The sequence below is a fragment of the Lactuca sativa genome, chromosome 3 (genome assembly GCF_002870075.4).
Source record: "Lactuca sativa cultivar Salinas chromosome 3, Lsat_Salinas_v11, whole genome shotgun sequence".
NCBI classification, from domain to species: Eukaryota; Viridiplantae; Streptophyta; class Magnoliopsida; order Asterales; family Asteraceae; genus Lactuca; species Lactuca sativa.
Genome location: NC_056625.2, coordinates 11564397 through 11636485, shown reverse-complemented (window position 1 = coordinate 11636485; position 72089 = coordinate 11564397). Strand labels below are relative to the sequence as shown.

The 72089-nt window shown below is 39.5% G+C and overlaps 4 protein-coding genes and 1 pseudogene across 4 annotated transcripts; 1 reads left to right on the top strand and 4 right to left on the bottom strand.

Moving 5' to 3' along the window:
- Nucleotides 1–2852: 2852 nt before the first annotated feature.
- Nucleotides 2853–3866, bottom strand: LOC111886527 (uncharacterized protein At2g29880-like; annotated as a pseudogene).
- Nucleotides 3867–4003: 137 nt separating this feature from the next.
- LOC111886491 (protein ALP1-like) lies at nucleotides 4004–6870 on the bottom strand. The gene is made up of 2 exons (XM_023882745.3): nucleotides 4795–6870; nucleotides 4004–4710 (listed from the first exon to the last, which is right to left on the bottom strand). Exons 1-2 carry the CDS (start codon nucleotides 5320–5322, stop codon nucleotides 4108–4110), a joined length of 1131 nt encoding a protein of 376 aa, XP_023738513.1. The 5' UTR covers nucleotides 5323–6870; the 3' UTR covers nucleotides 4004–4107.
- Nucleotides 6871–40975: 34105 nt separating this feature from the next.
- Nucleotides 40976–44035, bottom strand: LOC111886496 (pollen-specific leucine-rich repeat extensin-like protein 3). The gene is made up of 8 exons (XM_042900475.2): nucleotides 43727–44035; nucleotides 43592–43613; nucleotides 42516–42572; nucleotides 42325–42406; nucleotides 42096–42191; nucleotides 41878–42002; nucleotides 41698–41716; nucleotides 40976–41616 (listed from the first exon to the last, which is right to left on the bottom strand). The coding sequence occupies exons 1-8, from the start codon at nucleotides 43827–43829 to the stop codon at nucleotides 41236–41238; spliced, it is 885 nt and encodes a 294-aa protein (XP_042756409.1). The 5' UTR covers nucleotides 43830–44035; the 3' UTR covers nucleotides 40976–41235.
- Nucleotides 44036–45203: 1168 nt separating this feature from the next.
- LOC111886487 (uncharacterized) lies at nucleotides 45204–47613 on the top strand. Its single transcript, XM_023882739.3, has 5 exons — nucleotides 45204–45374; nucleotides 46155–46576; nucleotides 46643–46777; nucleotides 46852–47007; nucleotides 47075–47613. The coding sequence occupies exons 2-5, from the start codon at nucleotides 46157–46159 to the stop codon at nucleotides 47414–47416; spliced, it is 1053 nt and encodes a 350-aa protein (XP_023738507.1). The 5' UTR covers nucleotides 45204–45374; nucleotides 46155–46156; the 3' UTR covers nucleotides 47417–47613.
- Nucleotides 47614–48132: 519 nt separating this feature from the next.
- Nucleotides 48133–53445, bottom strand: LOC111886486 (general transcription and DNA repair factor IIH helicase subunit XPB1). Its single transcript, XM_023882738.3, has 20 exons — nucleotides 53032–53445; nucleotides 52847–52893; nucleotides 52452–52527; nucleotides 52200–52368; nucleotides 51887–52109; nucleotides 51734–51790; nucleotides 51507–51641; nucleotides 51308–51388; nucleotides 50818–50905; nucleotides 50375–50712; nucleotides 50215–50290; nucleotides 49930–50123; nucleotides 49681–49844; nucleotides 49516–49588; nucleotides 49309–49422; nucleotides 49138–49218; nucleotides 48999–49058; nucleotides 48819–48902; nucleotides 48589–48737; nucleotides 48133–48493 (listed from the first exon to the last, which is right to left on the bottom strand). The coding sequence occupies exons 1-20, from the start codon at nucleotides 53039–53041 to the stop codon at nucleotides 48409–48411; spliced, it is 2304 nt and encodes a 767-aa protein (XP_023738506.1). The 5' UTR covers nucleotides 53042–53445; the 3' UTR covers nucleotides 48133–48408.
- Nucleotides 53446–72089: the final 18644 nt, after the last annotated feature.

Below are 72089 nucleotides of genomic sequence, written 5' to 3'. Positions count from 1 at the left end.
TTAGTGATACTAATATACAAGAATACCAACACACAATATTAAGAATTAATCTATCATTTGCTACAAATGAAGGTATTTTAAGCTCAACCATAACAAGTTAAACATGTGATACAAAATCACTTGTAATATGTAACTGTTTGGTATTTATGATGAATGCTAACATAAAAGAAGTAAAACATTGATAATGATCTCCAAACATAAAAGACATGAAGAAAAAAAAATCCTTAATGATACTCATATACAAGAATACCAACACACATCATTAAAAATTAATTTATCATTTGCTACAAACGATGTATTTTAAGCTTAACAAAAACAAGTTTAAAATGTCTTATCTGTTACAAAATTACTTGTAATATGTAACTGTTTGTACTTTGTAGTGGTGATGCTAAACATAAGTAAGATGGGTCCAATGATCCACCTAATTTGTTTAATTTATCTAAAATTTATATAGAAAAAATTTTCTATTCTATCTTTAAAAAAATATTTAGGACCCAACTTACATATAAAATCTTTGAATTTTTATAGAAATTTTCCTATAGAAAACTAATGAACCATCTGGTTTTTATTCTAGATTCGTCATTGACCGTTTGATAGTATTTTTTTATTAAAACTTTTGGTTAAAATAACTTTGTTTAAAAATTATGCATTTTTCTTTAAATTTTTTGAAATGGAATATATATTAAAATTAAAAAATTAAAAAATTAAAAAAAAAACAAAAAAAAAAAAAAAAAAAGATTCAGGTAACAACTAACATGTAAGAAGCAAGAAGGTTCGTTTGGGTGGTCGGGACTTGGGTGTGGTACAATCTGGAAAGCCCATAGCAATCATCTCATTTACGCGTAATAGTCTCTATTTGACTTCACCTTTTTTTTTCTTTCACTCTTCTTTGTTTTTTGGTTTTTTTTTTCTTTTGTTTCTTAACATTGACATTACATTTACAAACTAGTCTCGAATATACGAGTAATTACTATGTAGCCCTAGCTAAAATGTATACCTATACATCCTTCAAATTTTCATATATCGTTTGTTCATAATTAAAACGGATTTATGATAAATAATAACAAATAATAAAATTAAAGATAAAGATGTAAAAACTGAAAAATGAATAAATTAATTACTAAAATACCATCTTGTTAAATGTTATTAGAAAGATGTTTTCGACATACTTAATATATTTGGGTCCATTAAGATACTTGATAACCCTGTCTGAATGTGGATGGATTTTGTCAGGACCAATTGTTGACTTATATTATTATGTCCTACATTACTAAAGTCTGTCTATTTTGAAAATATGTTTCCCGGAACAATGTCTTCATTAAATGGCCAAAGACCATTTCATTTTTAGAAAGCTTGGGTGAATATTTTATTAACTAATCCACGTGTATTGTATTGTATAAAAATAAAACCCTGTTTACTTTCCATTTGATTCTCATGTCATTTTTTAATGAAGAAGCCGCCTCCAATACTTGACCTTTTAATTACTAAATCCAGCATCCTTTCTTTGAACCTAATTGATGTCCAAATAAGATAAGCATACTAAATAAAGAATTTGTATCATATTTATAACATTAAATTGTTTGTCACTTACTTGTTAGTCGTTACTAATGAAGTTTATTTTAAAACGAGTATGCCATTCAACTTGACATTTTAATATTACTTGGTCATTAATTATAGCATGTAATAATAGATACAAGATGAAATTTAAGTCACATGTGACCGATTCATTTGGTAGCCCACCTGCTATAGTGTTCGGAATCTCTCAAGCTACTTTTTAATTTTTCCTTCAAACATAAATTTAGTGAAAAAAATTTATATATAAATAAGATCCCTAAAAAATATACAAATCATGATTTTTTTTGCTCCTGAACCAATTACCTATCTATCTTTTTGAATTTTGACCTTCAGGTTTATAAAATGACAAGTTTATTCAAGAACTTGATTTTTTTTTAAGTAATTTTTTTTTATTTTTTATTTTTTTTTTAATTTTAAGGTTGCATGACATTTGATCAATGATAGATATCACAATAAGTTAATACATCTTAGTTATCATCGTATAACGAATTAGAAAACAAACGGACAACAAGTTGTGTCGCTAAGTTTTTTTTATGGTAAAATCAATTCTTTTGAAGGCAGGTTTATTCTATAACTTGACATTTTGATATTATTTAATCCTATTGTTTTAATGTAAAACTATTACCCTTATTGTTATTGTTATGAAGCTTAATAATGTTTTTAGGAAATATATTGTCTTTCTATTGTATCAAAGAGTAACCAATGGGTCTCATGTATATCAGTTATAACATCTTACTAACTTTTATTATTGGATTTATTGGTATAATTATTGATTCAATTCAACGTAAACTTGATAAACCTTAAACCTAATGAAAAATATTTACTTGGAAAACATGATATCCCTTAGGGTGTGTTTGGTTGGGTGGAATGGAATGACAAAGGAATGAAATTGACTAAGTAATGGAATGGATGAGGTAATGGAATGCTTCATTACCTTTCCATTGTCATGTTTGGTTACGTGATGGAATGAAATGACTCATTCATCTATGTTGTTTGGTATGTACAAAAAAGAGAAGGTAATGGAATAGAAATAATTTACAATGACAAAAATACCCTTACAACACAAAATTCATAGAATTCAATAAAATTCAACATTATCTATCTGGAAATTATAGTTTCTATTCTAAATGGTTTATATAAATAAGAACTTTTACTTATAATTAAAAAATCTATCTCATAAAACCATATCAAAGTCTAACCAACCCTAACAAACTAAAATTATCATACTTTTCATAACTTAAAAAACTGCAATATCATAAAAAGCCATATAAATAACGTCAAACATCATCTTCAAGTAAGTCCTTTACCCATTCAAATTTGTCTTCCTCCTCAACGGTAAAGAAGATTACCATCAACTCATCATTCTTTGAAAGCATATGAACTGCCTTGTTACAATCACGGACAGTTAAACCAACAACTTTTTTCATCTCAGAATTAAGTTTTTTACGTAGTTCTTCTCTATCTCTCTCGATCCCAAAAACCACATTGAAGGTACTTGTTGCATTATCAATCTTTGAACCAATTATATCTGTCGAATCTTTCAAGTTGTTCATTAAAGGATCCCAACTATTTCTTCTTTTTCTCTTTCGTTGTATACTCGAATCTTCTTTAGAATGAGTATATGTAGGACTATTCATAGGAGCATCAACATTTATATCCTCTAACCCAACTCCAGTTCCTTACATGTAATCGTCGGGCTCTTGTTGTTCGTTATTTATCTCAGATATAACATCCGCCGTTGTTTGAGCATCTCTTCCATTAGCACGATCCTTTCCAAATACAAGACATAAGTCCCAATAATGAGGAAACTTTTTGCCTCTCCATTTTGCTGCATTCTTATGTACCTAAAAAAAATCCAAAAATAATAAATAATACATTATGCTCAAAATATTATAAAAATTAGTTTTAGATCATTCAATTAAAAACATTACTTGAGCATATGCTTGCCAAACAGATTGAGGAGCTTCAAGCATCTTATTTTGAAAATCTCATCCAAAACCACTTGTGTTGTTCCATGACATCATATCATGCACAGTAGACCAATCGCTCTTCAAAGTTTTTATGCGTGATTCAATATGTGGTTTAGCTTTTATTCCCGAGTTGGGAAGTGAGACTGCAAGTCGTGTTTCCACCGCACCAAAGAACTCAGGCTTAAAACCATTGTCAGATTTAAAGTGAGAACCTGAATTAAGTATATCAACCATAGCTTCAACAAGTTTCTCGTCTTCTATATCATTCCACTTCTTTTTATTTTTTCCTGGGCCCCTATCACCATGAATTTGTGACTCCATACCTTGACAATTAAAAAACGATACATAAAGAACTATAGAAACATTAACTAAATATATAACAAGTCGCTATCAAACACAACATAACTGGAAACATAATATTACTAAAATTCATTAAAAATGTATCACAATGTAATTAATACAACAATAAGAAATCAGTTATGCCTAGATCTACAAGAATTAAACATTGAGTTAGCCAAGTTTTCTCTAAAATTCGTCCATTCATTCGATGTTCCAATAGTTGTTATGTGCTCGACTTGTGATCCAAGATCTGTATCCTCCTCATCGTTGTTTGTGTCAATAATGTCCTCATCGTCAAGTGGATCATATGGTAATTCCTTTCGTTTAAAGTTATGTAGAAGGCAACAAGAAAGGATAATTTTATTTTGTGTTCGAATGGGATAAAATGATGGACTTCTAAGTATAGCCCATCTTTTTTTAATACACCAAAGCAACGTTCTATGACATTCCTTGCAGCCGAGTGCTTCATGTTAAAATATTCCTCTGCCTTTTCTGTACGATGACCATTCAACCAAGTATTCAAATGATATCTTTGACCTCTAAATGATGCGAGGAATCCTTCTCCATTCGTGTACCCGACATCAACAAGATAATAGTTGCCTTTACTAACTTGTAACCCATTTTCTCGAAGCATTGCACTACGTAGTATTCTACCATCTGCAGCAGATCCTTCCCAGCCTGGTAATACATAAATGAATTGCATATCAGGAGTGCAAGCAGCAAGTACATTCGTTGTAATTTCGCCTTTTTGATTTCTATATCTAGGTTTGTCTGCCTCTGGTACATGTACACTTATGTGTGTCCCATCTATTGCTCCTAAACATCCCTATAGCCAAAATTAAATATGTATGAGAATTAGAATACTAACCAAGAATAATCTGTATACACTTGAGTCTAGCAAATCACATACCTTGAACCATTTCCATCTTTCATCAGTTGAAGTTTCTGATATAGGCTCGGGTTTCTTAAACAATTCTTTTTCCAACCGAATAACAACATTGAGTACATTATTGAAATGTTTACTAATTGTCTCTCCTGATCTACGAAACTGAAACTTCGCCACACGATTTTTCACATGGTGGGCCAAAACATACAAAAATATTGCCACTTGTTCATCAATTTGGAGATACCTAGAGGCCTTTAACTTGCCATCAATCTCAACCATACGACAAAGCTTAACAAACGTTACCCTATTCATTCTTAATTGTTGTGTACAAGTCTCATCACTTTCGTACACTAATCTTTGCATATATTGTTTTCTCTCTAGGCATAACATCTTGTAGCGAGGTCTAGTTGGACACATAAATATATGTATGGCAATAATAATACTCACTAGTTGAAAATACCAATTTACCAAACTGATTATCTCAATCCACAATGTACTAAATGCAGCAAGTTTCTTTGTTCTTTTTTGTCTATTCATTTTAAGGCAATCCATAACTGCAATAGTAGTAAATCTTTGTAAAATAATGAAATATTGAAAGCATATAAAATAAGTAGATTTGGACGATATTTGGTCCAGTTTCTAGCGTCATGAACACCCGGACATTGTCGAACAGCCTAATTTTTTAGCCCATTTATGGATTTCAATGCATCCCACACTAAAATTAAATTCAGGCCCATTAGATCTTTTATGGGGCAGGAAAGAAAATAGAGGGAAAGAAATTAGGAGAAGAAAAGGGGACAAATTCACATTTTATTTAATCAACCCAATTTGCAAGTGAAAAACCCATTTGTTGGTGTTGTAGTATGGCTGGGAAAACATGTCAAATAGAAAAAGAAAAGAAAGAGGGGCATCACATTCACACGCCGGAAGAAGAGAGGAAGTGACGGACCACAAAGGGGCAAAATCCATTTTTTTTATTTGTTTCTTCTCCTTCTAATTTCTCTATTTTAATTTTGAATCTTTATATATTACATTTATGTAATCCATTTATCTTTTAGTTTAGGTTAATTAATTTTTGTATTAATACTTTGTGAACGAAGTTTTTTGAGTAACAAGGTAGGATGATGATTTCAAAAAGTTTTCCTTATCTTATTTTGCAATCAGTATTGCTATCTTTTCATTATTATGGGTAGTTAATTTATATTTTTAACCAAAAACCCAACAAGAATTGGCAAAATATTTATTAACCCTGGGAAGAATTTCAAATGAACAATAACAGCAACAACAGAAGATTGTGAACCAACAACAAGCTAGGGCTATTGAAGACAACAAGCTGATGCAAAATGATGTGATAAGGAAATTGGATTTAGTGGTGGGAAAGGTGGAGAAACTAAACCGAGGAAAGAGCAACGAAACCCCCAACTCAGGCTTGAACACTCCAGAAACGAACCCTAAAGAAAAGACAAACTACCCATACTCCACCAATCAATTCCAGCTACGTACAACTTCATGGTTCCTGATTCTTTTTTCCTTTCTTGGTCCTCCTTTGATAGACGAACAAGGATGGGGGCTTACCATATACACAACATATGTTCATCCCTCTTATACAAAAATTAAGTTTTCTTATCATATTTATACAGCAAACAAACAATAATTTACAGCTCTGATTATATGATATCATTGGTACACAGAAAGAAGAACACGCAATGAATAGAATAGAAATTAGATAAACAAAAATAAATGCAGAGAGATGCTAACCTTCACAAATGACGTTTCTTGATGAGTATAACTTCAGATCAACTTGAAAGAAATCTTAAAAAGGGGATTACCAGTAATAAGAATGGTCGAATGAAGCCCTATATAGAGACGATATGCTGCCATACGTGGCTGATTTTATGTGATTTTGGAGATTTTGGTTGCTAATTTGTTTCAGATTTGGAGGGAAATCGATTGATATCTAGCTGATTTTTCTGCGTTCATGATATATTCTAGGGGCAAAATGGGAAGATGTGTAATAGCGCTTGAATGGAATGAAAAAAAATCAGGGGTACCCCCTTGAATGAAAACACCGTGTTCAGAGGGAATGAGATTCTCTTTTGAGTGAAGATATCCTTTCCTTACTCCAACCAAACACACGTCTTACCATTCCATTTGAATGATTTATTCCTTTCCTGCCTTAATTACCCCTTACCAAACGCGCCCTTAATCTAGAAGATGTCGATTTCATGAATTTTTTCACTTTTTGTAATGGTGTCTAATTGAACAATCTCATAGATGGATAATACATATGCAATTACGTTGTTTATATAAAGAGAAATAATTTATGTTTAGAGGAAATGAATCAATTGATATTCTCATCATAAGTTCTTCTCATAATTACTATTTAATTCATCAATTACATTTTATATATAAGTTATAGAACCACATAAATTTAGGACAACCACATAAATTTAGGACAAAAATGGTCTTTATGGTATGTTGAAAATTATCACTTTTGTCCAAAAAGGTTTGGACTAGCATCAATGATCTAAAACTTTCATTTTTTTGCATTTTTGGTCCAATCTTTTTTGATTTATTTTCAAAATGACGAATTTGCTCCTATTAATATGATTTTCTCTTTTTCCTTATTTATTTTTTTAATTTTCAAATTTAATAAATAAAAAACAAGAAAAATAAATAAAAAATAAATCTACCCCTAATAATCCACCCAAACCCTACCCACCCACATCTTTCTCTCTCTCTCTCTCTCTCTCTCTCTCTCTCTCTCTCTCTCTCTCTCTCTCTCTCTCTTTCTCCCTAATACTTCGATGTAAATCAACCCTACCGTCGGAAACCACTGTCACCATCGGAAACTACCACCATTTTCGCCAAAAACTGCCATCGTCATCGTTGGAAGATCTGAATGATGAGATGGACCTCTTCATCGGAACGCCTTCGATCTGAAAACCCTCATTGGATATTTCCATATCTGTTCAGATATGTTCGTCATCGAAGCCGTCAACCTCTTTCTTAGGTCGTTGGTGAGATGTTAAATCCACCAAGAAAATTACACCATTTGTTTGCAAATAAAACGTAATATAATGGTAAAAAGGGGTATCAATCCTCGGGGAAATGGTTGTATTAAATCACCAATGCAATCTAATAGAACTAGTGTAAATAAACTAACTAACTACAATTAAACTAAAAGGGGGTGTTGTGATTGCTTGAAAACTAAAAGACTTGAATAACTAAAAAGCTTGCAATTAAGCAAGATGGTGAGATGCTCAAATATTAGGGAGAATTGGTTAACCAAGGCAATTCAACACAATGTACATTTGTGTTTTTATCATTAGGATTCAATATAAAGCTTATCATTCATCCCAAATTGGTTATAGCAATCATGAAGCATGATATGTCAAGATTCCTCATAGGTAGTATGGAGTTTGGGGAAGCCCACAACACACCTTCTTAATCAAAATCAAGGATTCAATTGAAGCAATTAAACCCAAGAAAGTTGATTAGCCTTAAAAATGAAGGAATCCCCAATTCCTAGAGGATGTCAATGCTTACACATCCATAAAGGAGTCATGATTCATAAGCTAGACATGATTTCTACCATCATAAAGCCCTTGTTCAAAGTAAATTCAATGATTCAATGCTAAACCAAAGAAATAAACCAACAATTGCTCATTCAAGTACCAAGCTCATGATCAAAGTATTAAACAAGCATAAGAAATATGAACTAGAATCATAAACAGAAGATAAATGACAATTAAGCATGAATCCTTCAAAACCCACAAATATCCAAGGGTTTTAACCAAAGTTAACCAAAATAAAGAAACTAGCCACTCATGGCAACAAAATAACAATCACAAAAGTGTTTTTTGCATCAAGAAACTAGCAATTGGTAGAAAGATGAGCAAAATGTGTATCAAGCTCCAAAAATCGCCTCCAATGGTCTCTAATGGTGGAAAATTGAAGTATGTGCTGCTAGCCCTAACCCCAAAGTAAATGGTGAGCAAAATGACCAAAATACCCAAAAGTGTGCAGTTGTGCAGGTACCCTCGCAAGTGTTGCGCGACCGAGACTCCACCCTCGCAAACGATGTTAGAATGATATTGGCTTTTTTTTCTTCACTTCTCGATATTCTCTTGGTCCCCTACACACCTCACATGATTCAAATATGGCCAATCATCTTCAAGCTTCAAATGTGGATAGTCCAAGCCCAAAATAAGAATCCAAGACCCATCTTCATAAGCCCACTTCATCCAAGTTTTCAACTTTTTAAGCCCAAATCTCCTTTGATGGATCCGTAAAGCCCAATGACGCTTTGAAAGCCCACAAATTCGTCTCCAAGATAATCCACAACCGCAACGAGCTCCAAAACCCCGCAAAATACCTCATGCAAAATAGAAAGTACCCGCCACGATCCATAATAAATAAAATAAAGAATATACAATGTAATACTAATAAAAAGAGCTAAAAATACTAAAATAAACTATATGGATGTGTAATCACTCTTCACAAAATATGGCTTCCTCTTCTTCTCCATCTCCAGGTCAATCTCTTTCTCCCTAGCCCTCGCTATCATATCCTCCAGCGTCTTGCAGCTGGATCGGCTCAAAAACTATCAAATATTGCTCCTCAACATTGCATGATACTTAGCCTTCTTCATATCCTCATACGCTACATACTACCGAACTAAAAGTGCCCTCTCCCGAAACATCATAGTGATCTCAGCCATCCTCTCAGTAGTCTGGCGGAGATCCTGAAACTCTCGTGTCAACTACTGCACCTCGATCATCGGTGCAAACTTAACCCTGAACCTAGTCACGAAATCATCCCATGTCATCGTATCAACAAACTGGTCACCAATCTTGTGTCGTTTCCTTTTTAAGGTAGGAAGAAAGTCCGAACTTTCCCCTTCGGGACAACTGCTGGTGCGGAAGGTATTATCAACATCCGCTAATCACCTCCCACTCGCTATCAGGTCTTTTGCCCTGTGATAGTCCGGAGCTCCATATGCCCGGAACTCCCTGAAGGTCAATGAACACGCCCCAACCAAGGCCACAATCTCAGAACAAAAAGAGCTCAGACACTCATCCAGAATCTCCAGAATACCCTCCTTGACCATGCCAAAGATCACAGGAGTCTACTCAAGAATACAACGTGTAATCTCAAACAAAATGACTCTCTCGTCTGATCATCTAGATGCCCAGCTCCAGAACCTGAGCCCGAGCCCTTGCCAATAACAGAACCACTACCAAATCCTCCTCGAGTGACCACCATACTGAAAATAGATCAAATAAACCATATGGATAAGCATTAGAATATATCGAGGAATCACAAGCTCTACAAGCTTCCTGGGTTCATTGCAGCTATCCTTGACTCGAGTATAGATCCAATGCTTCTAATAGTACGGGCCCATACTACCTTCCACATCTATCCATACTTTCCTTAAGGTTTTCCTTGAATATACCAAGTTACTTCTTATCCATATAATTATCTCTCGTCAAGATAAGGCTCCCATCACTAGATCTCATCCAAGGTTTCCCTAGGGCAAACCCTACACTCTCGCTAACTTCCTCTAACTAGCTCACGAATGTAATTACATATCACCAAAACCAAATAATTCTCCGAATGAGAGGTCTCACAATACAATGGTTGGACTCAAACAAGAGTTGAAAATAGAGTTAAAACCTAACCTTCTATTCTCGAGTCCTACGGGCGATCCACAACATGTATTCCCAACCACGTACTAACCATTACCATCACAGGCACTAGCTGATGGGGAGTTTCTCAAACTCCCAACCCTGAAATCCTCAATCCATCAAACGTTGAACCACTTCTTTTCCTTTTCGGAGGTCGGACACTCTTTCTGGATCTGCGTGCTCCTACCTTTGCACACTCGGAGGATTCTCCCCCACTTCGATCCTGCTTACCCCTTGTTGCTCAATACTCAAAAGAAATCCTTGCTACCATTCCATAATCGATCTGCTGAGGAACCCAAGCTTACCATAGCTAGGGATCTAACCAATCCATTTCTAACACTATACAACTCCGATCTAGTGAGACATACCAAGTCCCTCCCAAGCATGCTACAGTTACTGCATCCTATGTAACCTTCTCCAATAGGGCACATCCCCTCACTACCATTCGAACATCCCAGGTATGCAGATGGCATATAACTCGATCACAATCAATCGCTCAAAAAATAAAATACTCATATCGATAATGATGCAGAACCATAACAATATAATCATGCACAACTAAAAGGATTGAAACAAAAAGCGCATACCTGCAACATCCGGTGTTGATCGCGCCTCTAAGGTAGTCATCTGAAGAGTTCTGCCTCCCACCAGAGGCGCCTCTGCACGGCCCTGACGGCCGTCTATGATCCTCAAAGTTGCAGGGGCAGGTACCATCACCCGTCCTGCTGAAAACAAACTGGGGCACTGGGCCTTCTTGTGGCCCCGCTGATTGCAGTGAAAACATAACAAGTCTGATCCCTGCGTGGTGGTAACAGTACAATCCCTGCTGAAATGACCAGTCCGACCGCACTTGAAACAGCCAAACTCACCACCGCTACCACTCCTGCACGCGCCCCCGTGCGCCCTGCCACATTTCCCACACCGACTGCGGTCCTGATAATCCCTCGATCTCGAATCCGATCCCTTGGGCCTTTTGCCCAAACCTGTAGCTACCTGAACCTCATCCCTCTTCCGGATCTGCTCCAAATCGATTTCCCTCTCTCTAGCCCAAGAAATCATATCTTCCAGCGTCTTACAGCTGGATCTGCTCACGAACTCCCTGATGTCATCCCACCGTGCCAACTGCTGCACCTCAATAATCGGCGAAAACTCCGCCCTGAACCTGGCCGAGAAATCGCTCCAGGTCATCGCGTCCAACGCGACATCATCCCCCAAAGCATGACCAATATTCTCCCACCAATCCCTCGCTCTGTCCTTCAGAAGACAGGAAGCGAGTCTGACCTTGTCCCGCTCATGGCACCGGCTCGTACGGAATGCATTGGCAACATCAGCCAACCATCTGCTACTAGCGATGGGGTCCCTATTCCCATGATAATTTGGTGCCCCGCAAGCCCTGAACTCCCGAAATATCAATGTACGCGCTCCCATTCAAGCCATCATCTCAGTACGGAAGGCGCCCAGCCTCTCATCCAAAATCTCCAATATACCCTCCTTGACCGTGCCAAAGATCACAGGAGTCTGATTCAAAATACTGCGCGTAACCTCAGCGGATATCAACTCCCTCATTCGCTCCTCAAGCTACTCGGCCCCTGAACCCGAGCCCGATCCCTCTCCGGCGCCTGATCCGCCCGCTGGTCTCTCTCGCAACGTCACCATGCTGAAAATATACCACAACCACTATCAGAATTCTCATCACTGATGCGAGACCAAACACACCCTACCAGGTTCCCGGTCTTGTCTCGGCCTTTCCCGAATCGAGTACGGATCCTCTGCTTTCAGTAGTACGGGCCCATACTACCTTCCACATCTATCCGTACTTTCCTCAGGAATTGCTTTGACTCCACCAGGTCCCTTAACCACTACTACTGCTCCCAGCACTATCTCATCCTAGGCTTACCCTAGGAAAACCTCTGACTCAACTCAAACCAGTCCTCAGGTGCTGAAGGTCTCCTTGCGATGCCAATTGGCCATCACCTGAATACCATCACATGTGAAGAGGCTCAGATAATCCTTCATGTAAAAGGCTCGTCCCTACAACGGTTAGACTCAAACAAGAGTTGCGCAATAGGACCAAATCCAACACTCCAAGATTATTCAACCCTGATCACATGTGACGTGTCGTATCCACCTGATGGCTAACTTCCATCACTCAGAGTCCCACAATGCACAAAGCAAGCAGCATTCAGACAAAGGGAAATCTAACCACAACATACTCAAGCAATCATATCCACATAGCAAGAATCTGAACTAGCATGCAACACAAACTCATAGACCCACACCTTTTGGGGTACTTACTTGAGCTCGGTTGATTGCATGCACCACACCCCTTTTTCTCTTTTCAAAGTTCTTTTCTTTCTGAATTATTCTTGCTTTTCTAAAACTGTTTTCTTTCCCAAAACTCTCTTTTTACAAAACTGTCTTTTCATTTTGAAAACTTCTATACCAATTCCTCGGTTTGAGTTCAGACACACCCGAGAGCATGTCCGAATCCCTCGAACCAAGGCTCTGATACCAACTTGTAACGTCCCAAAATTTAAGACTAAAAATTTCTTTTAATAAAACATTACTTAAAGCAAATTCATCATTTCAAAACATAAGCAGAGTATTTGTTTCTAAAATACATGTTCGTTATCAGAGTAAACATTCCCAGGCTGTCTAATTTATGGTGTGTGCCATGCGATCACCCCTAGCTCCTCCCTCCGCTATCGGAAGTACCTGAAACCAAAACTGAAAACCATAAGCACGAAGCTTAGTGAGTTCCCCACCCTACCGCATACCATGCATAACCACATACTGCACATATTGGGCCATGCCCGCTGTCCTGGGCCTCGTCCACCTACCTCGGGCCTCGCCCGCTACAACGGCCCCGCTGCTCCAGGTCCCGCCTGGCTTCGAGCCCCGCTCGGATACAGATCTGTCTCACTTAGGCCTCGCTTGTCACAGGGTCTCGCCCACTAACATATAATAGCACATAAACATATCACATCTCATCACATAAGCTAAACACATACTAACGGATCCTGTCCTAAGGCCTCGCCTATCTCTGCGCCCCGCCCTTGTCCTGTTGCTGATGAGTCATGGAACCCCGTCCATACTCCTATTGATAGTGAGGTACGGGCCCGGCCCACCCTCACTCCTTCCCTAGCTTGGGCCTCACCCCTGATCTGCTGCTACTGAGATGTGGAACACCATCCACACTCTGTTATTGGTGAGATACGGGACCTCGCCCACACTCACCTCCCTACCAGGCACATACAAGCATCACGCAGACAACAAGTATAAACTATCACATAAACCATTCCTTGGGCACCCGCCCTCTGTCATTGGACCTCGTCCCAAATATCATACTAGCATACTATGCCTAGGGCAAACCCCCGGGTCTTCTACTCATAACTACATGGGCCGACATTGTGGCCGTAGACCCATTCATACAAAGGGAAACTCACCTGTACTGGCTGATCTGGTTGATGAACCCACTAGCTGCTGCACGGCAACTCTCTGAACTTCAGCTCCACTCGCTCCCCGAACTACCAATATCAATACAACACTGAGTCTAACTGATCCCCGACAGACAACCAAGTCAACTCTGGTCAAAGTCAAAGTCCTGTTCAACGTTAACCTTCCAGGTCAACCCTACTCGCCGAGTCACCCTAGGGACTCGCCGAGTTCATATGTTCAGAGTCCTTCTCTTTGCGACTCGACTTGCCGAGTCAGTCCATGACTCGTCGAGCCTACCGATTTCCGAGTCCTGACCTGTCCAACTCACTGAGTCTCCAATCGACTCACTGAATCGAGTCTAAACTTGAAGGGTTTGGGGTTTCGCGACCTGACTCGCCGAGTCCAAGACAACCTTCAATAGACTCGCCAAGTTGTTCATCCAACTCGCCGAGTTCCTACCCAACTTTATCCGACTCGACGAGTTGTTCATCTCACTCGTCGAGTTCCTCCTCGTCTTCATGTTGCTCGCCGAGTCCACTCAAAGGAATCGCCGAGTCCATTCAGATCTCTATACATGCAGAGGACTTTTGAGTCATGCATAGACTCCAAACTGTAGATCTACCCTTCCCAAGCCTATTCCTCACGTAAAGTTGCAAACTTTACGTGTAGAGAAGGAGATCTAGGCCAAATACAGCATAAAATAGGGTTTAAGGCAAAGAGGCTCCATAATCAACTCAAGGGCTGAAACTTTATGCTTTCCAAGTCCAAAATACACTTAGATCTGAAGTAGCAACTCCAGATCCGGCTTCTAACTCACATGGATCACTACTCATGGCTAAAAGCCCCAAAACTCACAACCAAAATAGATCTAAAGGAAGGGAAACGACTTAATACCTTCAGATGTTCAGAAATATCTTCCCAATCTCAGACCTACAGCCCCCTCCTTGCACCTTCAAGATCCTTCTTCCTTTTCCAAGCTTTAATGCACTCCTCAAGACAATAATTAGCTTAAAAATGGATATGCCGGCTAGGGTTTGGTGTTCTGGGTTAGAGGGGCTGCAAAGGAACCCTATGGGAGAGAATGAGGCACTTAAATAGGCCCCAAGTCCCGAATTTAGGGTTTTCCTCGAACAGACCTGACTCGCCGAGTCTCCTTGGCCGACTCGCCGAGTCGGTCACTTACTCCTCGACCTGGATCCCGCTTGGACTCGCCGAGTCCCCCTTAAATTTAGGGTTCTCTTTCCTTTCTTGGCCTTTAAGACTTTGGGTGTTACACTCCTAGCATTCTATCATGAAAATAATGAGCAGATCCTTAACCTTAACTAGCATGCAATTCACAGATTCACAAATCAAATCATATTAGATAACATGTATGGATATTTTGGGAACTTACTTGAGATCGGTCGATTGCATGCACCACACCATTTCTTGTATTAGAAAACTTGTTTTCCTTTTTAAAACATTTCTTTTTGAAAACACTTTACCAACTCCTCAGTTTGAGTTCAGAGGTATGTCTGAATCCCTCAAACCAAGGCTCTCATACCAACTTGTAACGTCCCAAAAATAAGGCCCAAATTTTTTTCATTTTTAGATTAATAAAATAGTAAACCATATCATTGTCATAAAAACAAGGTTAAAAATTGTATCAATACAACATCAATCATCAAAGTAAATCACAAAATGCGGAATCGTGTGGTGTGTGCTCTGCAATCATCCTGAGCTCTTCCCTTTGGAACCAGAAGTACCTAAAACATAAACTAAAAGTCGTAAGCACAAAGCTTAGTGACTTCCCCAAAATACCACATACCATACATACATAAATAATCACATAATGGGTCTCTCCCGTCATCAGGCCCCGCCCGGCATCGAGCCTCTCTTGGTATATAGATCTGTCAGTCATCGGGCCCCGCCCGACTTGCATATAAACATATAACATATAAACACATAACACATGCAATAATCACAAAGATACATAGCATACAAAATGGTCATCAGGCCCCTCCCGGTAAGCATACAAGTACATAACACATGCAAGAGTCACACAAACATCTAACATCCTAACATAACAAAATCATGGGCCAACATTGGTGCCTTCGACCCGATAAACATGGTGAGGAAATGTAACAAAGTAAATTTTCAACTAAATTTATCATTTTCAAAATCACATAATTTCAGTTATCACTTTTGAAAAACCACAATTGTTTAAATTATCACAAAACACAAATCAATAATTGTTTGATAATAATCCAGGATCCTCTAAAACATAAACTCCATCCCGTGTGTACAATCAAGTCGACGTCTTCCCGTGATCCTAAGAAGTACCTGAAATACAAATCACATAACACGGTAAGCACAAAGCTTAGTGAGTTCCCCAAAATACCACATGCAAATAATTAGCCTCGCATGGCTATATCTCTATAAAGACCCTCCGGTCCATGTGTCTCAGTGAGGACCTTCCGGTCTCACAACTCGGGTTAGACCCTCCGGTCCTAACCAATAAAGCACATAATAATATACAACATAAATCACAAAGACAAATGCATAATATCACATAAATCAACATAATCATATAAGACCCTCCGGTCACACTGTATTACCACTCAGGTAAGTATAGTGAGAAGACTCACGTCGAAAGTAAGCAAGTAGATCTAGCACCCCACTAACAGTCTAGACTCCGCCTACATAATGTAATTATCTCTAATAAGCAATTTGTAATAACCACTCCGATATTCTAAGCTAACTCTTCCTCTAAATCTCAAAAGGGTGAAAAGACCATTTTTACCCCTCCATGGTCTCTAAAGTCCACAGTCGACCAAACCCTAAAAGTCAACGAAAGTCAATGCCCAAGTCAACAGTCCATGTTGACTAAACTCGTCGAGTGCCTCTACATGACTCATCGAGTTCCTTCGTTTTCTTAGAAGTATCGGGGAAATCAAACTCAACTCGTCAAGTTGTCTCATCAACTCGGCGATTTACAATGTGTCCAGACTCATCGGGGGAAACCCTAACCGACTCGACGAATCAGCTCACCGACTCATTGAGTCCATTCAGTCTATTTTCTCATTCAGAAATTTTTAGGAGGAAATGATGTCTCATACTCTGGATCTAACCTTCTAAGGCTCACTTATCACGTAAAGTTGCAAGCTTTACGTTCATGCATGGCATCTAGGGCTCAAAATGCCAAAACAAGCTCCATAATGGGTTTCATGCATGGAGACTTTCCCAAAGCTTGATAAAGCTTGGATCTTTGGGCTCATGGGACCTACTTTTGTCCAGATCTGGAGTCTCAACTCCATGACAAGCTCCAGCAACTCAACTACTCAAGAACCACAAGCTAAGGGGCAAAAATCCCTAAAACTCCCTAGAAGGAGATCTATCAAAATAAATGCTCAAGGTGGTAGCTTTTTACCTCCAAAATGAAGCTAGTACAGAAAAACACTTGATCCAAAAGCATCTTCTCGTTCCAATGCTTGATGCTCTTCAATCCTCTTCCAAATATGCACTAGAACACCCAAAGTTCGCTTGTATCTCTCTCACAAGAAAACACACACGATTAGGGTTTCACATAGGGTATTAAGGTGACAAGGGAGGTGGATATGAAGGCTTAAGGTCCTTTAAATAGGACACAAACCCTGAAAATTAGGGTTTTCTCACTCAGCACCTACTCGTCAAGTTGGGGTCCTCCAACTCGTCAAGTAGACTCTAGAAACCACGCGGTCATTAACTCCTCTACTCAACCAATTGGGGCATCCAGATCATCGAGTTTCTATGACATTATGAATGTAAATAATTAAATATTATACCTCGGAGTCGGGATGTTACCATTCTCCCCCACTAGAATCAAACTTCGCCTTCGAAGTCATCCTATGGAAACAACTCTGGGTACTACTCCCGCATCTCGGACTCTGGCTCCCAAGTACACTCGGATCCCTTCCAAGGTTGCTACTGAACCTAAACCAAGGGCACCTCTTTATTCCTCAAGACCTTCACCTTCCTATCCAAGATTGTTATCGGCCTCTTAATGTAGTTCAGGTTTGCATCTACCTAAATGTCCTCTAAAGGGACCACTGCCATCTCATCGGCTACACACTTCCTCAGCTGGGACACGTGGAAGGTGTTATGAATCTAACTCAACTCTGCAGGTATCTCCAACCGATAAGCTACCTTACCCATTTGGACGATCACTCTGAAAGGACCAATGTATCTAGGGCCCAGCTTTCCCTGTTTCCTAAATCGAATCACCCCTTTCCGTGGGGATACCTTCAGGAGGACAAAATCTCCAACCTGAAACTCTAGCTCAGAACGACGTTAATCGGCGTAACTCTTCTAACGACTCTGGGCCATTGGTAACCTCTATCTGACCTATTGGATCTGCTCTGTCATCTTGAGCACTATCTTAATACCCCCCATCACTCTCTGCCCTACATCTCCCCAACAAATGGGAGTCTGACACCTCCTTCCATATAAGAGCTCAAAGGTAGGCATACCTATATTGGAATAGTGGCTTTTGTTATATGAAAACTCAACCAAGGGCAAGTAAGTGTCCCAACTTCCACCGAAGTCCATAACACATGCTCATATCATGTCCTCGAGCGTCTGAATCATCCGCTCGCTTTGCCCATTTGTCTGTGGGTGATATGCAGTACTGAAGTGCAATCAGGTACCCAAATCCTCATGAAATTTCTTCAAGAACCTAGAAGTAAAATTCACATCCTGATCTGACATTATCGATGTTGGAACTCCATGTCGTTCCACCACCTCTCACACGTAGATCTCAGCCAATTTCTCTACAGAAGAGCCTCTCACTGATAGCCAAAAAGTGAGCGCTCTTCATCAACCCCTCTACAATCACTCATATCGCGTCGACACCTCGCGCTATCCTCAGTAATTTGGTGATAAAATCCATGGAAATTTGTTCCCACTTCCACTGGGGAATCTCTCGAGGCTGCAACAGGCCATGTGGACGTTGGTTCTCTACCTTGACTTGACGGTAGGTCAAGCATCTCTCAACTACCCATGCTACATCCCTCTTCATGCAGGGCCAACAATAATCCTTCTTCAAATCCAAATACATCTTGGTGGGCCCCGAGTGGATCGAGAATATCGACATATGGGCCTTCTCCATCAAAATACATCGAGCTTCGCCCATATATGGCACACAAATCCGTCCACGGAAGGTCATAAGCCCCCGACTCTCCGTCCTAAACTTAGAAATCTACCCGATCACCAGCTCTCTCTTATGGTTCTATGGTCTCACGGTCACCACCTGGGCCTCTCGGATGGCATCTAATACTGGAGTCATCACTGCCATCCTCATGCATACGTCTTGGATCGGAGCACTCACTGCTCTGCGACTCAGGGCATCGGCTACCACATTAGCCTTGCCAGGGTCATACAAGATCTCACAGTCGTAGTCTTTCACAACATCCAACCACCTCCTATGTCGCATATTCAGGTTGGGTTGATCCATAAGGTACTTCAGTCTCTTATGGTCTGTGTATATGGTGCACCAAACACCATAGAGATAGTGACGCCAGATCTTGAGGGCGAACACCACCGCCCCAACTCCAAATTGTGGGTGGGATACCTCATCTCGTGAAACTTCAACTACCTCGATGTGTATGCTATCACGTGCCCCCTCTACATCAACACAACACTCATCCATGATATAGACGCATCACAGTAAACTACGAAGTCCTCCACTCCCTCGGGAAGGGCTAACACTGGAGCTTCGCATAATCTCTGGCGAAGAGTCTCGAATAAGGCCTGCTGCTCGGGCCCCCAAGCAAAAGTAACACCCGTCCTGGTAAATCTGGTAATAGGAACGGCAATCTTGGAGAAATCCCTGATAAATCTCCGGTAGTAGCCTGCTAGGCCAAGAAAACTCCTGATCTTGGATTGGGACCTCAGCACCTCCCATCGCATAACTGCTTCAATCTTGGTCGAGTCGACCAAAATCTCATTATGGTTAACAAGGTGCCCTAAGAATTGGACCTCTCGTAACCAGAAATCACACTTGCAGAATTTGGCATAAAGCCTCACCGTCCTCAATACTCCGAGAATCTCCCGAAGATGCTCATCATGCTGCTCTTTGGACCTCGAGTATACCAAAATGTCGTCGATGAACACGATCACCAACCAATCCAACATGGGCATGCACACCCCATTTCATGAGATCCATGAACGTTGCCGGTGCGTTAGTGAGTCCGAACGGCATCACCACAAACTCGTAGTACCCATAACGAGTCCTAAAGGCCGTCTTCTGGATATCCTCCTCACAAACTCTCATCTGATGATACCCAGATCTCAAATCAATCTTGGAAAACAAAGAAACCCCTTGCAACTGATTGAATAAATCGTCGATCCTTGGTAGTGGATAACGGTTCTTGACCGTCAGCTTGTTCAACTCCCGGTAGTTGATGCACATCCGGTGTGAACCATCCTTCTTCTTGACAAAAGGATCAATGCTCCCCACGGCGAGCTACTCAGTCTAATAAAACCCTTTCCTATCAGCTCCTGGACCTGCAAGGATAACTCCTGCATCTCGAGCGACACAAGGCGATAAGGTGCCTTGGCAATAGGCGCCGCACCCGGAATCAAATCAATCTGGAATTCCACTTGCCTCTCGGGAGGCACACCCGACAACTCCTCGTGGAAAACATCGGGGAACTCACACACAACCGGAACATCAGAAATAGAACTCGGCCTCTCAGTGGCAACTCTCGTATCCATCACATATGCTAGATAGCCCATACATCCCTGATGTAAAATCTGTCTCGCCCTGGCGGCAGAACAGAAAGCTGATCCAGATATGGTCCCCTCTCCATACACAGTAAGCACTCCCCCACTAGGGTCTCGTATGGTCACCATTTGACGCTCACGGTCAATCACAATGTAACAACGTAATATTTCTAAACAATTTTTCATTTTTAAATCATCAAAACAATATCAAACGAACTGTATCCAATGTCATTATAACAAACAAATCCCAGAATCTCAAAACATAATCTCTATGAGTGTGTACGGATCATGTCAGCGCCTTCCCGCGATCCTCGCTAGTACCTGAAACACATAACCCAACAACTGTAAGCATAAATGCTAAGCGAGATCCCCAAACTACCACATACAACACATATGCCACTCGGGGCTACAGTACGAACCCTCGGTCGATGTGTCTCAGCGGAACCCTCCAGTCCCCTAGCTCGTTGGACCGTTCGGCCCGATCTGTATTGTTGGACCCTTCGGTCCGGTCTATACATTCACATAACATACATATATCACATTGCACATAATCTCATACATACAAATAGCACACAAGACCCTTCGGTCTACACATAGATACCACTCTAGGTAATGTATAGTGAGAAGACTCGCCTCGAATGAAGTCGGATAAACTCTCGTGCTCAACGTCTCGACCTAGCCTCCTCCTATCATTCAAATAACATCCCCGATCAATACTCTCTCATAGCCTCATCTCTAAAGATTGGGTAGAAGGTCATTCTACCCCTCTCTGAACTCTCTTGTATCAGCCTTGACCAGAACCCTAAGGTCAACAAAAGTCAATGGTCAACCTTCGACCCGACTCGTCGAGTGCACATGGGCGACTCGGCGAGTCCATGCGGTTCCTCTAAATCCTTCTAGCCTCTCTTGTCTCGTCGAGTCATCCTTCCACTCGACGGGTTCCATCTGTCATGAATCGCGGGGCAACCCCGACTCGACTCGTCGAGTCCACTTATGAACTCGGTGAGTTGCTTCCATGTTCATACTCAAATGACCTTCTAAGGTCAGATCTGCTTCTCTAATCTATAGATCTGACCTTCCCAAGCATAATAATCACGTAAAGGTCGAATCGTAGTGCACATGCGACACACCCAAAGCTTCTTTTGGTGAAATGACCTCTAAAATGGTCTCCTAAGTTCATTTCCTCCATGGAACCACATAAAGTTGGATAGGTAATGCTCTCTGGACCTCTAAAGGTCCAGATCCAGAGTGTAACTCAATGGGACAACATATGCATCAAATCAAGCCAATAAAGGGTATAAAAAACACTAAAATTCAAGGATCTCATACTAAACAGAAAAAGGTATCGATTTTCTACCTCAAAGTTGCAGATCCAAGCTGGAAACCCACAGAATAGCAATCCCCTTGACCTCCTCTTGCTGGAAACACTTTCTCCTTTGCTAAACCACACAAAAAAGGATCAAAATAGCTCAATATCTATCATAACTCGCTCAAGCTGTAACACCCATAATCAGAAAGACCAAGAAAAGAAAGGAAAACCCTAAGTCAAAGGGTCAACTCATCGAGTCCAGGAAGGAACTTGGCGAGTCAGAGCGGGATTTGGGGGATCGATTAAGTAGCCGACTCGGCGAGTCGGCAAAGAGGACTTGGCGAGTTCGGTCTGAAGAGGGAAACCCTAAATCCGGGACTTTGTGCACTATTTAAACATCTCATTCTCCTTCTATCAGCCTCATTTGTAGCCCCCATTGTCCAGAAGTATCCCACAAAACCCTAGTGCTCTCTTTGAGTGTGTGAGCCAATATTGAAGGATTTTGAGTGTTCTTGAAGCCTAGAAGGAGAAGAAGTAGTTGAGGGTTCAAGAGGAAGATTCATCTCTTTTGCTGCTCATTTTGGTAACCAAGCTCCTTCCTTGTCTTGTTATTTGTTAGATCTCTTCATGTCCCTTTTTATGAGATTTGGACCAAGTATGATGCATTTCGGGATTTGGACGTCCTCAAGATGGATCCCTTCAGTTCTAGGTGTGTCTTGGCCTAGAGACCCATAAAGTATCAGTTTTTGGTGTGTTGGTAAAGCATCTTTGCCCCAAGCCCTAGCCCTAGAGTGTTTTGAGCCCATATCTCTTTGGTTACACGTAAAGTTTGCAACATTACGTGAGGAATAGACTTGGGAAGAGTGGATCTACAGTTTGGAGCCCCAGCATGGCTCGAAAAGCCACTGTATGGATTAAGAGCTGAAGCGACTCGGCGAGTCACATGGGTGGACTCGGCGAGTTGGATGAAGATAGAAAGGAACTAGAAGAGTTGGAAGAACAACTCGGCGATTCTGTTGAAGATTGCATTGGACTTGGCGAGTCAAGTCGCGAAACCCCAAACCCTTCAAGTTAAGACTCGGATCAGTGAGTTGAGTGGGGCCTCAGTGAGTTGGGCAGGTCAGGACTCGGAAATCGGTAGACTCGGCGAGTCGAGTCACGAATGAAAGGATTTTGAGCTAATAAACTCGACGAGTCAGTAGGCAGACTCGGCGAGTAGGGTTGACCTGGAAGGTTGACTTTTGACCAGAGTTGACTTAGTTGACTTTTGGAGAACAGTTAAGCTAAGTGATATATGTTTTGTGAGCAGCGGTTCAGGGAATTGTCGGTCAGCATCCAGAGGGGTTACCAGCAAGTTCAGCAGTACGAGGTGAGTTTCCCTTTGTGTGAATGGGTCTACGGCTACAATGTCGGCCCATGTAGTTATGAGTAGGAAGACCCGGGGGTTAGCCCTAGGCGCAGTATGCTAGAATGATATTCAGGACCAAGGTCCAATGATAGCGGGCGGGTGCCCAAGGAATGGTTTATATGATAGTTTATATTTGTTGTCTGTATGATACATGTATATGCCTTGTACGGAGGTGAGTGTGGGCGAGGTCCCGTATGTCACCAATAGCAGAGTGTGGACGGTGTTCCACATCTCATTAGCAGCATAACAGGGGCGAGCCCCAAGTTAGGGAAAGAGTGAGTGTGGGGCTAGGCCCGTATCTCATTATCAGTAGGAGCGTGATGGGGTTCCATGACGCATCAGTATCAGGACAAGGGCGAGGCCCAAGTTAGGCGAGGCCTCAGGACAGGATTTATTAGCATATGTTAGCTTATGTGTTGTGATACGCCTATGTGTTAGTATATGTTAGCGGGCGAGGCCCAGTGACAGGCGAGGCCTAAGTGAAACAGATATGTATTCGAGCGGGGCTCGAAGCCAGGCGGGGCTGGAGCGGCGGAGCCGTTGTAGCGGGCGAGGCCCGAAGTAGCGGGTGTGGCCCAGTATATGCTATATGTGTTTATGTAGGGTATGTGGTAGGTTGGGGAACTCACTAAGCTTCGTGCTTACGGTTTTAAGTTTTGGTTTCAGGTACTTCCGGTAGCGGAGGGAAGAGCTCGAGGTGATCGCATGGCACACACCATAGTTTAGACAGCTTTGGATGTTTTACTCTGATAATGGAAATATGTTTTGGAAATGATACTCTAAATTCATGTTATGACTTATGATATGTTTTTATGAATATGGTTTTGGTAATGATTTAAAGAAATTTTTTGGTACAAATTTTGGGACGTTACACAAGCTCTCTAGGATTTCTCTCTCAGGACTGGTAGCCGCAAATGGAGGCCATAAAGGCCTTTAAATAGGGGACAAACCCCGAGAATTAGGGTTTCAATCCACAGCGCGGACTCGTCGAGTCCACCCTTTCCGAATCATCGAGTCCGTTCATTAATCCAGTCAGCAATCGCGGTCCTACTCATCGAGTCCCTCTCTTTTACTCAAAAGTAAATGATCAAACATAATACCTGGAGATCCAGATGTTACAATTCTCCCCCACTAGAATCGGACTTCTCCCTCAAAGTCTTACTCCGCAAACAACTCTGGATGCTACTCCAGCGTCTCCAACTCCAGCTCCCAGGTCAGCTCGGACCCTCTCCGATGTTGCCACTGGACCTGAACCAGGGACACCTCCTTGTTCCTCATAACCTTGATCTTCCAATCCTGGATCGCGATTGGCCTCTCAACATAATTCAAGCTCGCATCCACCTGAATATCCTCTAGCAGCACCACCGCCGACTCGTTGGCTATACACTTCCTCAACTGAGACACGTGGAAGGTATCATGAATCTGGCTCAACTTCGCAGGTAGCTCCAACCGATATGCTACCCTGCCCACCCTCGCGGTCACCCTAAATGGCCCAATATACCGGGGCCCCATCTTGCCCCTCTTCCTAAATCGAATCACTCCTTTCCAAGGAGACACTTTTAGGAGTACAAAGTCTCCCACCTGGAACTCAAGCTCGGATCATCGCCTATCCGCATAACTCTTCTGGCGACTCTGAGCTGTCAACAACCTCTGACTGACCAGCTGTATTTTCTCTGTCGTCTGAATCACCATCTTAGTGCTGCCCATCATGCGCTGCCCTACCTCTCCCCAGCAAATGGGAGTCCGACATCTCCTCCCGTACAACAACTCGAAGGGAGGCATACCAATACTCAAATGGTGGCTGTTTTTATAAGAAAACTCAGCCAACGGCAGATACGTGTCCCAACTTCCCCTGAAGTCCAAAACACATGCCCTCAACATGTCCTCGAGTGTCTAAATCATCCGGTCACTATGTCCGTCCGTTTGCGGGTGGTAAGCGGTACTGAAATGCAACCTTGTACCCAACTCCTCATGGAACTTCTTCCAGAACCTGGAAGTGAAACGCACATCTCGATCCGACACAATCAAGATCGGTACTCCATGCCGCGATACCACCTCCCTCACATACAATTCTACCAATCTCTGTGCAGAAGAGCTCTTACTGATAGCAAGGAAGTGAGCGTTCTTCGTCATCCGGTTGACAATCACCCAAATAGCATCGACACCCCTCGTAGTCCTTGGCAATTTGGTGACAGAATCCATGGAAATATGTTCCCACTTCCACTGGAGAACCTAAAGTGGCTGCAACTTGTCGTGCGGATGCTGGTGCTCAGCCTTAACCCTACGACAGGTCAAGCACCTCTCCACAAACCATGCAACATCTCTCTTCATACATGGCCACCAATAATCTTTCTTCAGATCCAAATACATCTTAGTGGCTCCGGGATGGATCGAGAACCTCGATCCGTGCGCCTCTTCCATCAAAGTGGTACGTGCCCCGCCTGCATACGGCACCCATATCCGACCCTAAAGGGTCATAAGTTAGTGGCTATTAGTAACGAACTCCAGTACATGCCCAATCACCCGCTCCCTCTTGCAGTTCTTCGGTCTCACAGCCTCTGCCTGGGCCTCCCGAATGGTGTCCAACACTGGAGTCATCACTATCAGTCGCTTAAAAATGTTTCGAATCAGAGCACTCTCCTCCCTATGGCTCAGGTCATCAGCTACAACATTAGCTTTGACCGGGTGGTACAGGATCTCACAATCGTAATCATTTACCACGTCCAACCATCTCCACTGGTGCATATTCAGATTGGGCTGATCCATCAAATATTTCAAACTCTTGTGGTCCGTGTATATAGTACACCGAACCCCATACAAATAGCGACGACAGATCTTGAGGGCGAACATCACTGCCCCCAGCTCCAGATCGTGGGTGGGATACCTCGTCTCATGAGGCTTTAGTTGCCTCGATGCATATGCTATCACATGCCCCCTCTGCATAAGTACTGCACCCAATCCCGATATTGATGCATCATAATACACCACAAAATCCTCCATCCCTTCCAGGAGGGTTAACACCGGGGCTTCGCATAATCTCTGGCGAAGTGTCTCAAACGAGGTCTGCTGCTCCGGACCCCATGAAAAAGCAACACCCTTCCGGGTGAGCCTGGTGATAGGCATGGCGATCTTGGAGAAATCCCTGATAAATCTCCGATAATAGCTGGCCAATCCTAGAAAACTCCTGATCTCGGTGGGTGATCTCGGCACCTCCCACCTCATAGCCGCCTCAATCTTGGCCGGATAGGCCAAAATCCCATACTAGTTAACGAGATGCCCCAAGAACTGGGACTCTCGTAACCAGAACTCGCACTTCGAGAATTTGGCATAAAGCCTCTCTTACCTCAATACCCCGAGAATCTCCCTCAGATGCTCCTCGTACTGCTCTCTAGATCTCGAATACACCAAAATATCATCAATGAACACGATCACCGAACGATCCAACATAGGCCTACACACCCTGTTCATGAGATCCATGAACGCTGTCAGTGCATTAGTGAGCCCGAAAGGCATCACCACGAACTCGTAATGCCCATAACGAGTCCTAAATGCCATCTTCTGGATATCCCCGTCACGCACTCTCATCTGATGATATCCATACCTCATATCAATCTTGGAGAACCAAGACACTCCTTGAAACTGATCGAACAAATCGTCGATCCTCGACAATGGATAACGGTTCTTGACTGTCAACTTGTTCAACTCCCAGTAATTAATGCACATCCAGTGTGAACCATCCTTTTTTTGACAAAATGGATCAGCGCTCCCCAAGGGGAACTACTCGGTCTAATAAACTCCTTCCCCAGCAGCTCCTGAAGCTGCGAGGACAACTCTTGCATCTCTAGCGGCGCAAGGCGATAAGGCGCCTTGGCGATAGGCGCTGCCCCCGGAACCAAATCAATACAGAATTCTACCTGTCTCTCGGGAGGCATACCCGGCAACTCCTCGGAAAAAACATCCGGGAACTCTCGCACTATCGGAACATCATCAATCGAACTTGGCCTCCCAGCGGCCACTCGTGTATCCATCACATAGGCTACGAACCCACTGCAGCCCTGCTGTAAACTCTGCCTTGCCCTGGCAGCCGAACAGAATGTTGACTCACATCGGGTACCCTCGCCGTACACCGTAAGTACTCCCCTACTAGGGTCTCATATCGTCACCAACTATCGCTCGCAGTCTATAACATCCCCAAATCGGCTCAACCAATCCATGCCCACTATGACACACACGTCCCCCATTACAATCGGGACTAAATCTATCGGGAACTCAACACCGAAGATCTCAAGTACACAATCTCGAATCACATCCATAGCATACACCGCTCGCTCGTCAGCTATAGAAACTCGCAGAGGTCGATTCCATGTCTCTCGCCGAATACTGATGTGCTGACTAAATGCTAAGGACACAAATGACCAACTCGCACCCGGGTCAAATAACACTAAAGCAGGAAAGGAATTCAAAAGAAAAGTACCTACACATATCATAATATAAGCAAAATATCTCAAACATCAAATAACTACATGAAAGAATACATACCAGCCACGACATCGGGCGCTGCGCGGACCTCCTCTGCTATCAACTGGAAGGCTCTCCCGCGGGCCTTCGGTGCCTCGGCCTTCACTGGCCGGGTCTCAGTAGCTCTAGCAGCAGGTGCAGATCCATGTGCTAATCCCTGAAGTAGTTGAGGGCACTCGGCCTTCCAATGGCCGGTCTGGTTGCAATGAAAGCAAACCGAGAATTCTTTGGGGCAATCCCTCGCGTAATGCCCCTCCTTCCCACACTTGTAACACACCCCAGCTCTGCACACCCCCTCGTGACTCTTGCCGAACTTCCCACAAGTGCGGCCCTTCGGACCCCCAGATCTCGAATCAGTAGGCTTTGCCCGCTTGGTTGCCGGCTGAGACTGTTTCGGTCGCCGATCCCTTCCCTGAGACACCGCCTCCTCCCTGGCCTGAGTCTCTAGCTCGATCTCCCTCTTCCGAGCATTTTCCTGAAGTTCGGAAAATGTCCGGTATGTCGAGTTCGCCACGAACTCGCGAATATCTCTCCTCAGAATGCTCATATATCGGCTCATGCGTGTCTGCTCGGTAGACACCTTCTCAGGGCAAAACATCGCCCTCTCATGAAACTTCCGGGTAATCACAGTAACAGAATCAGTACCCTACTTGAGGGTCAAAAACTCCTGAGCCAGTCATTCCCTATCCACAGGGGGAACGTACTCATAATGAAACATAATGGTGAACCTCTCCCAAGTCACCGCAGTAAGCTCATTGGGGGTGAAATCTGCCGATACAAACTTCCACCAGTCCTTCGCCCCCAAGCGAAGCTGGTTTAGTGCGAACCGTACTCTCAAATGCTCTGGACACGATCAGGTATAGAAACATCCCTCGATATCAGCAATCCATCTCATCGCAGCGATCAGATCCTGCGTCCCATCAAACTCTGGTGGCTTCGTGTTGCTGAACTCTCGGTACAGCAACCAGTCACCTCCCTGTGGCCTGGCAGCAGCGACGGTTGCGGTGGCCGTAGCAACAACAGCATCAGTAAGAGCGGCGTATCGCTCTTCAAAAGTCTCGATCAACGTGGTCTTGATAGACCCGAACATCTCTGGTATCTCAGCTCGTATGGCCGAAGCCACCTCCTCATGAATCAACCGGCAGATCTCCTCATCACTGACACTGCTGCTCTCAGGTGTGTGGCGTGTCCCAACCATGATGTCTCTGAAATTCAACATAAAAACATCAGAGACTCGCTCGAGCATACTCGCACTCGATAAATCAACCCTACTTGTTCCCTGGTACCCTAAGGATTCTTACTTGGAGTGCGCATTGCTCCGGTGTCTTCAGTAGTACGGGCCCTTATACTACCATCCACACCACATCAGTATTCACCCCAAGTCCTCCTCCTTGTATCCCAGATCACAAGTACTCTATATCTCGCTAAGCATAGGCTACCCTACGGTAGACTTATCATAAGCTCCTCACTGCTACCTACTCACTCTAGAAGCATCACATAGCAGCAGTAATCCCTTAGGCTAAGGCATCACAAATCAGGCCATCTAGTCCTAATATGAATACCTAGCCTACTCTAGCATGCATAACATATCATATCATATCTCATAACACATAACGTAAGGGTATTTTGGGAAATCACCATTCGGGCGTCGGCTGATTGTACAAACTGCTCCGTTCTGCCTTTCTCAAAATCTTTTACTCTCTTAGAAAAATTGTTTATTTTATGAAATCTTTCTCAAATCCTCAGTTTGAGTTCAGATACATCCGAAGATGCACCCGACTCCCTCAAACCAAGGCTCTGATACCAACTTGTAACAACGTAAATTTTCTAAACAATTTTTCATTTTTAAATCATCAAAACAATATCAAACAAACTGTATCCAATGTCATTATAACAAACAAATCCCAGAATCTAAAAACATATTCTCTATGAGTGTGTACGGATCATGTCGGCGCCTTCCCGCGATCCTCGCTAGTACCTGAAACACCTAACACAACAACTGTAAGCATAAATGCTTAGTGAGTTCCCCAAAATACCACATACAACGCATACGCCACTCGGGGATACAGTACGACCCTCCGGTCGATGTATCTCAGCGGAACCCTCCAGTCCCGTCGCTCGTTGGACCCTTCGGCCCAGTCTGTATCGTTGGACCCTTCAGTCCGGTCTATATCGTTGGACCCTTAGGTCCGATCTATACATTCACATAGCATATATATATATATATATATATATATATATATATATATATCACATTGCACATAATCTCATACATACACATAGCCCACAAGACCCTCCAGTCTACACATGGATACCACTCTAGGTAATGTATAGTGAGAAGACTCAGCTCGAATGAAGTCGGATAAACTCTCGTGCTCAACGTCCCGACCTAGCCTCTTCCTATCATTCAAATAACATCCCCGATCAATACTCTCTCATAGCCTCATCTCTAAAGATTGGGTAGAAGGCCATTTTACCCCTCTCTGAACTCTCTTGAATCAGCCTTGACCAGAACCCTAAGGTCAACGAAAGTCAACGCTCAACCTTTGACCCGACTCATCTAGTGCACATGGGAGACTCGGTGAGTCCATGCGGGTCCTCTAAATCCTTCTAGCCTCACTTGGCTCGTCGGGTCATCCTTCCACTCGACGGGTTCCATCTGTCACGAATTGCGAGGCAACCCCGAATCGACTCGTCGAGTCCGCTTATGAACTCGGCGATTTGCTTCGATGTTCATACTCAAATGACCTTCTAAGATTAGATCTGCTTCTCTAATCTATAGATATGACCTTCCCAAGCATAATAATCAAGTAAAGGTCGAATCTTGGTGCACATGCAACACACCCAAAGCTTCTTTTGGTGAAATGACCTCTAAAATGGCCTCCTAAGTTCATTTCCTCCATGGAACCACATAAAGCTGGATAGGTAATGCTCTCTAGACCTCTAAAGGTCTAGATCTAGAGTCTATCACTCAATGGGACAACATATGCATCAAATCAAGCCAATAAAGGGTATAGAAAACCCTAAAATTCAAGGATCTCATACTAAACAGAAAAAGGGATCGATTTTCTACCTCAAAGTTGCAGATCCAAGCTAGAAACCCACAGAATAGCAATCCCCTTGACCTCCTCTTGCTGGAAACACATTCTCCTTTGCTAAACCACACCAAAAATAATCAAAATAGCTCAATATCTCTCACAACTCGCTCAAGCTCTCTAGGGTTTCTCTCTCATGACTGGTAGCCGCAAATGGTGGCCATAAAGGCCTTTAAATTGGGCACAAACCCCGAGAATTAGGGTTTCAATCCACGGCGCGGACTCGTCGAGTCCACCCTTTCCGACTCGTCGAGTCCGTTCATTAATCCAGTCAGCAATTGTGGTCCTACTCGATGATTCTACGACTCAACTCGTCGAGTCCCTCACTTTTACTCAAAAATAAATGATCAAACATAATACCTGGAAATCCGGATGTTACACACAGCTCTAAACCTGCTCAACCAGTCTATGCCCATTATGACACAGACATCACCCATCGCTATCGGCACCAGATCTACAGGGAACTCAACACCGAAAATCTCCAACACACATCCCCGAAATACATCAGTGGCAAAAATTTCATGCTCATCGGCTATAGAGACCCTCAGTGGTCGACTCAACGCCTCGGGTCTGACACTAATGTGACGACTAAAGGATAGAGACACAAAAGATCGACTCGCACCCAATTCAAATAACACCAAAGCAGGCACATAACTCATGAGAAAAGTACCTATATACAGCACAATGTAAGCATAAACAAATCTCAAAACAATATAAATTAGGAGATACGTACCAACAACAACATCAGGCGTTGTGCGGACCTCCTCCGCAGTCAACTGGAAAGCTATCTTATGAGCCCTCGGAGCCACGGCCTTCACCGACCGACTATCAGTAGCATGCAAGGCAGAAGGAGTAGAAGTCTGGGTTGATCCCTGAGTGAGCTAAGGGCACTCGGCCTTCTGATGACCGGTCTGGTTGCAATGAAAGCAAACCGAAAATCCCTTAGGATAGTCCTTCGCCATGTGCCCCTCCTTGCCACATGTGTAGCAAATCCCTGATCAGCAAGATCCCTTATGACTCTTGTCGCACTTCCCACAAGTGCGTCCCTTCTGGCCCCCCGCTCTCGTATCAGTGGGCTTTGCTCGCTTCGTTGTTGGCTGCAACTATACCGGTCTCCTGTGTCTACCCCGAGACTCCTCCTTTTTGGTCTGCAACTCTAGCTCAATCTCCCTCCTCATGGCATTGGTCTGAAGCTCAGCCAATGTTCGGTATGACGAGTTCGCCATAAAATCCCGAATATCCCTCCTCAAGATGCTCAAATACCGACTCACACATGCTTGATCAGTAGACACGTGCTCAAGGAAAAACAACACCCTCTCATGAAATATCCTTGTAATCTCTGTCACAGTTTTTGTCTTCTGCTTGAGAGACAGAAACTCCTGGGCTAACCATTCCCTCTCCACATGGGGAACATACTCATCTCGGAACAACTGTGTAAACCTCTCCCATGTCACTGCAGCATGGTCTGTAGGAGTAAAACTAGTAGTCACGAACTTCCACCAGTCCTTTGCTCCCAAGCAAAGCTGGTTTAGCTCAAATCGAACTCTCAGGTGATCTGTGCATGAACACATATAGAAACATCTCTTAATGTCAGAGATCCATCTCATGGCAGCAATTGGATCCTGTGTCCAGTCAAATTCTGGTGGCTTTGTGTTGCTGAACTCCCGTAACAACAATGAGTCACCTCCCTGTGGCCTAGCAGCAGCTACGGCTGCGGTGGATGCAGCAGCAGCAGCCTTCATAACAGCAGCGTATCGCTCATCGAATGTCTCAATTAGCATGGTCTTAATAGACCCGAACATCTCTGGTATGGCCTCTCTGATAGCTGCGACCACCTCCTCATGAATGATCATGCGGATCTCATCGTAACTACAATCACAAGACGAGATTAAACCTTTTGGGTTTGTGACTTCCTTGCTATGCGTACGGGCCCTGTGCTTCCACTAATATTGGCCCATACTACCTTCCACATCTACCTGTGTTTGTCCCAAGGATAATCACAATCGCCAAATATAATACAACAACTAGGATACACATATATCCTATCCTCACTCTCTTGAGAGTATCGAAGCATTCCTCACCTGACGGACTGCTCACACATATACTCATCCATGAAACTTCCACCAACTCTGCAGCACTCGCGTATGCTAGTCATACATAACACTGGATCCTATATACAGTCGAATACTTGATTCTACCTTAAGCCCTTCATCATACAAGAATAATAAATAAGGCTAAACCAAACATTCTTGGGCTATAAAATCTTAGTTATGTACAACTATGGTACATACACTAAGAAACTATAGTAATGATGTCAATTCCATACAAGAAGTAACCCTAGGCTATCAGGCATCATACATCAGGAAATTCTATCATGCAATTCCTGAAGATCTCTAACCTATCACTAGCATGATGTTCTAGCATAAACGTCATATCAAATAACAATGTGGTAACTTGGGGTATACTTTCTTGTTACGGCTGATCGTACACATCACATCCTTCTTTGGTTAATTTTGAAAACTATTTTAAAACTTTTGCAGTTCCTTATTTTGAGTTTGGATTCACACGAATGTTCATCCAATTCTCTCAAAACAAGGCTCTGATATCAACTTATAACATCCCAAAAATCACAATAAATTTTAACTTTTCAAAAACAACCCATAACCATACATGTTTACAAAACCATTATTTAAAAAGTGTGTCTTAGTAATCAGTGTATCCCAAAATCCAAACAACATAAAAACCAGAGGATGTGCTCGATCACGCCTTCGCCTTACCATTGTCATCTAAATTACCTGGAACAATAAACTAAAATTGTAAGCCAAAGCTTAGTGAGTTCCCTCATAGTACCAACACACATAACATATAACAACATATAATGGGTCAATAGCTAACAGACTAGATTACCCCTCAGCCTATAGTATAAGTTTGGCTTCCCCTTCAGGACCACATCTCATATATGGCTTGCTCCCAAGCCCACAACATAAGTTTGGCTTGCCCTTCAGGCCCACTGCTTATGTTTGGCACGCTACTGAGTTTGTTGGCTACCGCAGAAAGCAGTACTACCTCAACCCAATCATACTATGTCGACATATACATAACATATAACATATATCCAGTAAACAGATAAACATATAACCAGTCATCAGAAAAACAAGCAAATATACAGATTACTATTGCATACTACATCGTATTTACCAAGATACCAATCTAACATATCACTATAACATACCAACATCCTCTATACCAGAATACATAATCTAGTGGGCCCATATTGGTGCCTTCGACCCATAAGTACAGTGAGGAAAACTAAATTCTCTGTCTAAACAAGTAGTTGAATTGGTCTCTGCTCCGAATCTCAGCTTTACCCATCACCTATTAATCAAATAGTGACCATTCTCAAATACAAATCGAAATACCCAAAATACACTTAGGTCAAACTTGGACAAAGTCCAAAAAGTCAAACTTGGTCAACAATGTTGATTACGACCAGCATACTCAGCTTGTACGCTTAGCGTACATAGCTTAACCAAAAAACAAGTTGGTTGACCTCAAATGCTAAGCATTCCTAGGGAACGCCCAACACTTGTGAGAGGCTTCATTCCTTTCTTATTAAGAGCGTAATCATTAAGCTCTTTTGTCTATAATCCATATCCAATCCTATAATAACGTCCACTTTATGGTCTTGGATAGCCATTAAGTGCCCAAACACAAAAACCCTAATTACTTAACCCATTAAGACCTTATAACTAATGCATGGAAGGAATCTAACAACCAAGATTACATTTTTATGCTTCTAGATTATTCAAAACGTCCGAAAGGACAACTTATATGAATTAGAGTAATCTGTACTCATAATTCCAAGCTTATGGCACCATAAGAACACCATTTCATAACTAAACAATATCTAAACAACTCTTAATCAAGTTCAGAGCTTTTTACCTCTAAAAGATGCCAAATGATGTTGCTATTCTAGATCCAAAGAGTCTTACTCTTCCAAGATGATCTTCTCTTCTTCCTCTCTCCTTCATCGTTAATAAAATACACATAAAAGCTCAAGAGTGCTCTAAAAATGGATTAGGGGCTGCTTGGGGACATAGGTGGGTTGGAGGCTGATGAAAGAAGGTAGGTTCGGGACTTAAGGATGCTTAAATAGGGTCCAACCCCTAAAAATAAGGGTCTGCATTCTGGTAACCTTCGCCCAACGTTCCTAGGGAACGCCCAACGTACGTGCCTAGCTCCTATAATTTACGAAAATACTTTTTTTGTCCATTTTTGCAATTAATTCACATCCAAGGTCCAAAATGAAATAAATTCTTAAACTTAGGGCTTAAAATGAAAATACCTCAATATCAAGATGTTACATCATCCCTAAATAAGCAGGACCATCCAATCAGAAAGTCTTAGCTCAAGCCAGTACGCGCAACGTACTCGGCTAGGGACCAATTTTGTAAGGGTTTCTAAAACGAATGGGTTAAAGGGAAAAACCTGAAATGCAGTGTTACAAATTCGTTTGTTTCATGCCTTTGCTTCATTCAAGAACTTCTAAGTCTATAAAATAGATGTCAAGATTGCTTTCTTACATGGAAATCTTCAAGAAGAAGTTTTTCTAAAGCAACCGCCAGGGTTTGAAAGGGCAGAGTTTCCAAATCATGTGTATCGTCTCAATAAAATTGTCTATGGTTTAAAGCAGGCACCTAGAGCTTAGTATGACATGTTGGCAAGTTATCTACTCACAAGTGGATACAATCGAGGAAAGATTGACAATGCCTTGTTCATTAAACACTCAAGACCTCACATCATTCTGCCTCAAGTGTATGTTGATGATATCATCTTTACATCCACTGATGAGAAACTAAGTTCCGAATTCGCTGAGATCATGGCAAGGAAGTTCGAAATGAGCATAATGGGTGCATGAACTAAATTTCTTTTTGGGATCACAGGTTAAACAACTAATTGATGGTATTTTTATTTTTCAAGCCAAATACATTGCAGATATGCTAAAGAAGTATGGTTTCTCTAACTGCAAGTCAGCTAAGATTCCAATGTCCTCATCAGCGTCTATTGGAGCTGATCCAAATGGCACTGATATGAATGCAACTCTTTATCTAGGAATGATAGGCCCTCTACTCTATCTTACTACTAGTCGGCCTGACATTAATTTTGCTACTATATTGTGTGCTCGTTATTAAGCCAGTCCTAAGGAATCTCATCTACTCAATGTGACAAGAGTCTTTCATTACTTAAAGCATACACCCAATCTTGGGTTATGGTATCCTCGTGACTCTGAGTTCAATCCGATGAGATACACCGACTCCGATCATGGTGGATGTGGCATTGATCGTAAAAGCACTTTAGGAGGAGCTCAAATGATTGGAGATAGATTGGTAAGCTAGTCCAGCAAAAAGCAAACATCAGTGGCTTGTTCTACCGTTGAAGCTGAATATATTGTCGTTGGAATGTGTTGTGCTCAGATCCTGTGAATTCAAAATCATATCTTAGACTATGGTCTAAAATTCTCTAAGACTCCCATTTTCCGTGACAACACTAGTGCCATTCAGATGATACAGAATCTAGTGCAACATTCCAAGACCAAGCACATTAATATCAGTCATCACTTCATCAGGGAGATAGTTTAGAAGGGAAAAGTGGAGTTCTATATTCCATCCACTAATCAGCTGGCTGACATTTTCACAAAGGCATTGGACGAGAAGACTTTAAAAAATTGATTGTAGATCTTGGTATGCTTTCAATGACTTAATTGTTTTTCTAACTCTTTTGATTTAACGTTGCTTCTGCTTGATTTCTGAAAAACACAAAAACAAATGTTGCTTTTATTACATAGTTTGTTTAAGTCTTGTTTCAAGTATTTACAAGTATTCTCTTATCTCCTTTATCTATCTTCCAGGCCTAACTTAGATATATTTGCATCTTCCTTCTTCAAAGTTTGTGAGAACTAGAGTCATCTTGAAAGATCTCAATGTTCTTTATGTTGAGAAAAAGAGTGGCATCATGTCCTCATCTTATTGTGAATGCTCTCCCTCTTCTCCACTCATTGTTATGGATGCAAGAAGCAACCATCAATGCAGTAAGTCTTGTTTTCATCTAATGAATCATAATTCGATAAAACCTCAAATTCCCTCGTGTTTATCTTGAGGACATGATGGTTTCATGGATTTGAGTCAGTTAACTCGTTGGTTACAAAGACTGTTTTATGCTCTTGCTCCTGATGAATATGAAGCTTGGAATCCATAATGAATGGCTTCATCACCCATGGTTTATTGTGAGTTGTATTGTATATTAATGTGCTTACCTTTTCTTGTGCTCTCTTGTACAACCAAAATTCAAGTTGTAGATATCTCAAAAAATGGAAGTGCATTTATGACCATTCAATTCTAAAGATTTGATGGAACGAGTCTTTATCACCTTTCTGAAAATCTGCACATATTTTATTGTTTAGAATTATTTCTTGTTTGACTAACTCTTTTGTTTGTATTTGTATATTACTTTAAGGGAATCTAATGAAGGCTTTTCTAAGCCTAATATGCAACTTTTGACACATCCTTGTCCCTAGAATTATGCGTGTCATATGCATCAAGTCTCATGTTTTTTTGAAACATTGAGTATAACCCAATGGCTTGCAACGATTGCACGTTCATTAGTGTAAGAGTTACTTTTCGGGTCCTTTAAATGATAAAGGGTTATTCATATCCCTAACCTCCTAGTATGAGGTATGACATGGTACCATTATGAGTTAACAATGAATCTTTGATTCTAGACTGCAACTTACTTTATGATATAGAAGTTCAAACCACTTCTTGTTGACGAGTTAAACTGTTATGATTCACCCTGATTTCACCTCAGCATGATTGAAACAATCCATTCTTTCCTTTATCTTCTTAATAAAACTTGATGATTCACTATGTTATACCACACACTGATAAATTTATGTTGATGATTAAGCTAAAACACCATAACTTATCACATGTATTATACCACTCTTGCCCTTTTTCTTCTAATAAAAGTGATTAATGAGTCTGCGTATAAAACCACACACTTATGAGATCTCGCAGTACTATGTCGGCGAATGGTAGTTTAAGCCCACACTATCAGGAGACATCAAAATCTTACTAGACTGCAAGCTGCAAATCTGATCCTCTTGTTTCCTCCTCCAACTCCATTTTACTGTTGATGTAAAAAGGGGGGAGAATCTGCTAAAGCTGAAGAATAAAAAATCTAAGGGGGAGTCAAGTTGAAAAAGAAAGCAAAATCTAATGGGGAGTCAAGCTGAAGAAACTACTAGATCTACCGATGTTATCAATCAAAGGGGGAATCAAGCGAATTAACACGTGGACATCAGCTTTTCACGTGTTAATATGTCCGTTGACAGCTCGTACATATTGTTGCTTGAAAATCATTCAGCTTCAACTGCTTGAAATTCATTCACCTTCTCAGGGGAAGCACTCGTTAAAAGCTGAAGGACTTAAAATTTCTACAACTTTCAATCCTATTCTCAGGGGGAGCATACGGGGAGCTTGAGCTAAAGAATTCATTGAAGATTAGTTTTGACATCATCGGATAGGGGAGATTGGAAGGTCACACATTATGATATGATGAGTCAAACACTCAACACAATTTGGCAGCGTCAGCGTCTTCTCGACTACCAGTGCCAGCGTACTAAGCTTATCATCGTTAGCGCATAATATAGTTATTCTATGTAATCTTTTGTATATTAGGTAATGATATAGATATTATAGAATAGATAGCTGATCTAGTATCTTTATTATGAAGATCAATTATTAGTATAGATAAGATACAATCCCTTAAATCATGGGATTCACATGTATAGATTAATATATAATCTACACTAGGGTAAACTATAATGATAGTTCGGCTTTGTGTCAATCGTCTTGGTGACAAGCCATCTTCTTTATGAAGACAAAACCCTATCTTGGTGAAAGAACAATTTGGAGAAATCTATGTGTCGTTTACTTTATGTTCTTTGTTTTTCTTAGATTAGTTTACTTTCATTCCTTATACTTGAAGTGTACTCGATCGATACAAACCTTCAAAAAGATATTTAATTTTAATTTTAATTTTATAACATATATATACACACACACGTTAAACAAATCACTTTTAATATATATTTTTGTAAATGTCATATGTAATTATTGTCGTAGTAAGAAGGAAAAAAACACTTTCATATGAAGAGCATATCATGATAAATCAATCATAATTACATATCTCATGTTAAAAATGATATTATCTTTTAAATATTGTTTTGTAAATATGTTGTTAAGGATAACCCAACCAAAAATTAAATGAAAATAAACATAATCAAAATAGAAAAACTACAATGAAATAAGTAAGAAAATCGGATGGTTGAATATATAAATAAAATATTAAATAAATATAAATTTAAATCCAAATAAAAGAACTTGCATCCGTCTATTCTGCTCAAACAAAAAAAACTTATATAACTGTTTTCTCACTCTTCCTTCTTCTTTTTGATACCATTTAACCATAGAAACTTGATGATATTTCTTCACTAACTTGCAATTAAAAGTTTTTATTTATTTATCTCTTTTATTTTTATTTTTTTATAAAGATATTCCAAACAAAACATTGATATTTGAAGTGTCAAATTCAAGATTGAATAATACACACAAATCACATATAAATATCATATGGGAAAACTGAATATAAAGAAAGAGTAGAAAAGTTTTATCTGTGTTGGTTGAAGGAAAAAATAATATTATAATTATCATTAATGCGACGTAACCCATTTCTCTAATTCTTCATATTTGGATCGTAAACGTTTGAACTACATGAAAGCCTTTTGTGAGAAATACTACTAATATTTGAATCATAAACGTTGAACTACATAAAAGCTTTTTGAATCACAATACATTCAACCATATGACGACTTTTTATAAGAAAATTATACTAATATAGCTACATATAAAATAAGAGAATGCAAAACTTTCTGGAAATTTATAAATATTATAAATGTTATTTATGTTTCAAATCAATATGGTTTGAAAAAAGAAATATCTCTAACCACATGATTTTGAATATCCTTCTTTATAAGAGATAAATAGATTTTTTGTTAACTTTTAATGTTTGGAAAAATTAGTTGCATAGCCTGTGTGGGAATTGAAAATTTTCATAATATTAAAATTTTTCAGAAACATTAATTAGTTGTTATTCAATAAAATTTGATTTTCTTTCAGAAATACAATTAATTTGTTGAATCGTAATTGTTATTCCACATAATTTTTATAATTTAAATCAACACATGTACACTATGCAACTTGGCTTTTTGGGTTATTTAGTTGCAAAAGATTAATTTAACTAAAATTAAAAAATATAACAGTTTTAATAGACATAAAAATAATATAATGATTTTTAACATGGAAGGATAATGCATCGAGAACTTTCTATAATAATAATAGTTTAAATTTGAAAAAATAAGAATGGTCGTGAAATCAAAATATGAAGTGACTTGTTTGTCCTTTCAAAAGCTCTAATGGTCAAAAAGGTAAATAAGCAACATTTTAACGATCAAATGTGATAAAAACACTCTCGTTTTGCTATAGTACCGTGTAATGGTCAAATGAATCAGAAGGTAAGTAGCATGCTCTTCTCAAAAAAAAAATTAATTAATTAGTTATAAAATGGTTAATGACTATAACACTTTAATGGCCAAATGGACATAAAGCTATAATAAACTAACCATGCATTTGATGTTTACTAGAACTTTTTTTTGTCGATGAAGGTCCTTTATAAACTCTTGTTGTACAGCTGTACAGTGTTATACCCTTAATCACAGACTAACAAACAAACAAAGTCAAATTTAAAAGTGACCCAAAATTTGGAAAAAAAAAATCCGTTATTGTGACAAAATGTGACTATGGGATTTCAACCTAAACCCTCTATTAGTTTGTTTGACACGGAATCCAGTATTAAATGCAGATATATTCGACAAGAATCACAATAAAGAGTGTCTTTAATTTGAAAGTTATGCCAGTAAATTAAGAACATCAACGTAGTACATCTCAAAATGAAAATTATTCAAAATTCAATGTAACAAAATGTAGAGCCGTAATGAATCTATGTTGAGAAATTAAATTTGAAGTAAACCAAAGTTTACTATCAATGTATAGAAATTAAATGAAAGAAAAGAATTTAGTCTCATCAAGATTCAAGAATGATCTTAATTATCAAGTCAAAAACGGTTTTAAAGGTGAAGGCATGCATGATTTACTTATATTGACCTGGTCCTGGAGGTTGGTTGGTTGGTGGATTTGGGGGCTGTGGTTGGTTGCCTTGATGATGAGGTGGAGGTGGAGAAGCATAAGGTGGGTAGCCTTGTGGAGGTGGATAAGGAGGGTAGCCTTGTGGTGGTGGATAACCAGCAGGTGGGTAGCCAGATGGCGGAGGATACATATGTGGGTAGCCATGGCCAGGTTGATGATGTTGGTGCTGGTGCTGTAGAGGGTAACCATAGGACGGTGGTCCGTACTGGTGGACATGGGGCGGATATGGCTGATCGATCCTTGACATTTCCTGGATCGGTGGAACATCCATTGGACGGATCCCAAATTTCCCATCTCGTTTGTCTAATTCAACCTTGTGTTGTGTCTGCAAAATTAATAATTATATATATCAACTTCCTCCCTTCAATTCATAGTAACCATAATTAAAGATAGAATATTATATTACCTGCATGCATGTGCAAACCCTACAAAAGCAAGATACCATTTAGAATATATACATATATATATATATATATATATATATATATATATATATATATATATATATATATATATATATATATATATATATATGTAGAAGCAAAAAAATTGGAATAGTTGAAAGAGGAGGGAAGAAATTACGTACGTGCAAAAAACGAGATCGGCTAAGCAATTGAGCAACTGAGACGCGTCACTGAGTTCCTCGCTTCCAAGAAGGCAAGCGATGATGGAAAATATACAAGCAATTTGTTGGAGGCAAACCATGCAACCCTAATTAATTAATAATTATAGTTATATACAATATTAAACAGATCATAAAAAGGTTTTGAGAAATTAATTAAAGAGATTAGCTAGTATGCGTACAATGATACAGTTATCGCATTTGGTTGTTTGAATGTGAAACTCGTCTTGCAGCATAAAGCGAGTGGATGCTACCGAGTTCCCAAAGCAGAAGAAGACCTGATCACGATAAATAATTTACAAGAACAAAACATGTTAAAACTACAAGTGTTTTTATTGTGTATTTGTAATTAATATATAATCCATGAGTACGTATACGTAGGATTTTAAGAAATAGAATATGAATATATACCTCTGCGCAAAGGCAAAATTTTGGACATTTACGTTCTCCACACTTGCCACTGCAGGGCATATATCCACCACAGCATCGATATCTGGAACATGCAAATGCAAGAAATATATAATTATATATGTATTAATTAAATATACATATACTTTAATTTGAGGTTGCATGGGTGATGGAGAAATTAAGCATTTGTTTACCTTGACATGTCACCATAGAGAGCTCGCTTACGAAGCAAGTATGACGCACATGGTCCGCTGCCATTATTAGTGTTTAATTATATAATACATGAAATATCTTTACCAAAATACAAGAAGAAAAGAAAAGGGTAAAAAAGAGACTAATCTTAGCACCAGTATCATAATTAATGATGTCGCTAAAGGCTTATGGATGTTAATAATGCGCAATGAGAGAGTAGACGATGTTAATTAATGACACATTCACAATCATTGTAGGTGCCAAATTAACAGGACAATGAAAAGATTCATAGAGGGAAGTGGACTAGAATTCAACAACAAACTCAACCTTAAACCCCTATATATCAGCATGCAATAATTTCAATAGTTAACAAACTTTAAAGACCTGTAAAAACAAATTAAGCATGATAACTGCATCAAGTGACACCAAACCCATTTTTGTGAACTTAATGAGACCTCTAAGAAGATGTATATATATGCAAAACCATGTTACTGTCAATGCAATCTAAAGTCTAAACCAGAGGAGATATTTCTAGAGAGGTTAATTTTATGGGATGAAAACAACTTATATAAGCTCCAATAAATAAATAAGGTATATCTAATCTCTAGCCCTTTGTGAATCGTATGTATATTTTATACATGGATTATGATATGACACTAATTGAAGTCTCATTATGAACTTATGATTGGATTTTCGTGTCCTAGTGTTGTGTTATATCAAGTACAGGAAGGATTGGAGGATAATCTTTTCAAAATATTTGACATACTTAGATAGTATAGGGACTAAACGGTAACTATTAGTTTGAATATCAGTTATATTTGGTAGGAACAAACAGAGTGTATGGACGTTAGGTTAGTTTTCTTTTCTGTAACGTTTTTCATACACAAGAGAGATTCGTCGTCCTTCTTAATCATCAGACAGAATCTCTCTCCTTTTCTATTTTCTTGTATTCCACGGAATTGCATTTACAAATTAACCATATTGACTACAATTTTGAGAACAATCACATTTGGCCAAATGATAATAGAATAAAATAGATCAAAGATCTAAATAACAAAGATCGGAGCAAGAATCTTACCAGAACAAAGCAAAGCAGCAATCTAGAACAGCACAAAACACACACAAAGGTCAGACGAATTAGAACGAATTTACAAAATTAAGCAGATATATGATGAAATTATAAGGAAATTGAGGGTCAAATAGACTAAATTACACGGAGTATCGGCAGCCATGGTGCTCATGAGATCTGTGTGCCATAGGTTCCGGAAGCTCTGACGCTGCTTCATCAAATGCACCTGCTCTTCACCGGACGGCATTGTCGATTCCTTTCAAAGCCGATCGAGTTAGAAATGCAACGATGAGATACCAAATCGAATTGGCGACTTTTTCGCAGTCGATGTAGTAAGGAACAAAAGAAAATAAATTTGAATAGAATGGGAAAAAAGCCCTAAGCTCTCCTGATTTCAGTTTTACGATTGATTCAGAAAACGGTTAATCGGAACTTTTGATCTAGCAAACGAGAGAATGAAATTTAAGATCCCGCACTTCGAATTTTGCAAAAGACACCCGCTTCTTATGTACATGTTTTAATTTAGTCCTTCTAGAATTGTAAGTTTAAGCACGGGCACGGTACCCTCCAAATCAAATGATATATGCTCAAAGATATTATAAAAATTGAAATTACGAGGATAACAATGAATATTGTAAGCCTTACTTTTAACCAAATTAATGTAATTGATAAAATAATAATTTGTAAAGTTATATTTTATAAACCAAATTTGTATAATTATATTTTATAAGTCATTCATTTGTTTAGTTTTAATTTCTATATATAATTATTTGAAGGGTCATAAAATACAAAAATAGTAATCATTTTGTTGTTTGGCCATTTATCTTTTATATGTACTGTCATTTTTTTTTCGAGTTTTCATTATGCCATTAGAATAAATTTCAATTTCATAGTTATGTTATATTAGATATCATAGATGATGTTATGCCAACAACCGATAGATATAAATACGTATAAGTAAACAAATTATGTCATATTGAATGTCACATTGAATAACACGTAGAACTCGATATAATTATATTTTGTTGAAAATCCACCCAATGGTGAAATGAGAACCTAAAATTGTGGTTTTTGTTCAAAAAAGTTTAATAATGTATCCGTGATTTAATTTTGAATCTTTTTAGTAATTTGGTCTCTATATATTTAAAAAGACTATTATATCCTTTATATTTGTTTTTTTTTTTATTTATGTTACTGTTTTTTGTTAATTAAAATTAAAAATGCTCACTTCCTCTCTCTCTATCTCTCTCCCTCTCAAGAAACCCGTTTTCAGCCTCAACCACCGGAAAAATTCATTGTTGGCTCTAAATGCTCCATTAAGAGTCTTGATGCTCCATGTGCCTCCAGCTTCTTCATTAGGATGCTTAAACACATTTTATTAAGTTTTCACACCCCTGCTCCTAATATCTAAAATTCAAAGTGTGTAGTTATGATCCACAGGCATGCGTAATTTGCATACATTAGTATTAGCAACGGATTAGTAACAGATTTATGACAAATTACCGTACGCCACTATGGGGTTATTTAGTGTTAGTGACAGAAAACGACCCAAATAGCGACAATACTATTTTATCTATTTTTTTTAAAGGAAAAAAGGGGAATAAATGAAATTAGGGCTAACGTTATAAGAAATCAGTACGCTTCTACCTCCCGCCTCTACACCTGCGACCTCTAAGCCCTTCTTCTGCTCCACGCCTCCACCTCCGGCGAACCCACCGGCGTCCACGGCGTTTTCTCCGGCGACATCTCCGGCATTCAGAGCTTCACTTCCGGCAACCACGCATCCACTCAGGTCCGATTGGAAGTTTATTCCTAATAGTTTTTTTTCTTTTTGCTGTCTTTTCACTTTCTTTCAGGTCCGATTGGCATGTATCTAATGTCTATTATACTGTATATGGCCTCCGTGTTAGCGTTGGCAACTTGGCATGTATTTGACCTTCCTGTTGGCAGTTTCTTTTGATGATTATACTTCCTGTTCTGATCAATGTCTATTATACATTTATACTTCTTGAGTTCTGGTTTGTTTGTTTTTTTATCATTATACTTCCTAAGTTCCTTCCTGTTACTTTCTTATGAACTGTGAAGTCTCTATTTAGCCGGCATTATGTTTTGTTTGATTATTTTCTTGATTATAATTGCTATAATAGTTGAGATATCTTTTATTTTTTTTTTATGCCTATCCCTAAATATTTCATTAGCATATAGGTAGCTTGTCGCTATTTATGGCTCTTCGCCATTGAAACCATAGTCTGACCTGGTAGTTTTCTCATTTTCTGTCACCCCTCTTTTATGTTGATAAATATTTGCTTCTGATGAACCTTGGCTGGTTGGGAAGATGAAGTGATGTTGAGACTTGAGATGATCTGATAATGATTATCTTTTTTGATGAACACCAACTGTTTGATAAAATTCCCCAACGAACTAGAGTAACACATGTTTGTACCTATCAAATATCGCTCAACTTACATCACCAAACTTTCCTTTTTCTGTTTTTGGTTCTTTCTTATGCTTCATAATTGACAGATAGACCATTAGTTGAAATCATAATTGTGAATTGATTGGTGTTTTTCAGAGATGAAAAGAATGATAGCATTGGGATTTGAAGGATCAGCCAACAAGATTGGTGTTGGTGTAGTGACTCTAGATGGCACAATCTTATCAAACCCAAGACACACCTACATCACCCCACCAGGTCAAGGATTCCTCCCTCGTGAAACTGCCCAACACCATTTTCAACATATCCTTCCCCTAATCAAAGAAGCCCTTGAAACAGCTCAAATTACATTAAAGGACATCGACTGTCTTTGTTACACAAAAGGTCCAGGAATGGGTGCACCCTTGCAGGTTTCCGCCATTGTTGTACGCGTTCTTTCACAGCTATGGAAGATCCCAATTGTAGGCGTCAATCACTGTGTTGCTCATATTGAGATGGGAAGAATCGTCACTGGGGCTGATGATCCTGTTGTCCTCTATGTTAGTGGTGGAAACACACAGGTAACTCCATGAGTATTTGACCCATATGATTATCAAAACTGATTTGAATTTTTTGCTTATAAATAGGTGATTGCATATAGTGAGGGAAGATACAGAATATTTGGGGAGACAATCGATATAGCTATAGGTAACTGCTTGGACAGGTTTGCTAGGGTTTTAATGCTATCAAATGATCCGAGTCCAGGGTACAACATTGAGCAGGTATGATTATGATTTATGAAATCAATCGAATTTGACTTTACAATGATTGGGTCCACTTGTTCTTGTTGATTCAGCTTGCAAAGAAGGGAGAAAAGTTCATAGACCTTCCTTATGTTGTGAAAGGAATGGATGTGTCTTTTAGTGGGATATTGAGCTACATTGAAGCCACAGCAGAAGAAAAGCTTAAAAACAATGATTGTACTCCAGCAGATTTATGCTATTCGTTGCAGGTATTTGTTTTTGACTTAATGGGGACAGACAGATGTGTGGTTTTTTGACATGATGAAAATGTTGTAGGAGACGTTATTTGCGATGCTTGTTGAGATTACGGAAAGGGCTATGGCGCACTGTGACAAGAAAGATGTTTTGATTGTTGGTGGTGTTGGGTGTAATGAAAGGTTGCAGGAGATGATGAGAGTGATGTGTGGTGAAAGAGGGGGGAACTTGTTTGCAACTGATGATAGGTATTGTGTTGATAATGGGGCTATGATTGCTTATACGGGTCTTCTTGCTTTTGCTCATGGAAGTACGACTCCCCTTGAGGAATCCACTTTTACTCAGAGGTTTAGAACTGATGAGGTGTTGGCTGTTTGGAGAGATAACAAGGACACCATTGAACACAAGACACAGGGATCCTAGGCTATGGGTGGTTTGGATTTTTTTTTTCTTTTTTTCCCTTGTTTGTATGATTGTTTCTAGTCAATATATTTTGAACTAGATGTTGTATCATCAGTAGGCTGGAAATTAAATTCTTCAACATGAAAGAGTGGCTGAAGAATAGTATTTTTATTGATTAAGGTGGTTTTTTATACTATATAATCTCTTGGTTCCTGACACTTGTCACACATCATTTTTTTTTTTTTTTTGGTATTTTTGATGCGGCTAGTCAATATGCAATATTTATAGGCCAAATTCTGAGCTTGTTGATAATCAGAATAAACCACGAGACCTGAAATTGGTTAATGTTTTTGGTTAAAAATCAAGCAAATAGAAATAGATAAATTGGTAAGTTAAAGTGGCTTTGTTAGAAAAGAGGATTGATTTTGCCAAAGGATTTGGATCAGTTTGGCATAAGCATCTTATTAGTTGAGTTGTTTTAAATGCTAATTCTCCAATGACGATAAAAATATGAATTTGCTACTAGAATTGTTTTGCAACAGAATGAAACTAATGTCTTGATAACCTTGGAGTCATGTATAAAAGTCCTTCAAAGTAAAACTCCTCTATATCTCCCGACATGGTAGACTTCACTTACCCATTCAGAAGTGTTATTATTTTTTTTGACTTGAAACCAATTAAACAGTCCAAACAATACAAAATCAAAATCTTTGTAGAGTTTTATGAAATACAGTAAGTACTCAAATGGATTGGCAGTGAAGCATGCCAATATGCCATTGTCAACACAAACAAAACCAATATAATAAGTATAGTGTGTGTACAGTTCCTTCCATGCGTTCATATTTCTTTACAGAAAAAAAAACAAGTTTTTTTTTTTGTTTTTGTTAAGTAGATGTAGTTTTGGTTTGGGGCATTACAATTTATGTCACCATGGCATGTTTGTAGGCCACGGACTCATTTGGTATGGCTTTTTGCACTCAAAAGTCAGAACAATAAAACAAGCCTGCCTGCAGTTATACAAAACGTTTCTTAAATAGTGTATGTCTCTTTGCCGGATCCTTAGGCTTGCTCTTTCCAAAACCTCCCTTTTGTCCACTCCTGCAAACCACCCAAACACACCACTTATTATATCACACACACACACACACACACACAATTTTTTTTTTTTTATTAAAAAAGGCCATGAAACCAACCTGAACTCATGATAGAGCATTCCTTTAGCTCCTGACATGGCACTCATGGACCCCATCATACGTCGTGCACGAGCCTTCTGTAGTGCAATGTCATCTGTATCATCTTCAAGTATTTCCAACCCTAGCTTATCATCCCCAGCATTTAACACCTACAATATACATATATCATTATATCTTATCATATCATATGTATCAACAGTATACAAACAAAAGATTAGAAGCCAACACACATTTGAAAGAAGAGAAAGCTGGTCTTCCAGACGATGATAGCTCAACTCTGCCCCAGTGTCTGGTGGAGGCAGACTTGTTATCACCTGTTCACATCAATCAAAACCACAGTAATATTATTTATATATATATTAATCTCCCTTTTCTTTTTCTTTTGAATAAAACACTAACTAATGAATTACCTTAAAACTATACCCTTGATCGATCAAAAACTGCTGCCTCTTAGTTGAGTAGTACATCTCCTGCATCATTATACATTGTGTTTGTCAGATTAGCCATCGATTTATAATACGTTTTTCAATAATATGATATACTACCTACCTGTGTATCTGTAGATACTAGGGAGTAGAAGAAGGCGTTATATTCCTCTTTTCCACCTGCCATTCTATCCTGCAGACGACCCTACACTCCACATCCACAGAATACAATAATAAAGTAAAATTTATAGAAAAGAAATTAATTAATAAATTTTTTTTTAAAAAAATAAAAAACCTTAGCCCTGAGAATACGCCCAAGACGTTGGGCTTCTTGACGTCTGGAACCAGCATGTGATGAAATTTGAATTATTACATTTGCCTCCGGAATATCTATTGAATTATCTCCCACCTACAACAAACAAACACAAAATTTTAAAAATAAAAGTCGACACATGAAACAAACAAACATATTTTTATTTTTTTGGAACATTCATTTCATTACCTTTGACAGGAATACAGTGTTGACAGTCTTGCTGGTTTTGAAAGCCTCCAGTATCTTTGTCCTTTCAATATGGCTGCACATCAAAAATATTAACTTTTTCAATTCAACAAAGATAAAAGGTTGCCTTTTTTTCTTTTTCTTTTGTAGTCAAAAATATATATGGACCTTGTGGCACCATAAATCATTGGTTTATGGAGCTTCATTGCATATTCCGTGAGTGCAAAAAGATTGTCAGCAAAAACAATAATCTTATCCCCACGTTGCTCTTCATGGAACCGAATAAGAAACTCACAAGCCCTAAACTTGTTAGGGTTCATCACATATAATGCCTGCAAAGTGCAAATCAAACCACATCATACACAATTATCAACTGCTACTATTATTATTTATTCTAATAACATCATACATACATACCTGTTTCTTCTTGGAATTTTCCTTCTTCAGATATTCAGCAAAAAACTCTTTTGTCATTGGACACCACACTTCAGCACATTGCACGTTTGCAATGAATCCTCCTTTAACCAAATCCAACCAATTTGCCTCGTATAATTTCGGACCGATAAGAAAATTCAAATCCGTAATCCTTTCATCCTCTCTAACAAGTGTAGCTACAAAACAATAAAAATATAATATAAAAAAAACTCCCACCTCAGAACAAAAGAACATTAACTCCTTAGTATTTCAGAAGCATATATATACCAGTAAGCCCAAGCTTGCAGTGAGATTTAGTGATGCTAATGACTTTACGAAACATATGTGCAGGCACCACGTGCACCTGAAATTTGTTTTTGTTTTTTTGGAATATAAGGGTAAAATGGTCATTTAGTCTTGTTTATTCAAAAAGTGTATGTGTATGTACCTCGTCCATGAGTAGCAAACCCCATTCTCTATTTCTTATTTCTTCAATGATTTTTTCAGACTCTTCAGATCTTTTACCACCAAAAGCAACCATGTTATATGTGGTGACAACAACTCCAGCATTTCCACGAAACCTTTCTTTACTATCAGATGTAAACCTACATATATGATCATCACGAATGTTTGACCACAACTTGAACTGAAAAGCCCATTGGTCAACAGAAACAGCATTTGTTGCTAAACAAAGGCAACTCTTCTTAATCCTGCAGGCTGCAGAAACACCAACTAAAGACTTTCCAGCACCACAAGGCAACACAATGATCCCAGACCTTGCTCTTCCTGCAACATCAACATCAGGAGATTAAAAAAAAACAAAAAACTCTCTCAACAAATGTTAACAAGTTTTTACAATCAGTGTTTTTGAGGGGTTGTGAGGTGTCTTACCATTTCCAAACATCTTACTGAGACTCTTCTCTTGATAAGGTCGTGGTTGTGCTTGAGGCTTTAATTCCATCTCAAGATCCGGATTTATCTGCAATTTGCTTATGAGTAATTATCAATTGTAGAAGAGACTATGGAGTTGTTTCTTTTTGACTTAATGACCTTTATGGGTTAAGCTCTTAATCTGGACAGCTATACATGACTGTTTCTTGTTGGCTTAATGGGTTAAGCCAAAAAACCTGTCTTAATGTATTAAGACACCAACCTTTTGTTGTTAGAAAATGAAACAGATTGTGAAATGTAACGGGAAAATGATCATTTAGCCTCATTCAGATGGTTTATCAAGTCTAGAGAAAAGAAACATACAACACTTTATCCAGACAGAGATCATTGCCCATACATGACTTAATGGGAAAAAGAAGAAACAACCCCTACAAATCTCATTGCTAAATGAACCAAGAAATATGTGATAGAAGTATGAGAGATAACTCACAGTATCATTGCGAAAATCATACTCCTCCAACATGGGATAGTTTAAAGCATTTGGCAAGCACCGCTGCTTTACATTTTCAACCTGTCAAGTAATTTTTTTAAAATAATGATGCAGTAATTCTAAAAACCACTCTTCGATCATTTAAAGTGATATAAAATAAGATGAGCTTCATCAGACACTGATACTACATATCATATACCTGACCGGGGTCAATTTCAAATGAATGAGCTTCTTTTTCTTCAGCTGCAGCTGCCAACTGTGCTTCTGTTAGCAGTTCCTCATGTCTACCATCAATTTCACCTACTGATCTACTAACAGCAAAGCCATCGTCTCCCTGAATGTGAGAATATACAGAGTCAAGATCAATCCCTCGTATAACACACCATAAAAAGAGGAATAACATTAGCTAAAAAGAAAATCTATAACCTCGTTTGAAATCCTCGCTCGAGATATGACTTCATCACTTAACAATCTCTTTAATACCTGTATGCACCAATCAAATTACAAAATTAACAATTGAATATTTGAATATCCACAATCTGTTGTTTAAAGATTAAGAAAAAAGATGAGAAGTCTTGCCTCTGGGAAAGGAGATTCAACTAGGTAACGATTCTTTTTCAGTACAAGCTTTACTTTTCCATAATTGGATGTTGAGGCATGAATGAAATCAATCATCTCCTTAGGAAGCTTGGTCTTTGAAAGCTTGTTCAAAACAGATATGATGGTTTCAGTTTCTAGACCCACTGAGACAGCTGCATAGAGTGAGTGGGGAGTCAGGTTGTACTCATGCATCGACTCTGGCCTATAAGCACAAACACCCCAAACATGAAAGATCTCAGATTTTATGCTCGAAACCATATGAGCTATTAGTTGAGATGCAGATGTATATTACCTGCAGACAGGTTCTGCAATTGCAATTAGAAAATCATAAGCTTGTTTATACAATGGAGAGAAGGTTTCAAGAAAGATCCGGCCATCTGCACATGCCCATAATGGTCGATTGACATGATCTGCTTTAAGTTCCAATTTAGTAAAATCTCTCTTTTTTCCTTCTCCATCACCTTAAAGAAACCAAGAAAACATTCATTGAGATTGCCTCAAGGAGGATATAGAATCCGTATTAATACTAATTAGATAAAAATACCATCACGATCATCGTCACCAAATTCTTCAACATAATATGCATCCTCCTCTTCAAAAGCTGCAGCTTTATAGTCCTCCTGTGTCATAACACACATACATTAGCCCATTAGGTTTACCCAATCTTTGTAGGAAATGTTTTATTGACTTTAGAGTACATCTCTGTTTTTCCCGTGAAACTTGAAGTATAATCTGAATGTTCGTTGATAATGAGATACCCTAGTTCAGTTATCAATGCATCAAACATAGTGACAGAGCAAGTCTAGTTCAGATTTTTTTCGTATGAGCAGCCTAGGTTCAGTTGACAGTTCATCAAACACAATGAAACAAGTCCCCTACCCAAAAATAATAAAATCGAATGGTGATAATAACAAATAACAAATTCTTTTTGTGAACAACCTTGGTTGATGACTTGTGCTTCTTGCTAGGTCTCCCACTTTTATCACCTGTGAGCAAACACAAAGAGTTAGATTAGTAAGATTAATTATCGCCATTCGTGCACACAAGCTTTTGTGTTTTGATTGCGATCCTTATATGTTGATCGTAAATTAGGGTTATTTTTTCTAAATTAAATCCGAATATACCGTGCCCCATGATCGGTTCTTAGATTTGTCAATCGATTCAACAATTCGTGTGTGCGGATTGGGAGAAATGAAGAAGATGAAGATCTTTTCAGGTAGTATTGTAGTGAGGTAATCGCTGACAACTGCAGTTTATACTTATATCCCGGGTTTTGTTCGTCGATAGGGACTCGGTGAGTCGGCGATGCGGACAGCCGTATCCAGTAGCGAGTTACAAATGCAACGATGATATTTATACAAACAACAAAAGATAAAAAAATTTGAATAGATTAATAGAATGGGAAAAAAAAACCTAATAAGCTCCCTGATTTCAGTTTTACGATTAATTCAGAAAACTGTTAATCGGAACTTTTGATTTAGCAAACGAAGAATGAAATATAAGATCTGCACTCCGAATTTTGCAAAAAGATGCTCGCTTATTATTTACATGTTTTAGTCTAATCCTTTTAGAAAGGTAAATATAAGTATAGTATCCTCAAAATCAAATTATATATGCTCAAAGATAATATATAAATTGAATTTAAGAGGACAGCGATTACCATTATACTTTCCACCAAAATTAATGGAAGGGAGACTACGCATTATAAAAACATTCATTTGGTTAACTTTGATTTATTTGTAGGGTTATAAAATGACAATTAGTAGTTTTTTTTTTATCATTCATTTTTTATTTGTACTTGATAATAGACCAATATTTTTTTTTTCATTACGCCATTATAATTAATCCCAAACGGATAGGTATGTTCTCTTTATTGGAAATTTGTTCAAGGTAATTAATTAATTATTGGTGATATTTTTAATAAAAGCAGAGTCATTTTGGGTTGTCCTCAAAACTTAAATTAAGTGGAATAAATAAACAACGAGTTAGTTTATTAATTATTATGGTTTAATAATTAATTAGAAACTAATTGGAAAAACCATTTGAGAATTAATTAATAAAATGGTTGAATATCAAATAGTCAATAGTTAATTAATCAGGAATATTCCAAAACCTTTGAAAGAATGGTGGTGGATGAAGATTCCCTTAGCATGAAATTTCATTCTTAGGGTTATCCATCCTACATGGGCTTGAGGATTTTGGAAGGTATCAAAGATTATAAATAGGGTCTTAGGGATTCATTCTTTTTTGCTCATTCTTGGTTTGAATTTTTGTCTTTCTTTCTTCCTCTTTGTGGACGAACACTCCTTGTAGTTTGTCTCTCCTCCTAGTTATTTTTTTATTCTACTCCTTTGAGTTCATTGGGTGTGAACCAAGAGAGAGATTTTGGTTTGGCTCTTTTACATCCAAACAAGGTGACATGCACGAGAACTCGTGCAAGAAGGTCTTTGACTGCAAAAGATATATGTGATTCTTCTTTGTATTTTCGTTTTCATAGGGTATATGTAATTAGTGTGAAACCATAGATCTACAGATTATATGTACACTTAGGTATATCGTAGTTTCGATTTTTCCGCTACCTAGTTTAAAGTGTATTTGATGCTAAGAAATGTCAACAATGGTATTTGAGCCATTGGTTCATAATTACTAGCACCCTTACTCCATATTTTTTTTTGTAAATGCTTGTTTAAAATCGAATAAAAGAAGAAAAATTCGAAAATTCGAAATTGAAAAACCCTTTATCGCAGCTTACCGTGAGGGACTTATGCTCACGACATGAGCAACCCGTATTAGGGTTCCCCTTTTCTTTTCATTTTTCAAATTTGAAGACCTTTTAAATATGGATAATTACCCAATTTAAAATGTTTTAAATCTGGAAAATAATAAATATTATTTAAATATGATTATTTGAATTTAAATATTTATTTATTATTTAAATAGTGAATTTAAATATTTAATATTATTTATAATAAAGATTTATAAATTAGAATATTAACCCCTTATGATTTATTAATTATTACATTGCATCCTCGCAAATTAATTAGAATTAATAATAAACAACTAAATTTAAAGAGTTTTAAATTTACCCTTTATATATATATATATATATATATATATATATATATATATATATATATATATATATATATATATATATATATATATATATATATATATAATTGTATCTACTATATGTAGGGATGAGCGTAGACGGGTACCCGCCCTAATTTTTTGGAATCGGAACCGGAACCAAAACCGGCGGTTCCTAAAATGTCGGAATCGGAACCGAAACCGACGGGTAGTGGTTCCAATACCAGGTACACGGTTCATTAAATTTGTTGAATTTTTAACACTTATAAAAGTTGTCTATTGTAAACTTACAAGAAAGTTATCGACAACACCAATATGTAATTTGCTTCGTATTAAAAATGATGATTATAAAATATTATTATCTTGAAATCATGACGAAAAAATTTGTGCATATTTCTTAAAACCTCTAAAGGTTCAAAATAAAATTCTAAAAGTTCTAAAATTTTATATGATGTTATTCGTGATACTGTATAAAATATGTGATTATGATATATATATATATATATATATATATATATATATATATATATATATATATATATATATATATATATATATATATATATATATATATACCAGTTCTGGCGGGTACCCTGCGGGTGGCAGTTCCGTAAAAATAAGAACCGGAACCAGAACCGCCCAAGGTAGTTCCGGTTCCGAAAGTGGGTACCTAGTTACGCTGCTCATCCCTAACTATATGTATAAAATAGTTACAACATGCGCCCTCGCATGTTTAAAATGTTGACATTATCAGTCTGTAACACCCATAAAATTTGAGCCAAATTAAAACATTTTAATTCATTCAAAAACCATTAAGTTCATACATCTTGTCTTCAAAACAGTTTAAACATCAGAGTATCCCCCAGAACCATATCGCATAAATAATAAAACATGAGGAGCGATACGATCACGCCTTCGCCTTGCCACGGTCTCCTAAAGTACCTGAAACAATACACTGAACTGTAAGCCCGAAAGCTTAGTGAGTTACCCACAAAATACCAACCACACATAAACATACTCATAACATATCACAAATAGAACAGTCATGCACATCGGGTCTAATGTGTGACTGGTCCGCCCGCACCGGGCCTTCAGTCCTCCTGGTCCACCCTCCGAGTCTAGCCATGTACATCAAGTCTACAGTGTGATTGGTCCGCCCGCACCGGGCCTTCAATCCACCTGGTCCACACTCTGAGTCTACAGTATGACTGGTCCACCCACACCGGGCCTTTAGTCGGCCTGGTCCACTCTCCAAGCCTCGGCACGTCTGGTCCGCCCTTTTGGGGCCTTCAGCCTATCCGGACCGCTCGTTGGCCCTTCAAAATATCCGGACCGCCCTGGGTATGTTGGCCTACAGCACAAAGCAGAACCCTCCTCAACCCAACCCCCGTCAAACAACCATGTGCACATAAAACAATTAATCACGTAACAAATCCTTAACCAAACAAACAGTCTAACAAATCACATAGCATATCAACATCCTAACCAGGATTCCAACCTAACCGGTCACTAGCATAACATTACACTATATACCGGGTACCAACCTTAAACCAGGTCACTAACATAACATCATCCTAAATACCAGGATGCAGATCTAGCAAAGCAATAACATAACAAACAATACCTAGATTTCCATCCGACAAAGGGCCGACCTTGGTGCCGTAGACCCTGTCGATATAGTGAGGATAACTCACCTGTAATTGTCGACTGAAGAGATAAGACCCAACTGCTCCGACCACCGACACGAACTTCACCACAGAACACTACCAAGAACCAATTCCATAAATACCAAATTTACCAAAATACCCTTGGAAGTCAAACTGGTCAACTCTTGGTCAAAGTCAAAGTCCTCAGTCAAAGTCAACCTTCTTGGTTGACGCTACTCGCCGAGTCAACCCGTCGAATCGTCGAGTTCTTATACCCAGAAAACTCCCATAACATGACTCAACTCGCCGAGTCGCCCCAAGACTCGTCGAGTTCAACGATCTCGGAATTCCATCCTGTCCAACTCACTAAGTCGCCAACCGACTCACTAATCCAAAGCTTTAACCAAAAGAGGTTGGGTTCTGCGACCAGACTCGTCGAGTCCAAGAGCAGACTCTCCGAGTCCAAGGCAATCTTCAACAGACTCGCCGAGTTGTTCTTCCAACTTGTCGAGTCCATGCACATGTTCATACAACTCGTCGAGTACACCCATGTGACTCGTCGAGTCTCTCCAGTTCTCAATCCATATAGTGGCTTTTCGAGCCATGCAGGGGCTCCAATCCATAGATCCACTCTTCTACAGTCTAACCCTCACATAAAGTTGCAAACTTTACGTGAAACCAAGGAGATATAGGCCCAAAACACACTAGGGCTAGGGTTAAGGACTAGGGGGCTTCACCAATAACTCTTAAACATAAGCTTTATGACATTTTGGACCATCACAAGCCTAGATCTGGAGTAGCAACCTCGGATCTAAACTCCAAACCCGAAATAGATCTCAAACAAGCTAAGGAACTCCAAATCAACCACCAAGGATGATCCAAAAAGGAAATAACTTAAGATAATGGCTCCTTACCTCTGAGAGGTGCCCAAACTGATGTAGATCCCAGGTCTACACAACCTTGATGCTATCCTCTAATTCCTCAAGCTCCTTACACCAAATTCATCTTCCAAGCTCCAATTTCCTCAACAATTAAGTCTCACACGAAAATTAGGGTTTTCTGGAACTCTCAGGGGGAATAGGAGGTTGGGAGAAGGACATAAAGTCCTTTAAATAGGGTGCAACCCTCGGGATTAGGGTTTTCTCATTCCATCACCAACTCGTCGAGTACATCTTCCAAATCGGCGAGTTGGCCACTTAACCCGCGATCAAATCCCGCTCCGACTTGACGAGTAGCATACCTACTCGTCGAGTAGCTCCCTTAATTTACACTTAGCACCCTTTAACTTTTTGCTTCCGAACTTGGGATGTTACACAGTCTTACCACAACTAGGCCCACCCATTATGGTGTAGAGATTTAATGAGGTCTCTATGAATCCTAATGAGAGCGGTTTTTAATATGCTTCGTGCTTACCACCCTCACCGCCCTATTGCATTTTTAAAGTGGAGTTACCGAAAGGGTTTGATAGTGATACTGGTCAATCTAAAAGTATTATCAGTACAAGTATAAAACAAAATCTTGTTTTTACTAATAGAATATGAATCTAATGTTATCCATGAAAATTGCACATTTTCTTTATAGATAGAGCTCGTGTGGCCAACTGACACATCAATCTAGAATATAGTTGAGAATGATATGAAACTCGCGAATCTCAAGCGTAACTTGAGCATAGGACCATTCGATTTTGCATGGTTAATTCACAATCTATTTAATGTGAATCTTATGTTCTCCATAAAAGTTGCACATTCTCTTTATAACTTGTTGATGGAGCTCGTGTGGTTAACCGACATGTCAATTCGAGAGTATAAGTAGAGAATGATGTGGAACTCGCGACTCTCAAGCGTAACTTGAGCTGGGGACCACATAATTTTGTGTAACGCCTGGTCCCTGGTATGCATTTAACTCATTTATTTAATTATTTTTAAAGAGGAACTCGACAAGTTGGTGGCCTTAACTCGTCAAGTAGAGGGTTTATTATGTGTGGAGTTTGAGCTATCTGCTCAACGAGTCAAGAGCCATAGACTCGACGAGTAGCTCGGCCATAGTGAAACCCTAATTTTGGGGTTTTGCACCCTATTTAAGCTCCTTAACCCCCACCCTTTGGCCTCATTTCCAGCCTCCTTGTCCCAGACCCTAATCCATAAAACGCTAAAGCTTTCTTTGAGAGTGTGAGCCATTTTGAGTGATCCTTGTGTGCTTTCGAAGCTTGTGGAAGAATAAGAAGATAGAGGGATCAAGAAGGAAATAGTAGATCCAGAAGCTACACTCCATTTGCTAAATTTTCTAGTAATCAAGTTTCTATCTTGGCTATTGGTTCATTAAATCTCTTTATGTCCTCTTTATGTGGGTTTTTGGTCCAATATTGATAACTTTTGGAGAATGATCGACCCAAGTGGGTATTCTTCCAGATCTAGGACCTAGAGGGGTTGTTATGACATAAAGGTGCAAACTTTATGACATTAGAGCCCCCATGCAAGCCATAGAGTATCATATTGGCCTTTTTAGCCCCAAAAGGCCATGCGTGTGGGGAAAAGGTGGGAACTTTACGTGTCCAAATAGTGTTAGGGGTATAGATCTAAGGTTGTAAGCTTTAGTTTGGTGTATAGATTGTTTAGGGACCAAGTTCTAAGTCCCAAGGAATTAGGGTTTGAGCTAAACCCTTCAAGAAGTGGTATTAATGGGTAAAGTCAGAAACTTTGCCCTTAAAAGGACATTTTCAGGGTTTATGTGAAGTATGAAGCTTGGATATGAAGTGTAGGAGCTTAATCCATTAAGATAGCCCAAACAGACAGGGGAACTCGGCGAGTCCAGGAAGGGACTCGACGAGTTAAAGTCGGGTTGTCCCGATTGTATGCCAGGCAGAACTCAACGAGTCTGTGAAGGGACTCGACGAGTTGACTCGGTTGACCACGAGTATGAGTAGTATAGGAACTCGCCGAGTTGAGTTGACTAGAAGTTGACCTTGACTTTGACTTTGACCAGTATGTCGACTTTGACCAGGGGTAAAATGGTTATTTTACCTTAAGAGGGATTATTAGATTTTGATTAAGTGCTATTGTGAAATTGATAGTCGGGGAGTCGTCGGAGCAACAGTCATAGATTCCTCACATGAGATTTCACAACTAGCATTCGAGGTGAGTTTCCTCCAGTAGGAACGAGTCTAAGGCACCAAGGTCGGCCCGTTTAGCTAGTAGTAGTTTCGGACTATGGTTCGATGTCGGGCGGGGCCCGATGTATGATTATATGCTTTTCTGGATTTTGATCCGATGTCCGGGAGGTCCTGAGGAATGCTTGTATGCTTGATGTCTGTGTGATTCTTGCATGTGTTTGTATTGTATGTTTTCGAACTTCGGTTCGATGCCACGGCGATCCCGAGGAATGTTAGTATGTTACCGGATTATGGTCCGATGTCGGGCGGGGCCTGAGGAATGTTTAAGTGTTAATGTTATGTGCTTAGTTTTATGTGTATTATTGATTATGCTCTTATGTATTCTGAGATTTTCTCGATGTCGGGAGAGGCTCGATGTCGGACGAGGCCCGATGCCGAATAAGGTTCGTTGTCGGGCGTAGCCCGATGCCGGGAAAGCCGATGTCGAGCTTGAATCGATGTAGTAGGGGCGGGGCCCAAGATATGTTTATGTGTATGGTATGTGGTAGTTGGGGAGACTTACTAAGCTTTGTGCTTACAGTTTTCAGTTTTGGTTTCAGGTACTTCCGCTAGTAAGGGGAAGAGCTCGGGATGACTGCATGGCACATACCACTGTTTTTAGCCTGGGAGGATTCACTCTGATTTATGATATATGATTTTGATACATTGACAGATATGATGATGTTTTTGAGATACATGACTATGATTTTTATGTGATTGATGATATTGATGGTTTTTATTACCGATTTAAAGCGAAATTTTTGGTCTATATTTTTGGGTTGTTACATTTTGTATGGACAACTCACAATTTGTTCAGTGATCCGCGACGACCCCGTCATTGAATTTGAGATGAACATAATTCAAGATTAACATGTCATTGATAGTCAATGAATCTCAAAGATCTAGGAATTTCGTGGTGATCGAAATTGGCAAAAGGTTTTTGTCTACCTAAATAACTTTATGGTGTGTTTACGGCATCCCTTTACACATCATGAAGCTAAATATGGATTGTAGCCTTCTTAAATAATTTTATTCAGGGTAATTATTGTAAGGTCTAAAAACGGATCTTACCAGAGATCAAAAGCAAACAACAATCACACAAAACGAATTAATACGCAAATAAGTAACAAACCAAGCTTGCATACATTTTATAGCTTTAAACATCTGATACAACTTGGTGGGAACCGTGAATACAAAAGGCATCAACAACCAAAATCGTCCGACACAACCCACTATATATACACCCGAGACCATGAGGAGTTTACGGTCGTAAGGTGTTTACGGCCGTAAACTCAATTACAACCGTAAACTGACATTAAAAGCTAATTACAAACACACCCCTATCATTAACTGCAAAACCTAGACCAAACCACTATTCTAAGCCCTTCAATCTCCCCTTGGTTTGGACTAGCCCAAGGTCATCCTTTTTTGACTATCATAACATCCATCTGCCCCATAGCTCCGTTCCACATGCGTTTATTCAGAATTTCTGCAACCATCGTCGTATACGCTTTCGCACCGTCTTCATAGATATCTTCAACAACCTTGATTTGAAAGTTGCTGAGATAATGAATATCCCACTTCCGAAATTGCAACAGGTCTCTTCGATCATAGAGTCTGATGCATCCATTTTTGAGCTTAAGGACTGCACCAGAGGTGATCTCGTCAAAAACCCAACACTCCAACGAACCAAGAGAACCATCCTGATAAACTTGAAGCACCGGAAATTGTTTAACCTGTTTGGTCGCGGGCCACATTACCACTTGCAATGGCTTGTCGGTTGAGCGATCAAAAACATCTGGGTGTTCGAAAATCACAGATTCTGTAGTTGGCATAGAAGGAAACCCCTTTTTGACTTGATCATCAAGGAAATGCTTGAATTGAGTTACTTGTGGATTGTTCATTAGATTGATGAAGGGAGCTCGAGACAACTCTATCAAATCAATCCTTGTGAATGAACTAAAATCATGGCTATCTCTGTATAACTCAGAGTTACCACTCTTTCGTATCACAATCCACATCTTAAGGGGATCATGGAATCCCCAAGAAGCAATTCCCGATCGATCCCCAAAAGTATCTCGGAACCGAACCACTTCAAGATTTGTCATTGTGATTAACGGTTCGTCCTAAGAAACATTTAGGTTAGAGTTCCTCTTGAATAGTAGTTGCCTTTTCTTCACTTCTTCCTCTTGATCACGACGTATGGTTTATGTCACATGGGGAGCCTGAGGAGGTGCATCATCACCACGACTAGCAACACCAGATGATTGAACGACAGTCAAATCAACTGGGAAAGCTTGCACATGAAGATTGATCTTGTGTTCTTCAACGGATGTTTGATACTTGTCTCCAAAGTCTTCCTCAAGCTTCCTCTTCAGTTCAAAATAGCTTGAAGTTAGCAAGTTGAAATGATCTTGTAAATCAGAGATCTGCTTGGACTTCAGCTTTTTATCTTTTGTAAGTTCAGCCACTTGCACCCCAAGACTTGATTTATCATATTGCAACTCGAAGACTTGAATACTAAGCTTAGCATTTTCAGCACGAAGTTTCGTCACTTGAATGTCTAGCTCAATATTCTTTTGGCTTAGAACTGAAATTTCCTTTTGTAGACCAGAAAAGGTTAGGTTATCGCCCCTATAACCACCTTCTCCAATAGAAACACCCTTTCCTCGAGGATTTGGCGTTAGAAGTTGTTCTTCAGCCATATGCAAAGCCAACCTCTCGGACGCATCATCACGATTATATCTTGGAGTTGAGAAACCGGGTGGAGCAGAGGGACCACCAACATTAAATGTTGGGCTTGAACCTGTTGCAAACATCTTAGTTGTTGTAAGTCTAGTGGTAGCAGCAGTAACAGGTGGTGTTGGAAGGCCGCTAATTAAACTTGCTATCTGCTCGGATTATCTCACATCTCTTCTTTGCCTCTTAGACGGAGGTTGGTCAGACCCTGGAGTAAAAACACTCACAAACGGCTCAGTTGTAGGAGAAACAGATACATGAGGGGAACATCCCGCAACTATCTCCATAGGAATTGAAACGATCACCATTTGCCATGATGTTGGAGTTTCAGTTTCAAAAGTGTCACTTGACTTCCTTGTCTCAGTTTTTGGAGGAACAACGGCATCGACATTGTTGAAAATGGTATCAAGGTTCTCGTGTGATACCACATTTGTGCTGCTAGGCAAGGAAGCAACAATATCATCATGATCGAAACGTGTGAGGTCAAGATCACTGAAAGAGTCATTCTTGTCTTCCCCAATATTCTCTCCCATATCAACATTCATTTCCGCATCGTCTTGAATATGAACTAACCCCTTTTCATGTTCTGAAGCTTCTTGAGCATCAGGAGTTGGTGTATCTTCTTTCGCAGTTCCCTCATCCTCAGAAATATCAATGACAACGTTGTTTGGAGACGACTTTTCAACAGACGCCGGCTCATACGAGGTTTGTTCAGATGAACCATATGATTCTGTGGGTTCATCTAACTCCGTGAACTTCCCGAACTTCTCTAGTGGATACAACCCCTGAAAAAAACTTTGCCTCTGCGGTTTTGCTTGATGAGTCCCACCGTGTGAGAACCCAAAGACTTCATATCAAGAGTTTCTCCTTCCTTCCTCACATCTGGAAATTTAATATCGATAAACAACTGGATAAAACGAGGATATAACAGGAAGGTGTCTCGAGTCGAGGCTCTGATGTTGATGACGAACTCTTCCAAGATGTATTTTGAAAAATTAAACCTCACACCAGCAGCAAGAGAGACGAGAGCACCAGTTGTGCGTTGTGAAATCTCATCCGCTCCTGACCTTCTACCCGAGACACAACTGATGAACACATGTGCCAGGAACCTCCAATACGGATGCAGTAGCTTTTTCAGAGTTGGAGGTGAAGTTCCTTCATAGCTCATCATTCGGAGAATTCGTTGAGTATCTTCAATTCCAATTTCCGTCGGGAAATTAGGTTGATCATCGATAAGCAGCGCCTCTCGGATGAAGCCTTCATTGATTACAATCTCACGTCCTTGAACCTTAGCTTTCACCGTGAAGTTACCGTCATCATCCATGTTTGTTCTAGCGGTCGCCCAAAATTCTCTGATCAGGTTCTGATACACGACCGGGTTTACAGTGATGGCAGACGCCAAACAGCATTCCTGCAATCGGTGAATCATCGAGCGCATGTCTGAGTGAATAGCCGGAGGATCTGCATAGCACAATGGCGAGATTGTGCATATCTGCAAACTTCAAATTTGTCATTTTCTGCACTCAACCACAAACTATGAGAAAAATGATATACAAAATAAAAAATTAAATTTTTATTTTGACCCAAAGAATATTTTATTTAAGAAAATGATCAAAACAAAAATTTACTTGAAAAATTGACTTGAAAAATTGACTTGAAAAACTGAGTTCACGGTCGAGATTAAGGCAACAAACACCCGATTCAATTTATTTTCAGGGCAATAAACATTTTGTTCTTGGGCCGTAAACTCGAAATTTACGGCCTAAGAACCATGGCAAACACATTACACAAAAAAAATGACTAATTGGTTTAAGTTAATTTTCGAGGACAGTAAACCAAAGGTTCTTGGGCCGTAAACTCCAAGTTCACGGCCTAAGAGGAGTTTACGGCCTATTAACATATTCTCGCAAAAATTCTGAAAATCACACAAACACTGCTAATTGATAAACAATACTTCAACAGATGCATATGAATGTATGATTAACAGATAAATAACACCGATTTATGGCCTAGACGGAGTTTACGGCCCAAGCATACGGCCGTAAGCTCCATCGGAACTGTTTTTCCGATTTCCGATCAATTTACACGGTGAATGATGCAATAAAATACATATTTGTGATCTAGAACTTGTTACCTACATGATGGTTGACGCGGATTTTCAAAACTCGAACGAAATTTTTTTGAAGGTTGAGAGGATTTGGGAATTGGTTTGCGGCCGGAATCTCGTGAATGAGGAGATTCCGGCAGTAAACTCCTTATTTACCCACAATTACCTAATTTACCTGATAACTACCCAGTATTTGGCAAATTCCAACACAATTAAGTTTTTTTAAAAAAAAAAACTTTTGAGGATTATTTTAATTAAAAAATAATTTCGTACAAAATAAAATAAAAAATAAAAAATAAAAAATTTTAAAAAACCAAAAAATTTAATTGTGGAAAATTAAAATGAAGTAAAAATTGAGACAATAAAAATAATAAAAATAAAAATAAAATTAACATAAAAGTAAAAATAAAATTCAAATTAAAATAATTTGACAAACCAAAACTTAACCACTATAGCTCATTTTGTGATGCTGGGGTCAAAGTTGTTTGACAGTCTTATTCTACTTGTCAGGACCCTTATCTTCACATCTTCGTCTGATCGATTGCCAGTATTGTGGTCCACTTAAACACGAAAAATTTGTGACAATATTTTTGACAATTTACCAATGATATGATACATGCATATATCTAATTATAACTTTATTATCATGATTGGCCCTAATTCTTAAATAAAATTTTCTTATGACCATTTAACTAACTACAACCAGGGATATTGTTGTCCACCTAAATCGAGCAGCGAGATCTACAGACAATCTATATGTGTTCAATTTTAAGTGTACTAGAACATGTTTCCCGCTTCCTGATATGCCCCAGCCATCAAGAACTTCCAGAGTACTCCTTACACTGGGTGAGCAGACAACCATTCAGAGAGAGGATAGATTCAAAATTCTATTACTTATTGTTTCAGAGGGGTTGAGAAGTAGAATGTTGCATATGCTGTGTACCAGGTCGGATTGGAAGTCACGCAAAGGAGACAGCATATGGCTAACAGATGAGAGGAATTTCATATATATAGCCTGTAGAGAAATAGAGTTGTATATGTTGTGTACTAGGTCGGATTGGAAGTCACGCAAAGGAGACAACATATCGCTGACAGACAGAAAGAAAGAAAACGATTTTATACAGACCTAACTTATCAGAATTTACTAGTCGCCCCATCCAACCGGAATTAAGGACAGAATCCGCACATCGAGGAAAAGTGAATCCACATTTCTAGATACGGGTTATTTAATGTGACCGGTAGATTCTCATGTGTAACGCCTGTGTTTCTGGGCCTGTCATTAATATTGATATAATAGTCTAGGTTAACCTTTGTAACCCGTTTTGAAATAATAGAAGTGTATTATTTGAGTATTATGTGTTTTGTGCCTAATTGCTTAATTATGTGGTTTGATTAATTAAGAATAAAAATAAACGTCAAAATTTAAGTGCAAAATAAACTTGATATCTTTGGATAACGTTGTAGTAGTTGAAACGAGGTTTCCGAATATATATAGAACGCCCAAATCTGACTTCGTATGAGGAAGTTATGATTTATCGAAGTTTCGGCTTAGCGGTATGCAGCCTGAAATACTCGATTTGAGATCGAGCGGTTTCTAGCCGAAACAATCTAAACGAGGATCGAAGGTCTCGTTGTTGGTATCGAAGCGATGAAAAGTGAGGCGAGAACGGACGTCAAACGAAGAAGTTATGAATTTATAACGAAGTTTTTCTGTCCCGGCCTAATAAAAATAAATAATAAAAATAAAGTCAGAATTAGCCGACGAAGTCTAAACGAAAGTTGTAGAGCGTAGTCTCACCTACGCGTGGATATAAAGAACGTCGAAAACGGAGTTCGTATGAAGAAGATATGAATTTTCGAAGTTTATTAAATAATTAATAATTAAATTTAATTATTAAACCCGGTATTATCCGAAGGGGAGTCACCGGGCTTATCCGAAGTACGCCCAGCGTACTGCTGTACGCCCCGCATACAGCGAAGCATGACGACCTTCGCACTCGAGTTCTTCGGATGACGAACGCCATGACGATTTCGGACGAGTACGCCCCGCGTACTCCGAGGCTCCAGCCTCCTATAAATAGGATGCGAGGGTTCCGGGCTTATTTCCTCATTTCTCCTCGTTTCTGTGCTGAAGCTCTGCGCGTAAACCCCCAAAGCCATCCTGACACCCCGGATCTCATATCCAAGTTAAGAAGGAAGTTTTGCGATCCCGAGATCCCGAAAAGTGCGATTCCCGAGCCGAAGCTCTGCCCACGAGAAGTTCGATTTTTGTGAAGATCTTCCAGATCTGCGGAGAGATACTACTTCTACAAGCCGTAGTGCTGTCTGATCGTCTTCAGATCAAGTGAGTGTATACTACTTTTCATAAACACGATAATAATACAAGTATGGTTTGAGTGTATTAAGTATATTGTTGTTTATGTGTATAATTTTGTTGTCATAAGTGTGAATGTATATTCATTCTCTTCTATCTCATAGATCTGATTTACTTTCTATGAAATACGTGTTATGTGGGTGTGCCTCATCTGTTATGTGGAATATGTATTGAATGAAAATGATATACAGGTTTTAAACTATGTATGAAAATATATATTTTTATCTACTAATATGTTGGGTAGAACATGGGTAGATAGTTGGTGTGTAATAAACAGATGAGAGGCCTCGATGTTGTTGTTGTTGTTGATCTAGTTATTCAGCGAAGTATAGATAACGACCACGGACTCCTTCTAGACAGTCCTGTGGAACGCTAGCAGGTTCATAACCTGTAACGCCTGTGTTTCGGGCTTGCCATTTGTAGCAATGTAACAGTCTAGGTTGACCCTTGTAACCCATTTTGAAGTAATAAGATTGTATTATTTGAGTATTATGTGTTTTGTGCTTAATTGCTTAATTATATGGTTTGATTAATTAAGAATAAAAATAAGCGTCAAAATTTAAGTGTAAAATAAACTTAATATATTTGGTTAATGTCGTAGTAGTTGAAACGAGGTTTCCGAATATATATAGAACGCCCAAATCTGACTTCGTATAAGGAAGTTATGATTTATCGAAGTTCCGGCTTAGCAGTATACAGCCTGTTTTACTCGATTTGAGATCGAGCGGTTGTTAGCCAAAGCAATCTAAACGAGGATCGAAGGTCTCGTTGTTGGTAGCAAAGCGATAAAAAGTTAGGCGAGAACGGACGTCAAACGAAGAAGTTATGAATTTATAACGAAGTTTTTCTGTCGCGGCCTATTAAAAATAATTAATAAAAATAAAGTCAAAATTTGCCGACGGAGTCTAAACGAAAGTCGTAGAGCGTGGTCTCACCTTCGCGTGGATATAAAGAACGTCGAAAACGGAGTTCGTATGAAGAAGTTATGAATTTCCGAAGTTTATTAATCATTTTATATTTATTTTTAATTCAAAATCGGAAGCATTATCCGAAGCCGAGTCACCGGTGTGATCCGGAGTACGCCCCGCGTACGAGGTTACGCTACCGCGTACTCAGCATAGTGTCGACACTTCGGATGACGCATGCAATGACGATTTCGGACGCGTACGCGCTGCGTACGCCTGTACGCCCCGCGTACTCCGAGGCTCCAGCCTCTATATAAAGGATCCGAAGACAGCCTTCTTTGTTGTTCATTTTCTTCTCTTCTCTCTAGTCTTTTGCATCGTTTTTCGTGCCGAAGCTATCCCGAAGCCCCGGTATTATACTCTAGCCCCGAGGCAAGTCCCGAGATCCCGAAGATCCCGAAAAGTGCGGTTCCCGAGTCGAAGCTCTGCCCGCGAGAAGTTCGATTTTCAAAGAGATCTTCCAGATCTGCTGTGGATTACTACTTTTATAAGCCGTAGTGCTGTCCGATCATCTTCTGATCAGGTGAGTGTATACTACCTTTCATAAACACAATAATAATACGAGTTTGGTTCGAATGTATTAAGTATATTGTTGTTTATAAGTGTGAGTGTGTAGTTATTTTCTTCTAATACAATAATACGAAGTATTTTATATAAAAATACGTGCTATGTGTATATATTTGGTTGTGTTATGTGTGAATGTGTATTCACTCTCTTCTATTTTATAGATCTGCTTATTTCTTTATGAGATATGTGTTATGTGTGTGTGTGCCTCATCTGTTATGTGATATATGTGTTGATTAAAGCATGCTATACAGGTTTTCTTTAAACTATGTATACAAATGTATATTTTTATCTACTAATATGTTGGGTAGAACATGGGTAGACAGTTGGTGTGTAATAAACAGATGAGAGGCCTCGTTGTTGTTTGATTGAGTCATCTAGCGGAGTTTAGATGACGACCACTGGCTATTCTAGACAGTCTTGTGGAAACATTAGCAGGTTCGCCACCTGTAGGTGTTAATGAACTTGGGTGTTCATTCGCTGTACTCCATCCCCCTCATGGTTGCCTTATTTGACTTATATTGCTGAGGTACCCCCGAAGCATGTGTTGTCGCCCCGATGAAATATTCTTAGACTAGGTCCCTTATGTTAGTTGTTTTAGGGACATTAAAGTGAGAATAACGGGAATGGGTAATTGGGTTATTGTTGGTTGGTGAAAATTAAATATGATATTTATTGTGGGTTGAAAACCCTATATGCTCACCAGGCTCCCAAGCCTGACCCACTCAGTTTTAAATTGTATTACAGGTAGTGGCAGAAGGGCATGAGATGGATGAACCATCAAGTTGTTTTGTTTACAAGTCTGCATATGTTTATATTTGTTATATGACTTGTAATGTATTCGTTTATGCTTATTGGTCTGTATCGGAACATGACACCCCGAGTTTTGATTATAATGAAAATACATTTCTTTTATGAAATGCTTCGGTAAACAATGTTTTATCATGTTTTGTTTTTGGGAACAAATTCCGCAACTCTTTCAAATCAAAAGGATTTACTCTGAAAATATTTAAAAGCATAAATGAAAATCGGTCTTTTCTAGCCGAGATTTTGGGGATGTCACAGTTGGTATCAGAGCATTAGTTTAAGCGAACTAGGAATTTGTTGGATTTCTAGACTTAAACTTAGAATGCTAAGTGAAGTTTTGAGATGCGTGTCTGTTATGTTTTAGACACGAGCACTAGTTTATTTTAGGAAAGTTGCCTAAAATGCTTTATGTGCTAAATGTTATATGTTGCCATATATGATATTATTTGTTCGGATCTATGGTCTGTTGCCGACCGGATCTAGAAACCTTATGTGTGTAGGATTCTAAGCGTACGTCTACGATATTAGAACTAGCATGTAAACGTTTCGGAGTGATAAGGATGATTTGAATATCCATCGTGATTGAGGATCTAATTTCACCTTATTCGGTGTAGATCAAAATGGTGAGAACAAGAAGTGGAGTTGGAAATGCTGACGAAAACAGGAATCAACCACCAGTGATTGAGCCAATACCTGTTGTAGCAGCAGCACCAGAGCCAATAACCATGGCTGGTGTGCAATTGATGATTCAGACGATGTTGGATCGTCAGATGGATGAAACTAGACGGTTGCTTCAACAAAATCGTGAAGAACTGTCGATTCGTGTGGAAGAGCCTGAACTGAATGAAGGGCACTCAGAAGGAGGAAACTTCAGTGGGTCTATTGGTCAAGCCAACCCACCGATAGTTAGGCAAGATAACCATGAAGGAAGGAATGATGGAATGGGATGCAAGTACAAGGACTTTTTGACTTGCAAACCATCGACCTTCAATGGAAAGGAGGATCCGATTGGGGTTATGGATTGGATCTCCGAAATGGAGTTAGCCTTTATGACGTGTGGCTGCAGAGGTAAGTTGCAAACTATCTATGCCGTGCGTCAATTCCGAGGTGGAGCTGTTCGTTGGTGGAACACTCTAGGGAAGACCTTAAGCCCTAATGAGCCACTGCAATTGTCATGGGCAGAGTTCTTGGTGCAGTTTAAGCGCAAGTTCTGCTCGGCTCAAAATCTGTTGGAGTTGGAGAATAAGTTTTTGACATTGACGAAGGGTAGCATGTCAGTGGATGAGTACACCAATAACTTCACCGATAAGATGGAGTTTGCCTTGCGTATCGTTCCAGACGAGCTGACAAAGGTGGATCGGTATGCGAAGGGACTTCCGTGGGAGTACGAGGTGCCGGTACGTCAGGCACTTACTCTAGAGGCAGCTATCTGGGCTGCCAAGTCTGTGGAGAACATGATCAAGGGGAGAACCACCGTCAAGGTTGAGGTTGGTGAGAAAAGGAAGTTTGAAGGAACATCTGGTTCCAGTAAGAAGAGCAAATTCTCGAAATCTGATTCGAAAAAGTTTGGAGGAAAAGGAGGCGAAGCAAAGTGGTGTGATAAGTGTAAGAAAAGGCACTTTGGGAAATGTAGCGAGGATGTGACCTGCTACAAGTGTGGAAAGGTCGGACATTTTGCCAATGAATGTCCGAACAACAAAAGGATGTGTTTTGGTTGTAATGAAGAGGGGCATATTTTGAAAGACTGTCCGAAGAAGAAGGAGGCAGCTAGGCCCAACATTCCACCAAAGCCGAAGGCGAGAGCCTTCCAGATGACACTTGAGGCTGCTAAAGATGAAGCTGATGTCGCTTCAGGTACCTTTCTCGTAAACGAATTACCTGCTCATATATTGTTTGATTCTGGAGCCAACTACTCCTTTATTTCGCATGAGTTTGGTAGAAAGCTAGCTTTGCCTATTGATAGACTAGATGATGCTTTATTAGTCGAAGTAGCTAGTGGCAAGTTTGTACCTGTTAGCCATCGTATGAAAAACATCTTGATCGACCTTAATGGGAATAAGTTTCTCGATGAATTATTGCCTATCGAACTTAATGGTTTCGACATCGTGTTGGGAATGGATTGGCTTAGCGCCAATGATGCCGAAATTTTGTGCAAGAAGAAGATAGTTAAAGTAAACCCGCCTGGAAAAGATTCGTTTATGGTGTATGGGGACAAACGACGAGTGAATTCTGGGATCATTTCTCTAATGAAAGCCAGAAAGTGTTTGACCAAGGGATGTACATCATATTTAGCATTTGTGATTGATGCTAAGAAGGAAAAGAAGGTGATGCAGAGCATTCCAGTGGTGTGTGATTTTCCGGAAGTGTTCCCCGAGGATCTTCCTGGATTACCACCTGATAGACAAGTGGAGTTCAGAATAGACTTGTTACCAGGAACCACGCCAATTGCAAAAGCACCTTATCGATTAGCACCGACGGAGATGAAGGAGCTGATGATGCAACTTCAGGAGTTATTGGACAAAGGTTTCATTAGACCTAGTTCATCGCCCTGGGGAGCTCCGGTGTTATTTGTAAAGAAGAAAGATGGAAGTATGAGAATGTGCATCGATTACAGAGAGCTGAACAAGGCAACAATAAAGAATAGATATCCGTTGCCGAGGATTGATGACCTGTTTGATCAATTGCAAGGTTCGAGCTATTTCTCGAAGATCGATCTTAGGTCAGGATATCATCAGCTGAAAG

Excerpts from the sequence above, each read along its gene's own strand:
- LOC111886496 (XM_042900475.2), bottom strand. The coding sequence starts at position 43,829 with ATGCCGTCCGGTGAAGAGCAGGTGCATTTGATGAAGCAGCGTCAGAGC. Across the intron at positions 42,192-42,324 it reads AATTTTGCCTTTGCGCAGAG|GTCTTCTTCTGCTTTGGGAA; the intron begins GTATATATTCAT and ends TATCGTGATCAG. Across the intron at positions 42,003-42,095 it reads AATGCGATAACTGTATCATT|GGTTGCATGGTTTGCCTCCA; the intron begins GTACGCATACTA and ends TTAATTAATTAG.
- LOC111886486 (XM_023882738.3), bottom strand. Across the intron at positions 52,369-52,451 it reads TGGTGACGATGATCGTGATG|GTGATGGAGAAGGAAAAAAG; the intron begins GTATTTTTATCT and ends GGTTTCTTTAAG. Across the intron at positions 51,791-51,886 it reads TTGAATCTCCTTTCCCAGAG|GTATTAAAGAGATTGTTAAG; the intron begins GCAAGACTTCTC and ends TGGTGCATACAG.
- LOC111886487 (XM_023882739.3), top strand. The coding sequence starts at position 46,157 with ATGAAAAGAATGATAGCATTGGGATTTGAAGGATCAGCCAACAAGATT. Across the intron at positions 46,778-46,851 it reads CAGGGTACAACATTGAGCAG|CTTGCAAAGAAGGGAGAAAA; the intron begins GTATGATTATGA and ends TTGTTGATTCAG. Across the intron at positions 47,008-47,074 it reads ATTTATGCTATTCGTTGCAG|GAGACGTTATTTGCGATGCT; the intron begins GTATTTGTTTTT and ends AAAATGTTGTAG.
- LOC111886491 (XM_023882745.3), bottom strand. The coding sequence starts at position 5,322 with ATGGATTGCCTTAAAATGAATAGACAAAAAAGAACAAAGAAACTTGCT. Across the intron at positions 4,711-4,794 it reads AAAGATGGAAATGGTTCAAG|GGATGTTTAGGAGCAATAGA; the intron begins GTATGTGATTTG and ends TTTTGGCTATAG.